The sequence below is a fragment of the Nicotiana sylvestris genome, chromosome 8 (genome assembly GCF_000393655.2).
Source record: "Nicotiana sylvestris chromosome 8, ASM39365v2, whole genome shotgun sequence".
Lineage (NCBI taxonomy): Eukaryota > Viridiplantae > Streptophyta > Magnoliopsida > Solanales > Solanaceae > Nicotiana > Nicotiana sylvestris.
In genome coordinates, this window is record NC_091064.1 from 155,468,204 (window position 1) to 155,540,292 (window position 72,089).

Here is a 72,089-nt window from a genome sequence, read left to right on the forward strand (position 1 = left end):
CCAACATACCTTCCTTGAGCTTTCCTTAGATTACTAAAACGTTCCGAAACTCCTAGCGACCTCAATCTATTTAAAGACATGATAAAATTTAACCAAAATTAGGAAAAGATTCATGGGTTCAGCTCATTTAAGCATTTCATCAAACACTAGGTATGTAATTTGACTACAAGGTTTTCCTATTGGATTTTCCTTCACCCCACAACCAAAATCATTCAACAATTCATCTCGGATAATTCAACAACCTCCAAGACCCTCTATCGATACGTGCATGCCATATCTTCTACTCCCCGGCCTATTTAGGCTCATAACAAACTTGAATGGAAGATTTAGAATAAGAACTTACCCGGATAGGCAATGGCTTAGCAAATGGCTTCCTTGATTCTTCAAGATTGGGCAAGATGAGTAGATGGAGCTTCTTCCTCCCCTCTCTAGTTCCTTCCCCTCTCTAAAAACGTCAGACCTTTTGCTCCCAAATGACCCCCTTATGTCTTTTATTAAAATGGGGTCAGGTTATAAAAATATAAGATAAATCATCTGAACTTAAGTCTGTGGTCGCAGAGTGTACCGCAAAATAGGTATACAGTTCACATAAGGGACCACAAAACAGGTATACGGTCCGTATAAGGGACCACAAAATCAACCTCCAATGTTGGGTTGGTCGGGTTAGGTCTGCGGTCCGCAGACCAGTTATGCGGCCGCAAAATGGACTACATAATCACCCTCCAAAATTTTCTCATGTTGGTTCTGTGATGGAAGTGCGGCCTGCGAAATAATTATGCGGTCGCACAATGAACCGCAAAATGACCTCCAAAAATTGGCTTTCTCCTATTCCACTTTACGGCAGATCTGCAGTCCGCGAAGTAGTTCTGCAGCTGCATAATGGACCGTTGAAATGCCATATCCTGTAATAATTTTTTCCACTAACTCCATAATGCTTTGCGCAACCCAAAAAGTCTGTGCCTGGCTCGCAAGCTTGCCGCGAAAATTCTTTGTACCCTTCTAACACATTAGCCTACCTCGGCACCACAAACCTCGAGTTATTGGTAAAAATTTATGGGGTCTTACACCAATCCCCGGCAACAGCGCGCCAAAATTTGACGAGCTTCTAGTCTATAGAAATTTAAGGCTCGTACTCTATCAAATTATAGTATAGCTTATGATATTGTCCCACAAAGATTCAAAGATCTATGCTACAGATTCCTGGTATTTTAGCCACTATATGAGAGAATCAAATTGATGAAAGGAGAGTAGGATCTTAGAATTTTAAATTTACTTAAATAATATCAAACAACTTTCGGAAGATTTATATTTAAAAAGAGTTGGGAATCATTAAATTCACTTGATAATGTTATTATAAAACTATTTCAGATTCACTATATTTCACCGAAGAATAATTTCTTATTGCGAATATAAAAAAATTTACTCACTCCAAAACAATCAATTAATATCACTCCGTGAGGTTATATATATTAATTAATTGATATCTAGTGATAGTAAAAACTGAAATAATGTGTTTGCCTGAATTGTACTAAAATTAATAAAAACCTCTTGAGATTAATTTCACTGAATCATTAATCATAATTGAGTCAATCCCTTCTTGAGAATTAGAATTGAAAAAAATAAGATAAAGATTTTTGAATCTGGCGTCTTGCTTGATTCAATTCATCCTTGAGGATTAGATTTGAAAGAAGCAAGATTGAAGATTCGGAATAACATATAGTTACAAATTACTATTACTCTATGTTATTAAATAACTGCATAATGTATCAATTTTGCTTCGTGAGAATTACAAAATGTATACAAGAATAATTAAGAAATAAAATAGATGAATGTGACAACAATAACTACAATCTATCATTCTAGTACATAATAGATTAGAAATAGAAATTTTCATGACAAGCACATATGAAATTGAAATTGAAATTAAAATTATAATAATATATCAAGCTTCATCAACTATCCCAACAAAAGAAAATTTCTTCATAAAGAAGTATTTAATTTTTACAAAGATGAAAAAAAATAACTCTTCAAAGAGTATTATTTTTACTTGCAAAATAAAAGACTAGAAGAAAACTTAAGTGAAAGACAGTGAGAGACCAAGATAACAATGTCTACTCCTTAATACTTGATATGTTCTCTTAAGCCATGTAGCATATTTATAGGATTATAAGTCAAGATGGATCTTGAGTTAAGGCCTAGATGAATCTAAGTTAAGGACTAGATGAATCTATGACTTAATTTCTTCTTCTTCTTCTTTTTTATTCTTTGTCGTGTCTCACATATGCATCAGGCCTTTTCTTCCTTTTTTTTATTCCATTATTTTTTTCTCTTGAGCTTCATATTTTGTCTTCCCCAACTGCTTTTGGATAATGCAGAAGATAACATGGATTGATCCTGTAGAATGTTTGCTGGGTGCACTGAGTCTTCTGAAAAAGTGGTTGTATCATTGGAGGGAATATGTTTGTTAGATGTGTTGAGTCCGACGTTGTAAACAGTAATGTTATCAAACTCTGCTTTGTCGAGTTGCATTATAGGAATTGGAGATCTATTTCCAGTGAAAACTTACATTGGATTCATGTTCTTCAGAATTTGTGCCCCAAGAGTAGTTACATTTACAGCTGCTGGAGTGGAGGAGCTGTTTTGATCCATGTTGTGTGCTACATTACTCTCCACCAGCTATAGATTCTCTTCATTGTTCATCCGAGCACTCTCATTCCCATTTTCTGCACATCGCCCAAGTGTTGAACTAGTCTGGTTTCTATTTCTTTGATGTTTTGCTGAGCTAGTACTAGACAAGTGTTGTTGCTTCATGACATGTGGAGATGCATTTTGCCTTGAACTGACTGATCTCGTGAGAGTAGACTTAGACTTTTGCTGTTCTTTTATACTGCCTGGGGATTTTGGCTGCCTATTATTTGATGTTGCATCTCGATCAAACAGCTGCCTTTCCATCCCAACATCAATCAACACATGTTCATTGTCCAAAACTCCAAAAGAGTTAGCATTCTTTGATCCATTATCCATATTTTTATGCATTGGATGTGTAGCAGCTTCATTACACAATTGTGCAGCTGCTGCTAGTTTTTCCATGTTGGCTCGATCACCAGCAGTAGCAACAGTAGGTTTCAAAATCCCAATAGTAGGCTGCTCAACTCCAGCTAAAGGCTTAGCATAGTTAGCCTCTATATTTGATGCTCTAAGACTTGTAGTAGTTGCACCCTCCGCAGCCATAACACCTACCTGATCTTGCCCCTTATCAGCCACTACAGTTTCCTTAAGGACTACTGCTTTACCAGCTGATTCACCAACTGCAGCAGAAGGTCGATCAACAACTACAACAGCAGATTCCCCCAACAGTCGGTCGATCACAAGTTGCATTCAATGCAACAGTCCTCACAGTTGTTGCATTATCATCAGCCTCAGTTGGAAGGTTGGTATTTTTAACAACAGCAGTAGTTGCATAAGATGAACTTGAATGTCCATTAAATGCTGCTACAACTGGAACGTCAACAACACCAGTACTTCTTGCTTTAAGTTGGACCTCCAAATTTGGAATAATAACCTGCGAAAAGCCAACACCATCCATAGGTTTCCCAGCTTCAATTGGTATGGCAGCATTTGTAGTTAGAGTTTGCCCAGCTCCGCGTGTATCAACTACCATACACAATTGTCCATCCGATGGTGTTGTTGTATCTTCAGCAATACCAGCATCAATACTCCTGATCATTTCACAATTTGAGTTGTCTGCATTAACTAAACTCAGGACCCCTTCACGATTCCTAACCAATACATCAATAGTGTCATTTCCAGGAACTGTTCCAGAGGAATTTTTAGTTACGTTTGCTGTATTAGTTTACTTATTTGCATTAATTGCTCCAGTACTGTTCCTTTGGGATTCACATTATCTGTTGCATCACCTACTGATATCCCTTGTTGTTCTAAAGAAATACCATAAGCAACTCGATTACTCATTTTCCCATTTTTCAAATTAAAACCTTGTTTTCCTCCTTCATTATGCAAAAAAGTGTTGCTCAACCAAAATATTTCTTTGCACTGCTTCATCAACCAGCTTACCACCTGCTCTTTCCATATCTATTTGATTCAACCTTTTGGCATTCAGATAGTCCCTAGCATCACCTTGTAACTTGTCAAAATTGGACAACTCAACAAAAGGCAGATTACTTCCAACTGTCACTTCCTCTGCCCTTACTTCCTTACCAGCTTTTTCGTTCCTCACTAGACAAGCATTTTCAGCATGTCCTTGATGCTTGCAGTAATTGCAATATGTAGGAAGATTATCATACACCACTTCCTGGTAGTGCACGATAGTTTTACCCGAAATTCTGTCCACAATAAGTAATTTGACCTTTTTAGGATGTTTGTCCATAAGATCGAGTATGACTTTCACCCTCGCTGCACTAGATCGAGTTCTCTCTTGTGTTGCCTTGTCCACAGCAAGAGCTTTCCCCACAGCTGAAGCAATAGACAATAACAATTTCTTCGCAAAAAAATTATGAGGTAAACCCGGAAAGGAGATCCACACAACTGTCATGGATGTTTCCTCTTTTAGATTGAATCCTAACGTCCACAGAAATGTTCGGAAAAAGAATTCATTACCTTTTGCCTTGACATATCCAGTAGATCTTGATAATAACTGAACATAGTCGTTGTAGAGATCAAATCTAATCAACAGATGTCAATAGTCCAGCTCTGGTTTCTAAATTCCTGTAGCTCTGGTTTTCTATATGAAAACATCATTACAACAGCTTGATGTAATCCTTCTTCTTTTGTAAACTCATTAACCTCATCCAAGGTAAATTGTATAGTTGGTTCTCCCAGCTCAAACGTTACAGTATATAGTTTGACCTTTGACAAATTTGCGGCAGCTTGATTTGAATTGAGCTGCGATGCATATGACTGTTTTGGGTTATGATTTTGATGTGTTTCAATGGTGTTTTGAATGGACTCTCCCACATCTTGGAGCTGGGGAGAGACGATGGCAGCCATGGCTGCTCAAAACGTCATCATATCATTGACGTGAAAACAAAATTAAGGAAAAATTCTTCGCGCTACAGTAATCACGGAATAAATTTTAAGATCTTTTTTTGGGGTTTTGGTTTGTTGGTGGGCTACGATTTTTTTCTTTTTTTTTCTCTCTCTCCTTTCCCTTTTCCTTGAATAAAAAAAACCTTTGAATTAAGATTACTACAAACTTTAAGAGCAAACTAAATATCCAAGAACAAATAAAATAATAGACTGATAAAACTAATACTCCCTCCATTTCAATTTATGTGAACCTATTTCTTTTTTGGTCCATGCCAAAAAGAATAACCCCTTTCCTTATTTGTAAACAATTTACCTTTATGCAATGATTTATAGCCACACAAAATATATGTGCCTCATTTTACACCACAAGTTCAAAAATCTTCTCTCTTTTCTTAAACTCCGTGCCCAATCAAATGGGTTCACATAAATTGAAACGGAGGGAGTACTACATTAATAAAACCATTACTATTAAAAATATGATTAAAGCAAATACTAAATTTAATAGTACATACATACTACTAATATCTTGTACATGTACACATAAACACCTACTATGTTGAATTAAATTAATATTTATATGTAGTTGTATATTAAAAACACTGGTACCATCTATAGTGTACATAAAATAAAATAAAAAAAAACTCATGATGTTATGAAACAATAAAAGTAGAAGAACAATATTGCAGAGAAAGAGAGAGGGAGAGAGAATTCTTATTGATTTTGGGATAAATTACAATGGAATAGAACACTCTATTTATAGGGAGAGATTGGCTTAGCCACCAAGCAATAAACCCTAGAATCTCTCTAAATATAAACATTCACCTTAAATAGAATTCTATTTATAACACTTCCCCTTGAATGTTTATTCAACAGATAATGTGCCTCGTTAAAACCTTAACTAAATAAAACCCAATGGGAAAAAAATTTAGAAAAGGAAAAAGAGTACACATATCTAACAATACACTTTTTGGTTGCCTCGTTAAAAACCTTGCAAGGAAAACCCAATGGGAAAAAACCTTGTAAGGAAAAAAGAGTGCAACGCGCATTAACTCCCCCTGGTGAGAGCATCAATTCACATCCTTGAGCCTTCACATTCCAATCTTGTGCACCATCTTTAAGAGATCGTTGGTAGAGATTTGATAAATAAATCAACCATATTAACTTGAATGAATATTTTGCACCTTAAAACATCATTCTTGATAGAGATGAATTGTCTTCATATGATCTTCCGTAGAATGGCCTTTTCAATATCTCCATAGAGGTATTCTCGATATCACATTATCATGCTTATAGTTATGCAAGATACATATGTGCACAAATTGTACTTAGGATGTGGTACTTCAAGACCAAGAATTGTATATGCTTTAAACGACTTAAATCATTCATGGATTGTCATATAAGTTAAGTCATATAAGCTATATAATAGACTTTAGATGAATATCAAGTTTTTATGTCATGCTAGACATATAAGATATCGGAAACTGATTGCACATACCATTGACTTTATACTTTCAAGTATTTGAACTACATGTCCAAAACTACATGTCTTTCATATTAAACCAATTCTATTTGAATTGTGTATCGTCTATTTGGCCAATATTTTTGTATCTGTCTCGATAGCCTTAAGATCTCCATCTATACTTAGCGCTATGATAGATGTCGTCGACGAATATTTTATATCGGTTCCAATAATTTTTCATAGACATAACATAGAGATCTCTTCATTCATATATTCAGGTACCTGAATCTCTCATGAGATTTTATGAAGTGTTATGTCATGTGATCTTCTAGATCACTTGCCTCCTTATTATGATCAGTTTGATCACTTGCTCATCTTCTTTATCAAGAAGTTTTATTTGAAACTGATTTGTCTATACGCTTTAAGCGTACCATAGACTTTGTCCTTCTAGGACTTAATATGAGCATTTGCAATGAGAATATAGTTACTTTCTTTGGATCAGCAAATGCGTATGACATGCTTTGAAATATACTGCAAACGAATTATCTTTATATGAACTTCAAGTTTATATTATGATATTCGAGGATCTATATATACAAATGATAATCCGTTCCACGTAACTTTTTCTCAAGTGTTTATCATGTCTGCCCCTTATGTTAGAAAAACTAACTTGTTTCCTCAACTTTGAGAGCCCATCTTTGTGTGTCATAGTGCTAATCAAAATATACACCGCACATCAATAATAATAAGATGGAATTATTTGGTTCCTGACCCCGAACCACTTGTGAGGGGAGAATGTAATATACAAACTAATATAGGTAACTTTGTTCTCATAAGAAATAGTTTAGCTATTAAGTGGAGGCACTCAATAAATTATTTTGCTAAACCAACTGTGATGTAAACCAACTTATCAAAATAAACTTTCTTGAGTAGAAAATCTGGAAATTATGCTCGAAATTAAATTATTGAGCAAGTTACCTCGCAAAACATCATATTGCGGGTTAATAATAATCGCACATGTAACCATCTCATAGATGCATCTTATGTGGTATACATGGTAAGTGAATGGGCTCATATTCACTTTTGATATTTCCAGCGTTTATGGGATTCAATCCCAATTTTAGTTGGTATACTAATTAATGAGAACAAGCAACCTAGGATAATTCGTAAAGAACTTTCTAATTCTTTAATGGTTACTCATTTGAATTCTCTTTTATTTTTGCACATCATACTTAAATTGATATGACTAAACCAGCTATGCCAACTGGATATCAATAAACTCCAAGTTTATTATGATAAGAGTTTTATATCAATAAAGTTCTACTTTATTGTGGCATTCTTTTATTTGTGTAGTACAAACTGAAAAATAAAGCGGGTAACTTTTCACATACATATTACCCCGCTACAAGTTGTAGTAATAGAAGATATTAAATCTTTCATTTCTTTATAGTCTCAATATAATCAACTGCTTTCGCGTGTACTTTGGAAACAGAATAAGTTTCTTTGAGACTTACTACAACACAATACCTTATTGGTAATCAATTGTGTTTCTCCAAAATAGTATAATTGGCTCTTGCAGAGTTCTCAATTAATTTTGTACTACCACATATTCATCAACATCAATATGGTGAATATCTCTTTTAAAGAGAAAGTTCTACCATTATGGTTATGGTCAAAATTATATGCAAGATAGGTTTCTTGCATTAATGTTATTCTTTAATAATCGCATTACCAAAATAATTTGGTGTGCAATAGGTACGTGACCAATGACCATTCATGCCATAATAATGACATTATTTTCTTATATCTTCTCAAACCTCCTTCTAGAGGTGAGTGTGGTATATTCACTACCACTTGCACGTTCATGTTCTTCCAAGAATGAATATGTATTCATAAATTAGATGTTGTCATATTCACATCATGAATGGACCATAATCATCTATATGTGCTTTATAAAATATCATGTCAAATCAATGACAAATATTACTTTCACAAAGTGAATGATTATTTTGAGAATCCTTATTGTTCTCATTATCACAATGATGACGATTATAATTTCGTCTATTGCCACGTCCACATCCATTGATACCTTCACGGTAATAATTTTGTCTTCTTTCAGACTTATCACATATTGCTATCACATTCTCTTAAGGGAATGAGAATGAAGCAAATTCAATGGGACGTGTTTTCACTTCTTGTGCTCACGATCATATATGACTTTGATCATGGCAAGTCTTAGAAATTTTACCACTTCGAGTGGTTATAATTTCTTACTAACTCCATTAGAGTTATAATCAAAATTCATTTTCTTTGCTTGTATTTAAAATCAAATTATAGAATAAAAGAGAAAAATACGGTAAATACTTGCCTTAAATCCATAATTTAATCACGAAGGAAGTTCATGGAATAATTGACAATCATTATGCTCAATCCCAAATCTTCTACTCAATTAATTAGAGTCTCGTACTGATAACGTGTTATGAAACAGGAAAAGTAGAAGAACAATATTGCAGAGAAAGAGAGAGGGAGAGAGAATTCTTATTGATTTTGGGATAAATTACAATGGAATAGAACCCTCTATTTATAGGGAGAGATTGGCTTAACCACCAAGCAATAAACCCTAGAATCTCTCTAAATATAGACATTCACCTTAAATAGAATTCTATTTATAACACATGTTAATTAATAGTAATGGGAGGAAAAATAAGAGTTTGTGAGAAAGTTTAATACAAAAGGAAAGAGGAAAGTGAAATTTGACATCTAGAGATCCATTCACCAATATTAGAGATGCCAATAGGGACTTGGCCAGCCCAGATCAGCCCGTGATTTAACAGGGTTGGGCTAGAATTTTTGAAACCCATTTAAAAACGAGGCTTTTAAGCCCCAACGGAGTAAGCTCGTGGCCCGTGAGGCTTGACTGAGGCTGGGCTGGCCGGCCCGTGGGCCTAATAAAATATTTATTTAAAATATATACAAAATAAAAGTATACTGCCTCTAGAGATGGAAAGTCAGAACTGGATCTTTACTAAGAGGAACAAAAACTTGATCTTGAGAAGTTTCAAGAAATGGATGCTGTCATGTATTGGAAGGACCATACTAGAAAATATCTCGATCTTTCAGCGATGGTGCGTGATGTACTTAGTATTCCTATTACCATTGTAGCATCGGAATCAACATTTAGCATTGGTGTCGTGTTCTTACAAAGTACAGAAGTTGCAGTTATCATAAAAATGTCCAAACACTTGTTACTACTCGAAATTGGATGCACAACTTTTTCCAAACTCAAACTGATAATATTTTTTTATGTGAATTTGAATATTATTAGTTTTTAAAATTTAATTATTATTAAGATTTAACTAATTAATATTGCATATGAATTGTAGATGTAGATGAAAATGAAGATGTTGAGACAACCTTGTCACAAACGGATTCAAATGTGTTTGATGTTGATGATGCGTTGGATATCTTATAAGCGTCATGGACGTTCTCTTGAAAGTTTTGACTTTTAGTGAATGAAATATAGTCTTGTCTTTTACTTTTTTAGAGTTTATTGCGATATATTGGAACAATATAAAAAGTTATTACGTTTTGCGAAATTTTTCCAATAAGATATTTTGTTGCTTTTAAATAATTAACTTTTTCATGTCAGAACTTAAAAAAATATAAAATTATTATATTGGAGCCAGCAAAGTTATCACACCCTAACCCGGATCCGGTCGTGATGGCGCCTCTCGTGAAGACAAGGCCAGCCAACTACTCCCAGTTCAATCTTTAAGTAGTTAAACATTAAGAAAACAGTAATAAGCATAATCAATTAAACTAAGGTTTAAGCAGTTAAAAACATAATTTGCGGAAAATAACTCCAACACAACCCGAAATCGGGGTGTCACTAGTCATGAGCATCTATAAATCCTACTACAAGTCTGATAAGTCCATAACTACTACAAATGTCTAAAAAGAGATACAAATGACAAAGAGGGAGGAACACGGGACTGCGTACGCCAAGCAGCTACCTCGTGAACTCCGAATGTCTGCCGGGAGCCCTCAACTCGTACTGGCAGGATCAACAACACCTGAATCTGCACATGGGGTGCAGGGAGTAAAATGAGTACTCCAACTCAGTGAGTAACAAATATAAATAAAGACTGAAAGCAGGAAATCACGTAAGGCACAAAAGCATGCTATAATGAAGCAGTAAAACCATTTTAAACAGTAAACCAGTAAAAGATAGGTAAAATCCTTTAACTCAAAATTTACTTCATGAAAAGCCTTTTTCAAAAATTTAACAGGTAATTGACAGTCAATTATGAAAAGTAAACACATAAAGATTCGTCCCTCAGGCACAGTATCAACAATTCCGCCCCTCGGGCAACATATCAGAATAGTACCAGCCCCTCGGGCTCAATCACGTAGAACCATACCAGCCCCTCGGGCTCAATCTCACATCACAATGGGTACTTACGCTCACTGGGGGTGTACAGACTCCTGGAGGGGCCTCTTACGGCCCAAGCGCAAAATCAAGCCACCTTGTGGTATCATCACTAGGCCCTCGGCCTCATATCAGTCAAGCCACCTCGTGGTATACATATCCCAGGCCCTTGGCCTCATAATCTATATCAAATGATTCCTCACAACCTAGGTCTTCGGCCTTACTCAGTCAAAATCTTCACAAGCCACTTGGGCAATAGTAAACATATTTTTCAGCCCAAAATATCATTTAAAAGATCATGAAAGTGTTAAAACAGAATAAACATGGCTGAGTACGAAAATAGTGAAATATAACATGACTAAGTTCAAGTAAAAAGTCAAAACAGAGAAAATACCAGTAAAAATCCCCGAAGTATTCAAATAGTTGGCACAAGGCTCAAATATGGCATTCAGCCCAAATAATGATGATAGCAAAAAGATTTCAGTTAAATACGCAGTAAAATCATCAATCGGGACGGACCAAGTCGCAAACCCCAATAGCGCACAATCCCACGCTCGTCATCAAGCATGTGCCTCACTTCAATATAGCATTACGATGTCCAATCCGGGGTTTCAAACCCTCAGAACACCATTTACAATCATTACTCACCTTGAACCGGTCAAATCTCTAGCTCGTGATGCCTTTGCCCCTCAAATCGGCATCCACTCGTGTCGAATCTATCCAAAATCAGAATGAGGATGTCAAATATGCTAAGGGAATGAAGCCCAAGCAAAAATAATCAAAACACGACACAAATCCTGAAATTACCAAAACCCGACCCCCGGGCCCACATCTCAGAATTCATAAATTTTTACATCAATAGATTCCTTATCTCCCCACGAGTTCATACATATCAAAAGTTTTGAAATCCGACCTCAAATGGTCATTCAAATCCTCAAGCAAATGTCTAAGTTTCCAAGCCCTAATTTCCCCAATTTTCACCCTTAATTTCCATGATTTCTAGCTCTAATCTATGAAATAATAGCATAGGAACAAGTTTTAGGTCCAAATTCCTTACCTCAACGAAGTTCCCTAGAAGTCTCTCTTTCAAATCGATCAAAAAGCTCCAAGGCCGATGTCAAAAAATGGTGAAATAGCTAAAATTCGCGAAGGTCACAATTTATACCTTCTGCCGAGACAATTTCGCATCTGCAGCACAATACCCGCTTCTGCGGTACCGCATATGTGGCCACATAACCGCTTATGCGGTTCTTCACTTAACGGACCAAAATTGCACATGCGCTCAACATTCCGCAACTGCGGCTTCGTAGGTGCGGTCCCACAACCGCATCTGCGGTTCCTGACAACTTCTCAATAATCTGCTTCTGTGGCTCCTCTTCCGCATGTGCGGCGTCGCACCTGCGGTCCCCAATCCGCAGGTGCAGAAATACTAGAAGCAGTAAAAGTTCAGCAGCTGCAAACATTCCTCAAACTCCTCGTCAACCATCCGAAATCACCCTGAGGCCCCTGGGACCTCAACTAAAAGCACAAACATATCCTAATACCTTATTCAAACTTGTTCCAAATCTTCAAAACAGCTCATACAACATCAAATCATCCAAAACACCTCGGATTCAAGCCAAACTTTCTAAAATATTCCGAATTTCGCTTTTGATCAAAACCCAACCAAAACACGTCCGAATGACCTAAAATTTTGCACGCACATCCCAAATGACACAACGGAATTATTGCAACTCTCGAAATTCCATTCCAACCCCTATATCAAAATCTCGCCTTCTAATCGAAAATCGCCAAAATATCAACTTTGCCAATTAAAGCCTAAATCTACTCCGAACCTCCAAAACTCATTCCGATCACGCTCCTAAGTCACAAATCACCTCCCGAAGCTAATCGAACCATCGAAACTCACACCTGATCCCTCTAACACATAAGTCAATATCCGGTTGACTTTTCCAACTTAAGCTTCTTCAAAAGAGACTAAGTGTCTCAAACCTTATCAAAATTATCCTAGATTCGATCCGACTAACCTGATACCACAAAATAAGGATAAAAAAGCATAAAGAAGCAGAAATATGGAAAATGGAGCTATAACTCATGAATGACTGGCCGGCTCGTCACATCCTCCCCAACGAAACGTTCGTCCGCGAATGAATCAAGAAACATACCTGAAACCTCAAACAGGTGAGGATATCTGCTCTGCATCTCCCGCTCAATCTCTCAGGTAGCCTCCTCCATGGGCCGACCTCTCCATTGCACTTTCACTGAAGCTATATCATTTGATCTCAACTTTCGAACCTGACGACCCAAAATAGCTATTGGCACCACATCATAGGTCAAATCATCATCCAACTGAACCGTGCTGAAATCCAAAACATGAGACGGATCCCCAATATACTTGCACACTCGACAAGATAGGTGGCAAAGCAAGCTCATAAGCCACCTCCCCAATCCTTCGAAGCACCTCAAAATGCCCAATGAACCGAGGACTCAATTTACCTTTCTTCCCAAATCTCATAACACCCTTCATGGGTGAAACCTTCAACGGGACCTTCTCGCCAACCATGTAGGACACATATTGAACCTTCCTGTCAGTATAGCTCTTTTGCCTCGACTGTGTTGTATGAAGCCTCTCCTGAATCACCTTCACCTTTTCTAAGGCATCCTGCACCAAGTCTGTCCCCAATACCCTAGCCTCGCCGGGCTCGAACCAACCAACTGGAGATCTACACCGTCTCCCATACAAAGCCTCATATGGAGCCATCTGAATACTCGACTGGTAGCTGTTGTTATAAACAAACTCTGCAAGTGGTAGAAACTGATCCCATGACAATAACACAAGCACGCAACATGTCCTCCAATATCTAAATAGTGCGCTTGGACTGTCGGTCCGTCTGAGGGTGAAAAGTTGTGCTCAACTCAACCTGAGTACCCAACTCTCACTGCACAGACCTCCAAAACAGCAAAGTAAACTGAGTGCCCCTATCTGAAATGATGGAAACTGGGACACCATGCAAACGAACAATCTCTCGGATATAGATCTCTGCCAACCGCTCTGAAGAATAGGTAGTACACACAGGAATGAGGTGCGCGGACTTGGTCAGCCGATCCACAATCACCCAAATAGCATTGAACTTTCTCAAAGTCCGTGAAAGTCCAACAACAAAGTCCATGGTGATCCTTTCCCACTTCTACTCGGGAATATCTATCCGTTGAAGCAAGCTACCCGGTCTCTGATGCTCATATTTCACCTGCTAACAATTGAGACACCGAGCTACAAATCCCACAATGTCTTTCTTCATTCTCCGCCACCAATAGTGCTGCCTCAAATCCTGATACATCTTCGCGGCACCCGAATGAAGGGAATACCACGAGCTATGGACCTCCTCCAGAATCAACTCCCGAAGCTCATCCACATTGGCACACATATCCGGCCCTACATCCTCAACACCCCATCATCACCAATGGTCGCATCTCTGGCATCATCATGCTGAACATTGTCCTTAAGGACAATCAAATGCGGATCATCATACTGCCGCTCTCTGATGCGATCATATAAGGAATACCGAGAAACCACACAAGCCAATACCTGAATGGGCTCCGAAATATCTAACCACACGAACCGATTGGCCAAAACCTAAATATCAACTACAAGAGGTCTCTCCCCAACTGGAATATATGTCAAACTCCCCATACTTACCGCCTTTCTGCTCAAGGCATCGGCCACCACATTGGCCTTTCCCGGATGGTACAATATAGTGATATCATAATCCTTAAGAAACTCCAACCATCTCCGCTGCCTCAAATTAAGATCCTTCTGTTTGAATAAGTGCTGGAGGCTGTGATGATCAATAAACACTTCACAAGACACGCCATGCAAGTAATGCCTCCAAATCTTCAACGCGTGAACTATGGCAGCCAACTCCAAATCATGAACGGGGTAATTCTTCTCATGGGGCTTCAACTGACAAGAAGCATAAGCAATAACTCTACCCTCCTGCATCAATACATAACCAATTCCAACTCTCGAAGCATCACAATACACAGTATATGAACCTGAAGTTGATGGCAAAACTAACATTAAAGTTGTGGTCAAAGCTGTCTTGAGCTTCTAAAAGCTCTCCTCACACTCGTCCGACCATACAAAAGAAGCACCCTTCTAAGTCAACTTGGTTAAGAGCGATGCGATAGATGAGAATCCCTGAACAAACCGGCGATAATAGCCTGCCAAACCAAGAAAGCTACAAATCTCTGTGGCTGAGGATGATCTGGGCCAACTCTGAATCGCCTCTATTTTCTTCGGATCAACCTGAATACCCTCGCTGGACACCACGTGCCCCAAGAAAGCCACTGAAGTGAGCCAAAACTCATACTTGGAGAATTTTGCATAAAGTTTTTCCTCTCTCAATCTCTGCAACATAGCTCTTAAATGCTCCGCGTGCTCCTCCTGACTACGTGAATATACCAGAATATCATCAATGAAGACTATGACAAACTAGTCAAGATAAGGACAGAACACACTGTTATCAAATGCATGAACGTTGTTGGGGCATTGGTCAGCCCAAAAGACATCACCAAGAACTCATAATGACCATATCGGGTCCTGAAAATTGTCTTAAGAATATCCGAGTCCCTGATCCTCAACTGGTGATAACCTAAACGGAGATCAATCTTGGAGAACACTCTCACTCCCTGAAACTGGTCGAATAAATCATCAATGTGAGGCAAAGGATACTTGTTCTTAATTGTTACCTTGTTCAATTGCCTATAATCAATGCACATCCTCATAGTGCCATCCTTCTTTTTCACAAATAGAACCGACCCACCCCAAGGTGACACACTAGGCCGAATGAACCCTTTATTAAGAAGTTCCTGAAGCTGCTCCTTTAATTCCTTCAACTCCGCTGGGCATGCTACCAGGCCAATACCAAAATTAATATCCATGTCTGGTAGCATGCCCGGCAGGTCTGCAGGAAACACATCGGGAAAATCCCTCACAACTGGAACAGAATCAATACTGGGAGTCTCAGCACTGACATCCCTCACAAAGGCTAGATACAAAAGATAACCCTTCCCAACCATACAATGGGCTTTCAAGAATGAGATCACTTTACTGGGAACATAATCAGTCACAGCTCGCCACTCGATCTGTAGCACACCCGGCATAGCCAATGTGACTGTCTTAGCATGACAGTCCAGAATAGCACGACACGGAGATAACCAATCCATGCCCAAAATGACATCGAAATCCATTATACACAATAATAAAAGATCCACATGGGTCTCTAGACCCCCCAATAGTCACCATACACGATCGGTACACACGCTCTACAACAACAGTATCTCCCACCGGGGTAGATACATGAACAGGTGAAGCAAGAAACTCATGGGGCATACCCAAATAACGAGCAAAGTATGATGACACATAAGAAAAGGTGGAACCGGGATCAAATAATACAGAGGCATCTCTGTGGCAGACTGAAACAATACCTATAATAACAGCATCAGAAGCAATAGTATTGGATCTGCTTGGAAGTGCATAGAAACGGGCCTGACCACCACCTGATCGACCTCCCCTCTGAGGCGACTCCTAGCTGGCTGGGCGGGTGGTGGTGAAGTAACTGGAGTTAAAGCCGATGACTGACCCATCTACTAAGATGAACTAGCAAGACAACGAGGGCATTGCCTCCATATATGACCCATCTCACCACACTCATAACAACTCTCAGGTGCTGGAGTAGGGGACTGAAGGGAACCTCTTGCACCGAAATGACTAGCAGATGCGCTCGGCATAGAAGAGCCTTGAACTGATGGGGCACGGGACGAACTCTGAGCTGGAAGGGCACTAAATGATGACTAGCCTTGATGAGAACTGTGAGAGCCATGACCCGATGACGCCCCACGATAACCTGGGCGATCTGGCTGAGTATGCCTAAAGGGACGGCCTCTGCCGTGCTGAAACTAACCTCTCGAATGAGCACCACTATAACTACCAGATCCTCGAGGCCTCTTGGCCTCCCTTTCCTCATGCTCCTGGTGACGAACAGACTCAATCTCCCGAGCAATGTCTACAACCTCCTCAAAGGTAGCACCAATCACCTTCTCCCTGGTCATGAGAATACGAAGATGATAAGTGAGGCCATCAACAAACCTCTTAATCCTCTCTCTATCTGTCGGAACCATCCAAACAGCATGACGAGCTACTCAGAGAACCTCATCTCGTACTGCGTCACAGTCATCTCTCTATGATACAACCACTCAAACTCTCTACGCAGCTCCTCCTTGCGGGACTGCGGCACATACTTCTCCAGAAAGAGAACAGAGAACTGTTGCTAGGTAAGGGGTGCTACATCAACAGGCCTACGCCTCTCAAAAGCCTCCCATCAAGTGAAGGCAGCTCCAAAAAACTGATAAGTAGTGAAAGCGACTTCGCTGGTCTCCAGAATACCCATTGTACGATGCATCCTCTAGCACTTATCTAAGAAACCCTGGGCATCCTTGCCCTCTACACTACTGAAGGTCGGAGGCTGCAATCTACCAAACCTCTCCAACCTACGCTGCTCGTCCTCTGGCATAGCAAGAACTACATAGTCTTGAGCAGCTGCAACCGACTGGGCTGGATGTGCCCCCGGCGTCTGAAGTCCCTGCACGACCTGCTCAGGTGTGCGAGTGGCGGGAGTCTGATTGCCTCCCCCGGCCTGAGAAGTAGCTGCGACTGTAGTGGCTAAAAATGCCTGAGCTAGGCCAATGCAAACTAATAAGATCTGAGCTAAGGCTTCTTGAAGACCCGGAATCACAATGGGCACAGCTAATGCCTCAGTTGGTGCTGCTGGAGCGCCCAGAATTGGGACTTGATCTTAAACTGGGGCAGCTGGTGGATCTGCAGGTGTTGCACTAACTTCTTTGCCCCTACCACAACCACGTCCGCGTCCTCGGCCTCTAGTGACCACGGCTGGTGGCACTGGTGGTTGTCCATCCTGACCGGTAGCGCGTGTCCTCACCATCTGTGAGAGAATAGAACAACAGAAGTTTAGTACTCGGATCAACAAATTCGCACGACAAGAATTTCAAGAATATGAAATTTTTCCTAAAGGTTCGGCAGCCTCTCGAGGATAAATACAGACGTCTCTGTACCGATCCGCAAGACTCTACTAAACCTGCTCATGACTCGTGAGACCTATGTAACCTAGGCTCTGATACCAACTTGTCACGACCCTAACCCGGACCCGGCCGTGATGGCGCCTCTCGTGAAGACAAGGCCAGTCAACTACTCCCAATTCAATCTTTAAGCAGTTAAACATTAAAAATAGCAATAAAAATAATCAATTAAACCAAGGTTTAAGCAATTAAAAACATAATTTGCGTAAAATAACCCAAACACAGACCGAAATCGGGGTGTTACTAGTCATGAGCATCTATAAATCCTACTACAAGTTCGATAAGTTTATAACTACTACAAATGTCTGAAAAGAGATAGAAATGACAAAGAGGGAGGAACATGGGACTGCGGACGCCAAACAGCTACCTCGTGAACTTCGAATGTCTGCCAGGAGCCCTCAATTCGCACTGGCAGGATCAACAACGCCTGAATCTGCACACGGGGTGCAAGGAATAAAGTGAGTACTCCAACTCAGTGAGTAACAAATGTAAATAAAGACTGAAAGCAGAAAATCACGTAAGGCACAAAAGCATGTTATAATGAAGCAGTAAAACCATTGTAAGCAGTAAACCAGTGAAAGATAGGTAAAATCCTTTAACTCAAAATTTACTTCATCAAAAGCCTTTTTCAACAATTTAACACGTAATTGAGAGTCAATTATGAAAGTAAACACATAAAGGTTCGCCCCTCGGGCACAATATCAACAATTCCGCCCCTCGGGCAATATCTCAGAACAGTACTAGCCCATCGGGCTCAATCACGTGGAACCATACCATCCCCTCGGGCTCAATCTCACATTACAATGGGTACCCGCGCTCACTGGGGGTATACAGACTCCTGGAGGGGCCCCTTACGGCCCAACCACAATATCAAGCCACCTCGTGGCATCATCACTAGGCCTTCGGCCTCATATCAGTCAAGCCACCTCGTGGCGTACATATCTCAGGTCATCGGCCTCATAATCAGTATCAAATATTTCCTCACGACATAGGCCCTCGGCCTTACTCAGTCAAAATCCTCACAAGCCACTCGGGCAATAGTAAAACATGTTTCTCAGCCCAAAATATCATTTAAAAGATCATGTAACTGTTAAAATAGAGTAAACATGGCTGAGTACGAAAACAGTGAAATATAACATGACTAAGTTCAAATAAAAAGTTAAAACAATGATGAAATACCAGTAAAATCCCCGAAGGGTTCAAATAGTTGGCACAAGGCCAAAATATGGCATTCAGCCCCAATAATAATGATAGCAAATAGATTTCAATCAAATACGCGGTAAAATCATCAATCGGGACGGACCAAGTTGCAATCCCCAATAGTGCATGACCCCACGCTCTTCATCAAGTGTGTGCCTCACCTCAATATAGCACTACGATGTGCAATCCGGGGTTTCAAACTCTCAGAACATCATTTAAAATCATTACTCACCTCGAACCGGTCAAATCTCTAGCTTGCGACGCCTTTGCCCCTCGAATCGGCCTCCACTCGCATCGAATCTATCCAAAATCAAAACGAGGACGTCAAAATATGCTAAGGGAACGAAGCCCAAGCGAAAATAATCAAAATACGACACAAATTCTGAAATTACCAAAACCCGACCCCCGGGCCCACGTCTCGGAATTCAATAATTTTTACATCAATAGATTCCTTATCTCCCCACGAGTTCATACATATCAAAAGTTCTGAAATCCGACCTCAAATGGTCCTTCAAATCCTCAAGCAAAGGTTTAAGTTTCCAAGCCCTAGTTTCCCCAATTTTCACCCTTAATTTCCATGATTTCTAGCTCTAATCCGTGAAATAATAGCATAAGAACGAGTTTTAGGTCCAAATTCCTTACCTCAACGAAGTTCCCTTGAAATCTCTCTTTCAAATCGTCCAAAAAGCTCCAAGGCCGATGTCAAAAAATGGTAAAATAGCTAAAATTCGCGAAGGTAACAATTTATACCTTCTACCCAGACATTTTCGTATCTGCGGCACAATACCCGCTTCTGCGGTACTGCATATATGGCCACATAACCGCTTCTTTGGTTCTTCACTTAATGTACCAAAATCGCACGTGCGCTCAACATTCCGCACCTGCGGCTTCGCAGGTGCGATCCCACAACCGCATCTGCGGTTCCTGACAACTTCTCAATAATCCGCTTCTGCGGCTCCTCTTCCATATGTGCGGCGTCGCACCTGCGGTCCCCAATCCGCAGGTGCGGAAATACCAGAAGCAGTAAAAGTTCAGCAGCTGCAAACATTCCTCAAACTCCCCATCAACCATCCGAAATCACCCCGGGACCTCAACTAAAAGCACAAACATATCTTAATACCTTATTCAAACTTGTTCCAAATCTTCAAAACACCTCAAACAACATCAAATCATCCAAAACACCTCGGATTCAAGCCAAACTTTCTAAAATCTTCCGAATTCCGCTTATGATCAAAACCCAACCAAACCACGCCAAATGACCTGAAATTTTGCACGCACATCCCAAATGACACAACGGAATTACTGCAACTATCGGAATTCCATTCTGATCCCTATATCAAAATCTCACCTACCAACCGAAAATCGTCAAAATATCAACTTCGCCAATTCAAGCCTAAATCTACTCCGAACCTCCAAAACTCATTCTGATCATGCTCCTAAGTCACAAATCACCTCCCGAAGCTAACTGAATCATCAGAACTCACACCCGAGCCCTCTAACACATAAGTCAACATCCGGTTGACTTTTCCAACTTAAGCTTCCTCAAAAGAGACTAAGTGTCTCAAACCTTACCAAAATTATCTCGGATTCGATCCGACCAACCCGATACCACAAAACACGGATAACAAAGCATAAAGAAGCAGAAATGGGGAAAACGGAGCGTTAACTCATGAGACGACTGGCCGGGTCGTCACAAAAGTATATCAGTCCAGCATAATATGCTAGAAGTTTATACACAGGTGCACTGAACTCCAGTATATTATGCTGGACCGGTCTCTGTTGCAGCAAAGTAGTGGCTATTTTTTAATGACTTGACAAATGCTGGTTATTTTTGAATGACCAGTTCGAAAACTGGCTAGACCATGCTATTTTAACATCAAAATGGTAGGCTAGCGAGGCCCAGCCCGTTAATTGCTAATCCCATATTGACAGCTCTAACCAATATTTTATAAATTTATTAATGAATGTGCGACAGCTTTTAATTTTTCAAAATTATTCACTCTCACTTGTATTCGCGTTGTTTCAAATTGCTGTAACCTTTTAAAAAACTACGATCAATGGGTTTTCAATGGTTAGTGATATATCTCAAATTCTTCTGAAATTTTGGAATCTTAAATATGGAAAAGAAACTGTCAAAGGAATATGATACCTGATCAAATAGCTAAATTGAAATAGTTAGGCAATAGGTTCATCAAGCCAACTATTACAAAATTTCTTAATTTAAACTCACCCAAAATGGTCCAAAGCTAAAGCAAAACAGTATATAACACATTAGAAAAAAAGTCTTTTAAGAGTAAAAAGAAAAAAAGATATCGTAATTGACGGCTTTAATCATATTCAATTAGTAATATTATTGTTTATCTTAAGCCTCGAGCATCCAAAGTCAATTATAACCAACAAAAGCAAATAAATTGATCCATATAAAAGGAGAAATTGAAAAGAAATTCTGGGTTGGCTTTGGATTCCATCGTCTAAGTATTTGACTTTAAAGCAGAATGGACAAAACCAAAAGACAACTACCAAAGTACACATTAAAAAGTACTTGAACACGAGGCATAGACTGCAGGCAAGGAGTTGCTTTCCTTGGAATTGAGAAATGTTAGGTTTGGCTTTAGTTCTTTTCTTCTTATTTTTTTTTCCATAATATTTTCCTCTTTTTTCTATAGTCAAAGCCAAAAAAATTAAAGACTTTGCCTAAGAACAAACGACATCATCAATTTAGCATTTCTTCCCCAATATTAGACCAAAACCCTTGAGGTTGCAATAATCTTTTCTGTGCTCACTATGCCACTACATCAAGTATACAAATATCTTTTTTCTTTGGTCAAAAAGGAATAGCAGATAATACATTAAAAGTTTAATAGATTTGGCTTAATTTGCAACTTTTACGCCTCACTTATGTTGTGCTTGTATTACTTGAACTTTTCTTTACAATGTCTATTACACCTAAACTATCTTTCTTTCACTATAATTTTATGATACATCTTCTAAATATTATTTTTTTTTCATTTTTAATTTATGTGACATGGTTTGAATTAGTATAGATATTAAGAAAAGATGAAAAAATTTATAACTTGCGCTCTAAAATATGTCATATTATTTATGTGACTATAAAAGAATATACTACATATATAAACTAGAACGGGGAGTAGCATTACTTCTAAAACTTGTGATTGATATATCCAAATGTAGATATATATATATATAAAGTATATTTTGATTTACGCAGTGGAATTTATTTTTTGAAAATAAAAGAGAAGATGAAAGGATAGGTATTCCCTCCCCCCGTCCCCTCAAAACCCAATTCCCCAACCACCGCCAACCCCAAGTCAGCGCTTCATCTTTAGCGGTGTTGTTTTTCCATGAAAAGTCAGAAAGACAGCGGCGCCTTGTTAACGGTGATTCCCACGAGATAGTAATTGTAAAATCGGACTTATCTTTTTCCTCGTTCGGTTTGGGTTCTCTTCAATGGTGGGGCCTATTTCCATTAGCTACCACTCTTTGCTTTTCTGCTTTTTTCTTCTTTAGCCCACTCGTGACATATTATTAAACAATTTCACTCTTCCTTTTTCTCCCCTCTTTTACTCTGTGTCCATGTGCTTTTTGTTTTTATAATTTTTTTTATGTTAATTGTCTCTTGTAAAACCTACCTTCTCAACTACATTGGACTCTTGATGTTGCAATAAAGGTCAAATTTCACTATTCCATTATAAAGAGAACAGACAAAAGCTGCACAGTTCTACGCTGGTCTTAATCGTAGTAGGACAAATATAAGAACTATACACAATTTAATTCATAGATTTCTTTTTTGTCTTTTTTATCATGAAATGTAAGTCTAGTTAAACTTAACATATATAAATGGTTCAGAACATCAAATGGATCAAGATATTGTTTGTTGAGTAGTTTTATAGTAACAACAGACCGAAATCCTTATTGTATTAGGAAAAATCAAGTTGATATGTAGAATTAATTATGTGCAGACACGTGGATCAATAATGTGATGATAGTTGGCACAAAATAGTTAAAGAGACACGAATCTTAACAGACAGGGGCAAAGAATTCGAGAAAACGGGAAGGAATGGTTACCCAGACCTCTTGATAATTTGAAGAGGCATCGAAGAATTGAACCTAAATAGCAAAAAGTACAGATACGTATTATCCGTAATTAATGGGCATCAATGATGGGGGACGTTATAGAATCTTCACGAAACAGTTACAATTACCAATTATAACGTTACATAAATGCTATTAAATGCTCATAATGGTTCTATTATGAGAGAAAGGAAACGTATTACTTAGAAATAGCTATAAAAGGAGAGAAATAACATTTGTAAAGAGACACAAAATATTGTTGGAATACATTGATTTACTTTGCTTTCTTCTACTTATTTTGCTATCATTAAAGTTAATTTCTCTTATTTATTTTATATTTGATTATCTGTAACCCGGGTTCTTCTAAAAGTAAGCTTTGACCGAAATTCTTATTTTCTGGTTAAACAAATTGGTTCTGTTACAGGGAGTCTGATAATCTTCTACTTTCCAAATCGATTCATTCATAAAAAAGAATCATGTCGAATGTCAACGACAATAACCAACAAAATTTACCACTCCAAGGAGATCCACAACATCAGCTGAACGAACAAGGTGACAGAACTCCACCTCCTTCACCACAACGTTCTCAACGACAATCACGAAAGGGGACTCCTAACAGAGCTGAATCGAATGAAAATGACAAACTCACAAATGATCAAGCTATTGATGAAGCTCTTAAAAAATTAATTGCTCAACAAGTCAACAATGCTCTTCAGGCATTTACCAGCCAGTTGTCGGTTGTACCGCCAACACCAACTCTAAACAACAACACCCTGGAAAATCCTCGCTCCGGACTCGTTAACTCAGGTAGCGACGGAACTCCCAACGAGTCTCGTTATGGAGAACCAGGTAACACAATTAATTCTGATTTATAAAATTTAGTATTAACTTTGCAGAAACAGTTCAAGGAGCAGAGCGACCGCATAGAGCAAATACCTAGAGTGTCGCATGTAATCAAGGGAATAGATATGGACAAATACTCACAGCAACCTTGGAAGCCAAGTGCTACTCCTCTACCAATTCCGAAGAAATTCAAGATGCCCGATATTCCAAAATATGATGGAACAACTGATCCACGAGACCACGTAACTGCATTCACAGCCGGTGTAAAGGGCAATGACTTAACCAAGCAAGAAATTGAATTAGTATTGGTCAAAAAATTTGGAGAAACACTCACTAAGGGAGCATCAACATGGTACTCTCTTTTACCCAAAAATTCTATAGATTCTTTTGCTGAGCTTGCATATTCATTTATCAAAGCACACTCGGGAGCTCAAAAAGTTGAAAAAAGAATGGAGGATATTTTCAAAATAAAACAAGGAGATACGGAGCTACTCAGGGAATTCGTAGACGGGTTCCAGCGTGGGAGGATGATGTTGCTGTGTGTACCTGATAACCGGGCAGTTATGGCATTTGCTAGTAATCTAAACGAGAAAAGTTCAGAAGCCACGAGAAGACTCAAGGAAAGCTTACGAGAATTTCCAGCAACAACTTGGAATGATGTTTATAATAGGTACAACACGAAGCCGCGGATAGAAGAAGATACCATCATTCAATCTCGAAAGGATGAAAAGGTAAGTTCAAGACGAGCTGAAACTGAAAAAAGGTCCGGTAAAAATAGGTACGAGCCTTACATGGGACCAGCAAAAAGAGACTCACGTTCAAAACAGGATAACTCAAGGTATGATCATAGATCAAGAGACAGAGAGTCAGGTTCATCATCAAGGTTCGGAAAAGAGCAAACGACATGAGAGACGCGAGATGATGATAGAAACTCGATGGCAAAGATCGACGGTTATAGTTTTAATGTTAGCACATCAGAGTTAGTGGCAGTACTAAGAAGTATGGGAGACAAGGTACGATGGCCAAATGAAATGAGATCAAACCCGAATAGGCGAAATCCTATTTTTTTGTGCCAGTTTCACAACGACCATGGTCACAACGGTGGATTGTAGGTTGCTGCAGGCGAAGTTGAACATTTATTAAAGCAAGGATATCTAACCGACTTGTTTAGTGAAAAGGGTAAGCAAGCATATATGAAGAACAGGAAGGAGCCTCCTAAACCCCATTCACCAAAAAGGACGGTTAATGTTATAAGCGGAGGAGAAGAAATTAATAGCATAGCATATACGGCAGCCAAGAAGGTTTCAAAAATTACAGTCACACACGGGAAGCGAGTTCGGCAAGTTTTGGAAGAATATAGTATCACATTTGATGATGCAGATGCAGATGGTGTACTAACCCCGCATAATGATGCACTGGTAATATCTTTACTTGTACATAACACTAATGTAAAACGAGTTTTGATTGATCTAGGTAGTTTCGTGAATATCATTCTGTTAAGAGTGGTAAACGAGATGCCAGCTGATGATAAGCTGATAACCAAGACACACACCTTGTCTAGTTTTGACAACTCTAGCGTCGTAACAAAATGGGAGATAATACTCACCACATTCGCTGAAGGAGTCGTCAAAGATACAAAATTTCAGGTGGTAGAAATGGATATGGCTTACAATATGATTCTCGGTAGACCATGGATTCACGATATGGATGATGTTCCATCTATTCTACATCAAGTTATCTAGTTTCCATCACAATGGGGGATACGTCAAATACGTGGTGACTAATAAGCTTCACGAAGCATTAATACCGTAGCAGATTCAAATGCAAAGAGTGATGAAAAATAGCAATCACAGAATACAGTTGAGGACGCATCAACACAAACATCGACAGAAGATGGGCAAACAGATGTAGATTCGAGGCCCGACACTATTCAGGAACCAGAAGAAAATAAAAATATCAAAACAACAATCGAGGATTTGGAAGTTGTGGTGCTGTTTGTACATTGGCCAGATAGAAAAGTCTATATTGGAACCAACCTCAGCCCGAAAATGAAGCGTAAGTTGATTGAATTCTTAAAAACTAACGCAGATTGTTTTGCTTGGTCCCATTCAGACATGACAGGTATACCACCGAAGGTAATGACCACAAATTAAATGAAGATCGATCGTACCCACCTGTCAAGCAAAAGAAAAGGAAGTAGGTTTCCTTCAAAAACCAGGTGATTCAAGATGAGGTGCAGAAACTTTTAAAAATTGGGTCTATCAGAGAGATAAAGTATCAAGATTGGTTAGCTAATACTGTGGTAGTACCTAAAAAGAATGATAAGTGGCGAGTTTGTGTAGACTATACTGATCTGAATAAAGCTTGCCCTAAAGATTCTTTTCCATTACCACATATAGATCAACTAATTGATGCTACTGCAGGCCACGAATTGTTAAGTTTTTTAGATGCCTATTCAGGGTATAATCAGATTAAAATGGATCCTCCAGATAAAGAAAAAACTTCTTTCATCATAGACAGGGGGACATACTGTTACAAAGTCATGTCATTCGGTTTGAAGAATGTTGGGGCCACATACCAAAGGCTAGTGACCAAAATATTCCAAGAACATTTAGGAAAAACGATGAAGGTATATATAGATGATATGTTGGTCAAGTCACAACAAACAGGGGATCATATTCACCACTTGACTGATACATTTCATATTCTTTGCAAATTCAACATGAAGTTAAATCCTGAGAAATGTGCATTTGGCGTCTCATTAGGTAAGTTCTTGGGATTCCTTGTTTCTAACCGTGACATTGAAGTAAACTTTTCACAGATTAAAGCTATCGAAGAAATCCCGGATATACTTGTCACACCTCCTTTTTTCCTATACCCCGGAAAGGGTATAAGGGAGTTTTTCCAACTTAAAGTGACAATCGAAACGGGATTCATTTATTATTAAAAATTCAGAGTCGCCACTTGGGATAATTTATGGTGTCCCAAGTCATCGGTTCAAATCCCAAATCGAGGAAAAGATTGACTCTGTTTTACAATCCGCGAACACAGAAATTCGGGTAAGGAATTCTGTTAACCCGGGAGAAGGTGTTAGGCATTCCCGGGTTCCATGGTTCTAGCACGGTCGCTCAACTATTATAATTGGCCTATTATCTGATTTTAATACACGTTTTAGCCTATGGTTCAATTTTAACTTATTAACCGCTCTTATTCATTTTTAGAAAGATTGCAACGTCATTTAAAATATGTCTTGAACCACGTCACATAAATACACCCGCAGTCCACGACACATTTTATTTAACGTTATTAGGATTTGGATTTGGGTCACATGAAATGCACACCCGAGTTTAGGAAGGTAATTTTAAATTATGCCTAAAGCGACTACGCTTTTTTCAACTTTGCGAGGGCCATAGAAAATTCGCTAAATGTCATGCCTCGAATTCTAAGGATTTAAAATTAATTAAATGAGGGCCATGAGTTTTGAGGTTTTATTGTGGATGGAGTGGTATAAATTGATAAGTACAAAAGGCCTAAAGAAATGGGTTAGCTACATGTATATCACTGGAGCCTTTTTTTATAGCATACTACAATTCAGAAAGGTGGAGTTGGCATTTATGTGAAAATAACAAAAGACATGTGCCAGCTGTGGGTTCATCTTCATATCATCTTCAAAAGACCGACTTTCGTTTTCAAATTCTAGAAAGAAACTAACAAAATTTTATAACAAAATAATGAATCTTAAATGACCATATGAGCACACAAAAAAAAAACCATGTTGAGAACTATTCGGATGAACTAGAAGGAACAAAACAAACATGGACATACAAAAATGCATTTTAAACTTGATTATAACAAAGAACACTTAAAGTAATTAATTTATTTAACACTATGCTAAAGAGAAAGTTGTAGTATCACCACTATAACTTCTACAGTACCATTTTGAAGCAAAGGAAGTTGAATCTTCACATGGTTAATTTAAGAAAATATGCAGCCAATAACATAAATTGAAGATAAGATCCTTCCACTAACGCAATCTATTTTTTTTACATCTTAATGTTGACAAATTGTTCAACTTCACATACTTCTTTAAATTTCAAAATATGAACATGGTGCTACATGGGCTTGAAATCTAAATGTAAACAAAACAATACCTGCTGGTTACAAGTCATGAGCCAAGAAAAATAAAATAAAAAAGTAAAAAAAAACAAAAACGAGACAGAGTCATGAACATACTAGAATAACGTTAACATTTGCAAATCTCAATTCACTCAATCAAAGAAACATCATTCATGCGAATAGATCCAATACGAAAGAAACTTTATCAAAAGAACCAAATCAATTTGTTTCTGCTTCAATAAAGATGCTCTGACATTTTTTAACTCAAGAGCTTGAATTACATACCTACAAGAGAGTGAATTCAAATGAATAAAATCTGAAAATTATAGAGTCAATACAGCAGCAACAACAAAATCTCTATCAACTCTTCTTCAAACCCAAGATTCAAGGCCCGAAATGTTGAAAGAAAAATTTAATAAAAATTTTCAACCTATTTTTCTCTCCTCCCCCTCTCTTCTTTTTTTTCTTCTTCTCAAATTTCTCTTCTATTTATAGAAAAAATTTCGAGATTTTTCACATTTTGTTTTAAAAATATTTTATTATTTTATTGTTTTTAATTAAAATAAATCCCACTTACAAATTGCTTTTATTTTTTTTATAAAAAGAAATCTCACCTTCCTTTACTTTTATTTTTTAAATTCCAACTTTAATTACTTTTATCTTATTTAAAATTCTATTTTTTTATTTTTTAAAAGAGAACTCCACTTATTTAACTTTTCTTAAAAAAACAATCCACTTTCTTTTGCTTTTCTTTTAAAAATGCTACTTTATTTTACTTTAAATTTTTTTAATTTTCAAATACCTTTATATTTATTTTTTAATTCCAACTTTCTTTTAATTTTATTTTTTTAAAATTTTCACAAAACTTTACTTTTATTTTTTTAATTTTCTACTTTCTTTTACTTTTTAAAAGAGAATTCCACCTACTTTTACTTTTATTTTTTTTATTCAATACTTCCCTTTTTCTTATTTTCTAAATCACTCCTGAAAATTTAAAAAAAAATATTTCGGAATATTTTATATTATTTAAAATAAAAATAAAAATAAAATAATATTAATAGTAATAATTCACCTTTTAAAATTTTGTATTTTCACCCTATAATAAAAAGTGTAACAAAGCTAAAAATTGCAGGTTAAAACTCCTAAAATATTTACATAGAAGAAGTGATAAAAAATTAAATATTGTCAAAAATTAGGTGCTCACAATACTCACTAGCAAGAAAGAAGTTCAAAGGCTGCTTGGAAGAATAACGGATTTGGGCAGGTTCATTTCCAAGTCTTCAGAGAAATGCTTCAAATTCATTTCAGCTTTAAAAAAGCAAAACCAATTCGAATGGTCTGAAGAATGTCAACAATCACTTAAGAGTTTAAAGGTGTACCTATCAAACCCGCCATTGCTGGCCAAACCAAAAGATCGGGAGAGATTGCTTGTCTACCTTACAGTTTCAGAAGTGGCGGTAAATGCCGTATTAGTTCGAGAATATCAAGGTAAACAATCACCTATCTATTATGTTAGCAAATCTTTGCTAGATGCTGAGACTCGATATCCTCATTTAAAGAAACTTGCATTAGCTTTGATTATGGCATCTAGGAAATTAAGTCCTTATTTCCAGTGTCATCATATTTTTGTGGTAACTGCCTACCCCTTACGTGATATATTACATAAACAAGAGTTATCTGGTAGATTAGCCAAGTGGTCCATAGAACTAAATGAATATGACATATATATCAACCTAGAACTGCAATAAAGTCACAAGTTTTAGCAGATTTTGTGGCAAACTTTAGCCAAGGAATACAGTTAGAAACATAAAAAGAACTGCAGGTATTTAACGATCTAATCCAGGTACTTGGACCTTATTTACTATTGGTTCATCAAATGTAAAAGGAGCAGCTCTGGGCATTGTCGTAGTACCACCTGTGGGAGAAACCATAAGACAAGCAATAAAGTACCATCCAATCACTAATAATGAAGCATAATATGAAGCAGAGATTGCAGGTTTAGAGTTGGCACGAGAGCTCGGAATAGAGAAGGTAGTAATCAAAAGCGATTCGCAGCTTGTTGTTAACCAGATGCAGGGGACTTATACAGCTAGAGAGGCGAGGATGTAGCAATACCTGGAAAAGGCACGGGATTTGGTCGGGCAATTTCAAACTTGGAAAGTCATGCAAATACCAAGGGAAGAAAATGTCGAGGCAGACTCCCTAGCTAATCTTGCATCTACGGCAGAAGTGACAAATGAAGAGAATGCTTCCGTGATTCATTTGTTTTATTCAGTATTCGATCAAGACAAAAATGAGGTAAATTACAATAATCTAACTTGGGACTGGAGAAATGAGATTGTCAATTTTTTGCAGCATGAAATTTTACCCGAGGATAAGAAAAAGGCTCAAACACTTCTCAAAATAGCTGCTCGCTATTGTCTAAAGCAATGTAATCTTTATCGAAAAATATTCGGTGGTCCTCTAGCAAGATTCCTCGGGCCTTCTCAAACAGAGTACGTGATGAGAGAAATACACGAGGGGCATTGTGGAAATCATGCTGGAGGAAGATCTTTGGTAAAAACAATGATAAGAGCCGGCTATTATTGGTCAAAAATGGAAGAAGAAGAGGAAAGTTTTGTGGCAAAATACGACAAGTGCCAAAGATATGGCAACAACATGCATCGACCAATTGAATTATTACATCCGGTCGTTGCACCGTGGCCTTTTATGAAGTGGGGGATGGATATCGTAGGTCCACTACTACAAGCCAAAGGCAAGGTAAGATTTTTATTAGTGCTTATTGACTATTTTACTAAGTGGGTAGAAGCGGGAGCTTTCAAACAAGTACGAGAAAAAGAGGTCAGAGACTTCATATGGCGGAACATCATATGCCGATTCGGGGTACAAAAGGAAATTGTATGTGATAATGGCCCGTAATTTATAGGTACACAAATGACAGAATTTTTCCAAAGTTGGCGAATTAAAAGGATTACTTCAACTCCTTACCATACGGTGGGTAATGGACAAGCTGAATCAACAAATAAAGTCATTATCAATAACTTGAAGAAAAGACTAGAAGAATCTAAAGCCAATTGGCCAGAGGTACTACCTGGAGTCCTATGGGCTTACCGAACAACAACAAAAACAAGCACAGGAAAAATACCATTTTCACTTGTGTACGGAGCTGAAGCCTTAATTCCAGTCGAGATAGGGGAACCAAGTACGAGATATATGCCAGCTACCGAAGAATCAAATGAAGAAGAGATACATGTAAATCTGGATTTACTTGAATAAAGAAGGGAAAATGCAATGATAAGGATGGCAACCCAAAAACAAGTCATTGAGTGGTATTACAATCAGAAAGCTCGTCTTAGATATTTCAAGATTGGGGACTACGTACTCAAGAAAGTTTTCCAATCCACGAGGGCAGCCAATGCAGGTAAGTTAAATCCAACTTGGAAAGGGCCTTATAAGGTTCATGGTATCGCAGGAAAAGGAGCATACGAGCTCGAAACGTTGGATGGCAAGATTCTACCCTCAAATTGGAATGTTGTTCACCTAAAGAGATACTACTTCTAAGCAGGGTGTGCATTTGATTTATCGATTCGATTTTGACCTTTATCGATAATTACTTATCGATTATCGATTTGTACATATGCTTATCGTTATCGTTTCAATAATGTTTCGATTTTTTCAATTTCGATTTATCGATTTTGGGGTCTTATCGATTCGGTTATCGATTACACCAATAAGAAAATTTATGGGATTCCACGGAAAGTATATCGCTATAAACACGCCTAACTAATATGGACAAAAAGAAGCTAAAATAAGACGAACACCGTTTATAACATAAAAATTGTGTCAACAAGCACATGCAACAAAACTAAAGTAAGGGATCAAATGTATGCCACCAACACTCCAACGGTATAAAAAAACAAAAACAAAATACATCATCACGGCTAATTCTGTTTTCCATTAATTTGAACTTCATTCCCTTGATCTTTAAATATGATCATTCCTTAAATGTGGTAGAGGAAATAATAGGGTTAGGGACTTAGGGTAAAGGAAAAGGTATTATAGAATAAGGGTAATGTTTTTGTCTTTTTAGTATATCTTATCGGTTTATCGATAAACCGATTACCGAAGAGGAAAAAATCGAAATAGATAACTCGATAAGAAAAATTTCGATATCGATAAACCAATAACAAATAATCGATTCGATTTATCAATAAACCGATTCGAATGCACACCCCTACTTCTAAGGAAAGAAAATACCAACGGGTAGGTATCCTCTCTAATAATTTTTATTTTTGAATTATTAAAATTTTACTAACGATTTTAGATGATAGGCAGAAAGCTAACCCGTGCTAAATGATGAATTATGACCTGAAAGGCACGTGGAAAGATCATAATTCCCGGCTTAGGGTTACAACTATTCTGATGGAAATTTAAATGAGTTAAGCAGTCTTCATCTAAAATCGTACCTCCGAGTCCCATATGTTTTTACTTTTCAGGAAAAGGACCGCATGGAGGAATAAGCAAGTGCTCGAGATTTCATACTTCAAAGCTCAAATACTTGGGGGACTATATAATATACATATGGTGTATGTATAAGGAAGGCAAAGAAGGCTAAAATGATTAAATTTCAAGTAAAGCCTAACGTTTACTCAATAAAAGTCAAGTTCAGAGCAAAATCACGAGCTTAAAATACAAGCCTGATCCAAAAACCTGTGAAGAAGACACTCGTGAATACAGATTTCAAAATCTTACGAATATTTAGGTTAAAGGCAGTATTTAGCCATGGGTCATGAAAAAACCCTTGGATTTTATTTTTTGTAAATCTGTTGTAAAGAAAACAGTTACGGAAGAGTAATAGAAGATAGTCAAATACATGTAAAGGTGTTATCTAAACTGGACAAAGTTCGAATGAAAACTTTATCAAAGTTATTTCCAAAAACATGTGTGTTCCTATTTCTCCTTTCGTATGTTTACACCATTATAAAGTTGAGACGTCTTCTTCATTAAGTGTCGTATATAAAAGGGTGCTCTTTTATAAATTCATATTTGATTCAAAGATCCATAAAGTTAATAAAAAATTCTTAAAAGAAAAATGCAGAAAGGGTAAGACAGAAACCCACGAATAAAAAAACAAGACCTTGGACTTATATAAAAAAATAAACAAGGCAAAAAGAGTAAAACAGAAACTCAAGAGAATTGAGTTGAAACAAAAACTTTATAATATTAAGTTTAAACTAAGTATGAACTTAGTCATAAACTGATTGTCATTTTTATAAAAAGCCCCGAAAGGACCTGGAGACTTGTCATAAAAAATATAACCCCCAAATGGGACCAGGGGTAAAACCACAAATTCTACTAAAAAAATGGTAAAGAGTCAAACTTCATGAACATTCATTGTGGAGCAGGAGAAGGATTTAAAATAACATCATTAGCAACAGAAGGCTCGACTTGATCTAAAGAAGTTGGGACATCCACTGTACTAGAGTCAGCTTCAACGTGCTCAGGAGTTTCAGCCATGGGAGAAGAGAAACTTTGGTCGTGCTGCGTTTTCTTGATGGTCTCTTTAATCTTTGCTAACTCAGCATCTAAGTTAAAACCTTCTTGGCTAACCTCCACGAGGGTGTCATGGCGTGTGTTTAAAATAGCTCAACTCACTTCAACAACAGCTTTGTCCTCAAGGGCTTCGTAATCTTTTTCCCATACATAAACTTTATTCTTAAGCTCCTCTTTTTCAGCCAAAGCAACATCATAAGAAGATTGCAAAGGGGCGAGTGAACTCTCCAAAAAGTTGACTTTATTAGCAGACACACGAAGATCTTCTTGAGTCTGGGTGAGTGTTTGAACAAGTTCTCCAACATAGACTTCTTTCTCGTTCAATAAGGCCTTCAAACCTCTGATCTCCTCGGTGGCTTTGGAGAGTTGTTCGACAAATGATGACTCAAAGAGAGTTTTATCCTTGTCTGCCTGGTTGGAGGAAGCTTTTTCAACTGCTAACTCTGAAGCCAAAACCCTCACCTGCTGCTCCAAGGTACACTTGCTTTCTTCTAAAACCTCTATATCAAGCTGAAGACTTTCGTATTGTTCTTTCCAATTGTCTGCTTCAATTTGATAATCATGCATCAACTGCTCTGTATGGGAAACCCTTTTCATCATCTCTGTACCGATGAGATTGATCTAAAAAAGGAAGGTAAGAATCTTGGTAAAAGGAGAATGTAATAAAGCATGAAGAGAACTTAATACCTTTAGTGGTGACTGCACGATATCATTCATCCAAATCAAAGAACTATGACTGTCTAGTTTGGACTTCTCAACTGGACCAATCAAGGGTTTCAACCATACGTCAGCCCGACCTGACTTTTTCAAAAGGCTACCTTCAGCATGGACTTCAATGGTTATCTGCTTCATTACTCTAACACCACTTGAAGAACCAATCTCAGTGTGAGAAATATTAGTAGTGGGGACTCTAGAGGAAGTCATAACAACTTGGGGCGGAGTAGAAACAATAGTAGTAAAAATTGGCAAAGAACGCTCCACAGGGACAGACACGGTGAAAGAGGTAAGAGGTACTTCATTAGACACCAAAACCCACGTGAAAAAAGTTGCTCATCAAAGTCACGAGTTGCCGCAGGAGTATCATCGTTAGAACTCACCAAGGTGGCCTCAACAGGCTCGATCACAGGAACAGAATGGGGAAGAATGGGTTCATCATCCGAAATGACATGTCTTCTAGCCCGCGACCTTCTAACCAAGGAACTTCCATATCGTTTCTCTTCTTCCTCAGAATCTTGGGATGCATCAACTTTTCTTTTCGATGAAGAACTCACAATTATCTATTGAGCTCTTGCCAAAGAAACCCTGGAAGATAGAATTAAGTCGGCACTAACACCATGAATAGGAAACCCTGATAAAAAGACGGGCCAAATACATTCTAAATAAAAGATAGATAAAAATAGAAAGAGAAAGAGTAAAGTTATTACCATGAGTTTTAACCTGCTAACCAAACCTGTTCGAAAGGTTTTTCCAAGATCAACCTTCCAACAGTCAATAATTTTTCTACCCAACCACGAAAATTGGGAATCTCATCAACAGTTCCCATGGTTGCTGAAAGAAGAGAAAGTTAAATAGCCGATAGAAAAACAAATCCTTTCAAAATGAGAATGGGAAAAAAGAAGAGAGAAAGTTGTAAAGGTAAACTTACGTGCAAAATTCCACTTTTCAGGGAATGATACATTCTCTTCACCTACTAACCCTACAGTAGGAGCAGTAACAAATCTGGGATACCAGCCACGGTCCTTGTCATCCTCAGGGCTGACTAAAACTCTCTTACTCCTCACTACCAAAGTGAAGATCCTATGACGGAACAGTTTAGGAAAGTAGAGGTGGATCAAATGAAAGAAAGTAAAAGGTAAATTAGCCAAGCTAACTAAGTGCCTTAGACAAGCAATAGCCCTCCACACAATGGGGCCAATTTGTGCTAGACAAATATTGAAAAAATGACAGAACTCGATGATAACAGGATCAATGAGAGGTTTAAAATTCAGTGTAAAAGGATATGTATACACGAAAGAGAATCCAGTCATGTAAGATGTGATTCTTTGATTTGTATTAGGAATTATTATGGGGAAATCAGATCTCCAACGGTAGTCCCTACGAGCAACAGAAATTAAACCTTTAGTAATCTGTGAAGGCAAGACATCAGCACGTTCATGGGAGGTCATAGAGGAAACTTGGTTCCTAATTGATTCTCTATGGGTATAGAAAGAAAGTTTAGAAGGGATAATTTCATCTACTATGGGTTCATGGATTGGCTCATTGGAATCCCTACTTCTGACAGAAAATCCATGTAAATGAGAACCCCTTGTTCTAGAAGAAGGAGGGATAGAACTAAGTAGAGGCAGAGAAGCACCCCGAAAAGATGATGATCCTAGACTACAGAGTCTTCCCCCTCTTCTGCTTCTAACGAGGACAAGGGGAAGTTCATCAACGATAGGGACTCTTCGGAGATTAGGGTTTGAAGAAGACATGGCTGTACGAGGAAGAAGACAAAGGTGAATATTCAAAGATGGAAAACTTTTATGAAAAAAAAAAACAAAGGTTATATTTATACTCAAAAGCAACTGTCAAACAAAAAAGGTAATGATGGGAATGCCATAATGAGAACTGTCACTTCGTGATTGATGCAAGTTGGAAAAAAGCCTCAAGAGGTGCTGAAGGGTTGTAGAACCAATCAAAAATCACCACGTGTCACGAGGATTGAATGGAAGTAACATGTGAAGCGTCAGTTTGGAGAAGTTATAATGATACGAAGAATGGCGGCAAAAATTCCCGCTTTAATGAAGTCCACTTCCCAAATATTCAATTGATGAATAAATGGCAAGTGGGGAGACTATCTGTATTGGGAAAAATCAAGTTAATATTTAGAATTAATTATGTGCAGATACGTCAAGACACGTGGATCGATAATGTGATGACAACTGGCACAAAATAGTCGAAGAGGCACGAACCTTAACAGGCAGGGGCAAAAAATTCAAGGAAACATGAAGGAACGGTTACACGAACCTCTTGATAATTTGAAGAGACATCGAAGGAATGAACCTACATAGCAAAAAGTACATATACGTATTATCCGTAATTAATGAGCATCAATGATGGGGGGCGTTGTAGAATCTTCATGAAACAGTTACGATTATCAATTATAATATTTCATAAATGCCATTAAATGCTCATAATGGCTCTGTTATGAGAGAAAGAAAACATATTACTTAGAAATAGCTATAAAAGGAGAGAAATAACATTTGTAAAGGGACACAAAATATTGTTGGAATACATTGATTTACTTTGCTTTCTTCTGCTTATTTTGCTATCATTAAAGTTAATTTCTCTTATTTATTTTATTTTTGATTATCAGTAACTCGAGTTCTTCTAAAAGTAAGCTTTGACCGAAATTCCTATTTTCTAGTTAAACACTTATCTTTAAACAATATTAAATATGCTTAAAGCTAGTTTTATTCAGAAAAAATCAGAAATTAGTCGTTACGAGATTCTTGATCATCCAAGACTATGTCACTTCTCATTTTGTTTTGTCTACAAAATACTCCTAACAAGATTTTTAAAAAATATTTACCTTATTATTAAGTGCTTATTTTACTTGTGTGTCTCGTGTCGGATTCTATGAATAGATAAATGTGTTAGGACCAAACACTTATCATCATGCCAAAAACTACAGCTGATAGTGAGGGTGTAACTTTATTTCTTAATCAAGCCGACCAAGTAAGCGTCATGTTCAACCATGACTCTGAACCGAGCCGCCTCAACTAGTGGCAGAGCCACCTTATAGCACCGACACTCCTTCGTAGGGAGAATATACTATATAGGTAGGTAACAAAATTTATATACATAAATATTATATGTTGAATCCCCTTGATTTCTCGTAAATTAATCTTCATATATTTTAACACCCCTTAATAAAAATTTTGATTTTGCCACTGATCTGAACTCTCGTAGCCTCGCTATAGACCGGATGTTAGCGTTACCCAATAAAACAAGTCGCAAATCTAAATTAATCGATGGATAATAGCCACGTAATGCGTAAGAAACAGGGAAACCAACCCCTTGGATGGGATGCTCTTTGTCAATATGCAACACAAACAATTCCCAGGCTGCTCCCTTTGTCAATCTTCAACACTATAAAGTCTCACTCTCTTTTCCTTTACTCAATTGTCAACGCAAATAAAATACAAAAAAGAGATCCTTTACGAAGCTTCCCTACACCCCCCTAACCTCCCCTTTTTTTTCTTTCTTTTTCTTTTACAACCCTTTATATCTCTTCCCATTCCAAGTCCAACCCCATGTCAAATGTCCACAATATAAAACAACTAAGTTATTCATTCTTCTTAATTCCATTTCTCTTCATTCTTTTCCTGCTATGGCCTCTAGAAGAAATCTGAAGAGGAAATCCCCTGAAGAAGATGGAGATGGTTTTGTTTTTCCATTGGATGAGCTTAATCAAGATCTTCTTGAGAAGGTTCTTTCATGGCTACCATCTTCCACTTTTCTCCGCTTAACCTCAGTTAGCAAAAGGTGGAAATCAGCTGCTACTTCCTCTACTTTCCACCTCGCTTGCTCTCAAATTCCATCTAGAGATCCTTGGTTTTATATGGTTGATTCTTCTTCACTATCATCTCCCTTTGTGTATGATTCTTCTGAAATGAATTGGAAGAAATTACTCACTTACCCATCTAATTTTCTTGAAAAAAATCAGAAAAATGATTCTAATTTCCTCCCTGTTGCTGCTTCTGGTGGACTACTCTGTTTCCACAATAGTGAAAAGAATGAATTCCTCATTTTCAACCCTGTTAATTCCTCTTGTCGCAAGCTCCCTTTAGTGGATTATTGCAATACCCTTTGTGCTATAGGAATGATTTCCACTCAAGAATCATATAGACTTTTCCTGGTTTTTGGTGAATTCCCAACTCTTTCCTTTAGAGTCTACGATTCATTGACTAATCTCTGGGGAGAATCTGCAATTATGAGTAGAAAATTTTCTAGCTGCCCTGCAGCTGAATCCTACAGTACTGACGATGAAGAAGACGACGATGGTCGAATGCTGTATTTCTTGGGTAAATGTGGCAATGTAGTAGCAACTGAAATACAAAAAACCCCATGTAAACAGTACTCCTCAATAATCACCAAGAATGGTTGTAATGGCCAAGAGATTCTGTATTTCTTGAACTCCAATGGCAAAGTTGTGGTTTGCAATTTTGCTGAAAAGTACTTTTTTGAGTACCCAAGATTACTCCCTCTTAGTCATGAGTATTCTATTGATTTGGTTGAATATGGAGGAGAGTTGCTTGTGGTTGTACTCTCTGAATTCTTGGAAACTGCGAGCCTCAGAGTGTGGAAATTTGATGAGAAGAGTTGGATTTGGAATCAGGGTTTGGCAATGCCAGTAGCAATTTCACATGAATTTTATGGGAAGAAAGTGGATATCAACTGCACCGGAGGAGATGGTGAAAAGATGTTTGTGTGTATTTCTAATGCTGCTGATGAGAGTTGTAGGTATTTCTTGTGCAATTTGGTTGGAAATGAATGGACTGAATTGCCTGCTTGTAGTGTTGATGGTTATAACAGGAAATTCAGTTGTGCTTTCTCTTTTCAGCCTAGGATTGAAGCTTCTGTGTGAGAGAATAGAAATGATACGATTTGACAGGGAGGAGGAAAATGTAAAAGGACTAGAATTGTGATTCTTCACTTTTTTTTCCTAGTTTGTTATACTTTTTAACTTTATTCTTTTAGGATTTTTTTCTCGTCACTTTGGAATAATTTATTACAGTTGCACGGTGATATTTTTCTGCTTTTTAAATGAATTGATGTAGTTGCTGAAGAATTCTTATTCGAAAGGCATTCAACCTGCTTCTAACTTTTTTTTTAAATAATAACAAAAGTTCTTGATGTAATATTTATGACGCTTTTAAAATACGTAAACAAAAATACAAAACGGGAGAGTTACAAAAGTTATTTTGAAATGTGGGGCAGATAATGAGACATATGTATGCAAATTTCAATAACTTAATTTTGAAAACGTGTAAACTTTAGATATATTCAATATTATAAGTTCTTTGAAAATTTTGAAAGGCCAACATTAAATTATATTTTTGTACGTCAATAATAAATTAATGATTTAGTTTGCGAAGGATAAGAATATCCATATTATTACGAAATTAAAGAATTACAAATTATAATCGTTTGTATGATGTATTATATGAAAAATGAATCAAAACTCAAATTTGGTAGAATGATTTACAAAAATAATAGATTTGTAAGTTACAGCAAGAAGCTGGATGCTAGACATAATAAAGGGAACGGCAATTAGTAAAGTATGAAGGGGAAAATAAAATAATTTAACCTCTATCCAATAAAGATGTGTAAGAGAACTACCTCAAACTTACAAAAGCCTTTCAATTTAGTTAGCCTTTCAGTGGGAGCGGCTCTGCTCCATTAGATATCAATATAGTCTTAGATAAGTGACACGTGTGCATTTTAAAGTTGAAAGGCCAAAATATATTTTCATATTGTTCTTTGGTTTTTTGGTTAAAATTCTATTAATGGTAACAAAAGAACTGAGAATATTGAACTCATCCATCTTCCTGTATAACGAAGAAACTCGGCATATGCATAAAAGTTATGAAAATATTACCAAAAATTTAACAAAATACTTTATTTTTACAAAAATTGCCATAGTCTGAGGGAATAACATCTCACTCCTCTCTTTGAATCGTGAGAGATTTCAAGAAAATGGCATAGTGAAACTTTTGAAAGGTTAATCTATATGTGTCGTGACCCATGCTTTAGAAAATGAAGAAGATGGAAAGGGAAAGGAGGAGAAAGCACTTGGATTTTAAAAAGACGATTTTTTTCTGGAAATAGGTGAAGAGTTCTTGGAGGTAGGGATACCAAGAGTCTATTGGAAACAGCCTATTCAAGGGTAGGGATAAGGTTGTGTACACACTACTCTCCTAGACCCCACTAGTGAAATTATATTAGATTGTTGTTGATTTGTTTTCTGGAAATAGCCGACGGGTTTATTTACAGTTCTTAACAACCAGATTTAGCTCCTTTCTCTTTCTAATGTTACCATTAATAGAAATTTAACCAAAAAACAAATAATGAACTAAAAACAAAATTTGGTCTTTCAACTTCAAGGAGCACACGTGTCTGTGATCTAAGACTATATTGATAAATACCGGAGCAACCAGTAATGGAGCAGAGCCGTTCCACCTTTTCAGTATCATAAAAATAGGCTACATTAAGGGCCAACAAAGTAGTCAAGTAAGCATAATCCACATAGATTAAGGGATCGTTTGGTTCATGGGATAAGGTAAAAAGGTATAGAATTTGGGATTAAATTTATCTCATGTTTGGTTTGAGGTATTAATTAAACCCGATATAAAATTATCCCATAAATTGGGATTAAATTATCCTATTTCCTAGGTGGAATAACTAACACCAGAATTAGCGATCCTGGATAAAGTTATGAAATGACTAGATTATCCTTCTTTCCTTTTCACTTTAACCTTTCTGAGGCTTAATCAGATTCTGCATTTTTGAGGACTTGATTTCCCGGGCACAGCTAGTGTTGAGGCTTCGCTTTGTCAAACTAATACGCACTGTTATCATCTTGATTCAGAACTGTTATAATCTTGATTCTAGTTTACATGTGTGTAGTGAACGATTTTCTAAGCCACTAAATATTCAAGGTTAAAATTAGAAACAAAAATTTATCCAGCTTTTAAAACAAACAAATATTTTGGATTATATATTGTATCTCATTTTTTATCCAATGTACCAAATGAAGTATATAACACTAAATAATTCCGATATTATTAACCCCAAAATTATAATTCTAGGATAACCTTGTCCACCAACCAAATGACCCCTGAGATGTAAAGGAAAGCGAGAGAAGTAAGTAATTCAAATAATAATCAATAACCTATGTATACTTAAAAAACTAAACAAAAACCTTATCAGAAAGAAACCATTATGTACCCTAAGGGGTACGTTTGGTTAAAAGTATTAGGAAAATAACCTTTTTAAACGTTGTATTGTGTTATACTTTGTTTTGTTTTCATTATTGTTAATATGTGTCACGATCCAAATTCCAGTATAGGACGTGATGGCGCCCAACACCGCTATTAGGCAAGCCAACCCTAAATCAACTAGTGAGTTCTCATTTATTTTCGTAAACAATCCCAACATTTACTTAACTTAAATTTAAAACAGTCGATAATTAACAATTTTATAAGGCAGCTGAATCGAGAAAAACTAAAGGGAATCATAATAATAGGAATACAACCCAAAAGTAATAGTCTACTAATGTGTGTGCCAGGATCTAGTATTACAAGTACGAGAGAAACTAGTAGAATGCATAAAAGAATATAACTATCCTACTGCCTAAAATAGAATAGACAATAATAACAAAAGGAGAGACTCCGGCATGCTGCTGAATGGCTCAGAAGGGGGCAACTCATCGTGAGATCTCGATCAGGTATCAGGAATGCGCGCCGGACGGGTAGCTAGATGCAACTACCTCAAATTCTATACAATTAAGTACAGAAGCGTAGTATGAGTACATAAACAACATGTACCCAGCAAGTATCCAGTTTAACCCCGAAGAAGTAGTGACGAGGGGTCGACTTGACACCTACTAGGGTCAATAGTAATACAGTTTAAGTGTTACGCTAAGCATGAATAACATGAATATAATGATAGTCCAAGAACAAGGAGAGATAAAGTATTCTTTCATAAATAACATATCAATTTCAGTCACATCATGTAATAACTTACATTTCAAAGTATTTAAGCTGTGAAAATCACGGAAAGTTCCACATAAATAACATGCGCACATTGTGCCGAAGTCGTACGGCCCGGTCCGATAAATAATTTAATTGTGCACTGCCAGAGGGTCGAATGACGCGAACCATAAATGCATATATTTACTACCAAGGCGCTCGGCCTGATCCAGAAGCAACAATTTATTATCAAGGAAGCACACATTATCCATTTATAGTCAAGTAATTCATACAAATTCTCAAGTAAGTGAGTATAGCCGTCTATATTTGTTTACCAATTTCCAGCATGACTTAAGTGATCTTAGCAGCAAGTAAGGACGCAAGCATTTGCAAGTATATCATGATACAGGTCCTAAACTACCCAGATAATTAGCAGAATAGTAGCTACGTACGGACTCTCGTCACCACGTAAGTACGTAGCCCCCACAGATAGTTACAAACATTTATTTAATTCATCTATGGGGTTAGTTTCCTCTTACAAGGTTAGAAAGGAGACTTACCTTGCCCCAAAACTTACTTCCAAATTCAAGAATGCGCTCAAACCCTCAAATTGGAGCCAACCGATCCAAAACTATTCAAATGGGGTAAGAACTAGTCAATATATGCTCAAGAGTTCATATTAACTATTAATGTAATTTTCCAACCCTAAATGCAAGGTTCCTAAAATTCGTCCCTGGTCCCACGTGCCCGGATTCTGGAAATTTTTGAAGAAAGTCATTACCCATAACCTTATGATCAAGAATATATGATTTCTACTACATTCCATAACAAATTTCGTGGTTAAATCTCATTTTTATCAAATCCCTAGGTTTTACACTAAACCCATAATTTTCACTTATTTATATGTTGTAATCTACCCATAAATTATGTATTAAACTCACATTAAGTAGAAATAACTTACCTCACAAAGCTAGGTTGAAATCTCCTCTTTTGAAGCCCCCCAAATCGCCCAATAATGGAGTGAAATATGTCAAAAATGACAAACTCCCGTATCAATTGAAGGCCACTGCCTTCAGCGATTTTCGCACCTGCGATGAGGGACCGCATTTGCGGTCTCGCTTCTGCGGGAGATCGTCCGCTTCTGCGGAAATTGGTCGAACCAGCTAGGACCGCATCTGCAGTCAGGTGACCGCTTCTGCGGAAGAGGAGCCACATCTGCGGAACCTGGGCTCCTTCCCTTGGGCCGCATCTGCGATGGTTTAGCCGCTTCTGCGGGCTCGCACCTGCGGCTGGCCAACCGCAGGTGCGGTTATGACAGCAACTGGAGCTTCAGCTCTTTCTCAAATTTTAAACTTAGCTCGAGCCTCGTCCAATTGACGTTCGCGGCCTCCGGGGCCCCGCCAAAACATACCGACAAGTTTGGAATCATAAAACGAACTTGCTCGAATCCTTGGAATGCTCGAAACAACATTAAAACTAAGAATCACACCCTAAAATCAATTGAATCAAACTTATGAACTTCGAGTTCTTCAATCTACTTCCAGTGTACCGAAACGTACTTATACTACTCGAAATGATACCAAATTTTGCGTGCAAGTCTTAAATGACATATGGAACTATTTCCGATCTCGAAATTTCGTTCGGACCTCGATATCATAAAACCCGCTCCAAACCAAATTTAAAGAACTTCAAAATCCTTAAGGAATCAACTTTCGCTATTAGGTGCCAAAACGCTCTCGGGTCATCCAAAACTCGATCCGAACATATGACCAAGTACGAAATCATCATACGAACCTGTTGGAACCTTCAAATCCCGATTTCGAGGTCGTTTACTCAAAATGTTGATTGAAGTCAAACTTTGCCTTTTAAGACAACCTTAAGGAACCTAGTGTTTCGATTTTAGCCCAAACTCTTTCAAATCCCGAACCAACCATCCCTGCAATTCATAAATCAGCAAAAGTAAGTACAGAAAGCCTTATTTAGGGGGAATAAGGTTCTAGAAAGTAAAATAAACAGTCGAGTCGTTACAATATGCATGTATCATTTGTTAAAATAATCATAGAATTTTATTTTAAACCTCAATGAATATGATATAACAATACAATGATGGATTATCTAAACTTGGATAAAATAATCTAAATGATAAAATTGTTCTTCTTTTAAAGACTTTTGTTTGAACTTTGAATTTGAGAACTTCCATGCTATAATTGAAAATAAAATTTTATTTAATTTAAAACCAAGTATTATTGATTGTTTTCCTATTTTCTCGGTATTAGTTGCATATCAATAACAAAAGGGATGTGAGTTAGCTAGTGTAAGTTGATTTGCACTTTGTCAATTTAGATATGAAAGTAGAGTTTGTTCATATTAATTAATAATTTCTCTTCAGGTTTTTACACCAATCACTTTCTCAACACTCTTTTGAACATCCACTATAAAAAAATAGGTAAATTGCGGAGGGGATAAGTAACCTCCACAATTTGCATAATTTTGCGGCAATATATTAGCCCCCAAAAAATTATACAATTTATGGGGTTAAAACTTTCGCAACCCTAAAATAATAGCGGGTAATTTATTTCACACTCCCTCCCTCCCCCCTCCCCTCCCCAATCTTTTCACTCTAGAAATTTTCGCCTTTCACAGATACTTCATTCTCTCTTTCTTTCTCTTCGCAAGAACTCTTAATTGGAGCTCTTTGAATTGAAATTTGCTCTCCGTAGGTATTGGCTTTGGATTATTGTTAACTTATGTTACATGCTTTTGAATTCGGCATTTGATGTGTGTGATATTCTCTTTGTTGGCTTCAAGTAAGTATTTGCAATTTTTATACATTTCCCAAATTACTACTTCTTGTGTTATGTACTTTGTTAATTGAAGTATTCTAGCATCTAGCACACTCAGATTTTGTACCAGATTTTTCCTACATTTGTACCAGATTTTTCTTATATTTGCACCCTAATTTCATACATTTGTACCAGATTTTTCCTTTCTTCATTGTTAATTGAAGTATTCTTTTAATAGTTGTGAATAATTTCGAAAATTTATATGCACTTTTATGCATGCACGTATGATAAATCAACTTTGGGTGCATTAAGGATGAGGTTTCTATTTAGTGTATTGAGAGAATTCAAATGTTCCAGTATTTTGGTTCCAATTGATTAACTCAACCTCTATAATCTACACATCCTTGGCATTCATAACCCAACTGGATCATTATTCAACAAAACCTCATAAGAGTTTAGAGTACTTAATACCTTTGCACCAGCAGTAGCTATAACACCTGTTGGTTTTACAACTAGATCAACTAATGCAGCAAGGTGCTTAGTAACTCCAGCAACAGCCTCCACCTTACAGTGAGTGCATTGAGAGGATTCAAATTCTCCAGTATTTTAGCTCTTACTGTGTCGTGAGGTTACAATGGTAGGCTTGAGTAATCCTCCCTCAATCTCCATAATTTGCATACCAATACCCTCAACTAGACCATCATCCATCAAAACCTCATAAGAGTTCATGCTACACAAATTTTTTACACTACCATCAATTTGATCACCATGATGCACCTTCTCGCGACCAGCAACAGTTTGTTTTGCAGCTGTATATTTACCAGCAACTGTAGTCCCATCTTCCTCCATATTTTGTCCTCATTGCTGCCCAAATTTTGTGCATTAAATTCTTATTTGTTTTAGTTTTCGATTTGTCAAATATTTTTCTATTTCAAGTATAATTTTTGTTGTTTTGGTCAAATAGTGGAAGACTGATTTATCGGAAAATATAATTGAAGGTTTTTGGATTCTGTCGATATCAGAGGTAAGAAATTTATTTTTGTACATTCCAGTACAATTATTCACTTCTTCCACATATAGTAGAAGATTTTTTATGTTTCAATTTATTTTTAAGTATTTTTTGTTCTTTCAAGTTGTTTAGTAATGTGTACGTCTTTAGTCCTCAAATAACTTACATGTCTCTTGACTTTATTTTCTATCATGATGTTTATAGTTTGTTGGCTTACTTGTCTTTGAATCTACTTATTATTGTTGGGAGATATAACTATGACTATGCAAATGCATTCTTTGTTTTGGGATTTTCAAGTTTGGTAGTGTTTAAGATTATAGATGGCTTTTGTTATTTGTATTTATTGCTTCATAATTAATATTCTATATTCTCATAATAGAGAACTGATATTTTCTCTTTATATTCTGAAAAGTTCATTAGTTGCACTTGAAAGATAATACTTTTATATGGATAAATCTTGAAATAGAAAGCCAAGGAACACCACTGAGTATTTGTTTGGTTTAAGTCAGTTTTTAGATTTTGCATTTGCTAATGCTGTTGTAGGAGATAGAATAAAATGTCCTTATCCTAAATTTGGATTCGCAAAGTGGCAGACTAGAGATGTAGCATTCGATCATTTGATATGCAAACCATACCCTCAAAATTATGTCACTTGGAGTATTCATGGTGAAAGAAATATACTACCTAATTCTATAAATATTAAGGTTATACAAGATACATTACCTCCTGAAAATCCTGTAGAATTATTAATCAATGAAGCATTTGGGGGCCTAAGGCACGATGGGGTTGATGTAAGTCCGTCACAAGTAGCAGGTGGCGAAGAAAGGTTAAATGATGGGCCTGCTTCAAATGACAAAGACTTTTTCAAGTTACTGAGAGATGGAAGTCAAAAATTGTATGAAAGGTCCAAGTACTCAAAACTATAATTTTTATTAAAATTATATTACATAAAGTGTTTATCTGGGCTAAGTGACAAGGGAATGTCCATGATACTAGATTTTTTGAGGCACACATTTACATTTGCACGGATCCCTAATTCTTTTTATGAGGCCAAGAAAACCATCGGTAAGATTTGTCTTGATTATATCAAGATAGATACTTGTCTAAATGATTGTATGTTGTTTTGGGGGGAATGATGCTAATGAGGAAACATGTAAGTATTGTCACACTTCTAGGTGGAAGTGTAACAAGAAGAGAATTGAAGATCTTGTGTCTGCTACAGGTAATATGAAAACCAAGAAGAATTCAAAGATTTTGCGTTACTTTCCATTAAAATCAAGGTTGCAAAGATTGTTCATATGCTTTAAAATAGCAAAATATATGAGATGACATGCTGAGGATAGTAACAAAGATGGAATCATGAGGCATCCTAGAGATGATGAGGTTTTAATCTATGCTATAGTAGGTTTTAACTATTTTTTTATTTTCTCTCTCCTAACTTTTATTCCAAATCTCTCTCTCTATATATAGTGCAATCCCGAAAGAAAATGTTTTGCTTGTTTTTCACTTATTACTAACTTATTAATACAATATAATTGTCACGAACCAAACTGATGGGCCGCGACGGGCATCCGATGCCTTACCCAACCGAGTACCAACGTAACATATTTTTTTCTTATCATACCATCATGGGTAAATGGGCTAGAAGGGCTGTCATGAGATAACCAGAATAAAACATAAGGGAGTACTAGACATAAAACGACCCAACATGATATAGAAACTTATAAATGTGACATACAGGCCTATAAGACCGACATGGTCATTTGTACACTCAAAACATAGGCCGGCAAAGTCATACACGTATCAATATACATAACATCTATCTACAAGCCTCTAAAAGTACATAAACATCATAAAGGCACATGGCCTTTCCATACCAAACAATATATGTCAAAATCATACCGACCATATAGGCAACTCCAGAGCAAGTGGAGTGTACAAACACCTTCTACTGAGCTGATAGCCTACTAGAGGACTGTCAACCTATCTATCGGGACCTGCAGGTGTGAAACACAGTGTCCCCAAATTAAAGGGACGTCAACACAAATAAAGTACCGAGTATGTAAGGAATGAAAGTAATATATAAAAGATATGAAAGAAACATGGAGTAAAGAACTCAATTTGTAATTCTAAATAGCTATGTGAATCATGAAAAATTTATAATGTCATGCCTGTACATATAAATGTCATACCATGCATAGGTATATGCGTACATAACATCATCAATACTTTAAAGGCATCCCATCATATAATCTCATCTATTATAGGCGAAATCATCAACGTATACCAGCTGATCAAGTGGTGGTGCATATATAATGCCATAACAGTAATGACCTGGCCGGTCGTTTCGTGAGTTATAGCCCTGTTTCCCCCATTTCTGCTTCCTTTTATTTTCCTTAGTTGTATTTTATCATATCGTGTTGGTTGGTTCGAGTCCGGAGTGTTTTCGGTGTAGAATGAGACACTTAGTCTCCTATTTAGAAGTTGAAGTTGGAAAAGTGAATTGGAAGTTGACTTATGAGTAAACGATAATGGATTTGGATTTTTATGGTTCGGTTAGATCATTTAGGTAATTTTGGACTTGGGAGCGCGTCTGGAATGTGATTTGGAGGTCCGTGGTAGAATTAGGTTTGAATTGATGAAAGTTGGAAATTTGGCGATTTTGATCGGCGGTGAAAATTTTGATATCGGGGTTAGAATAGAATTTAGGAATTTGGAGTAGGTTCATAGTATCATTTTTGACGTGTGTGCAAAATTTCAGGTCATTCAGACAAGATTTGGTAGGTTTCGACATTGTTTGTGGAATTTAGAAGTTTAGAAGTTCTTAGGCTTGAATCCGAGGAGAATTTGGTGTTTGATGTTGTTTGAGTGTTCCTAAGGTTCGACTAAGTTTGAATAATATTATGGAATGTATTGGTATGTTTGGTTGAGGTCTCGAGGGCCTCGGGTGAGTTTTGGGTGGTTAATGGATCATTTTTTGGCTATGGGAGTTGGCAGATTTCTACTGTCAACTGTATCTGATCTAGGAAGTGCAGACCGCACAAAATTGGTGCGGACCACGGAGGTGCTATGCTGTCGCGAAAAAATTGTGCGGACCGCGATGAGGAGTGTGTAGCCGCAGTGAGTTTTATGCTGTCACGCCCCAACCTCGGGAGGCGCGATCGTCACTCAATCGAGTGATCCCAACTGAGCAAGCCTTTATAACACTTTCTATCCAACTCAATATGATTAAGGGGACCATGCCTTTATTTATTTAGACAATAGGAGAGATCATACATTCAACATTGTTAGTTTATTTTATATCACAAACCTTAAATCGTGGTTATATTCCCAAAACATCATACAGTTTACAGTTTAAAGGAAATAGGAGTTCAGAATTACAACATGGTCTAGTAACCCATCTAACCCGAACATAACCCACACAAACATCTACGGAGCCTCTAAGGGTAGAAAAGACAGTTATGATAATGCCGACAACAAGGCCCCGGCTATACCTCAAAGTGAAAATTTACAACAAAAGGTGTACAACATAACCCCTTGAAGGAAAAAGGCTCTCACCAAGACTTGGAGAGGAGGATACTCCGCTACGTGCGATCGATACTATCCGCTATAGAGCCACCTACATTCATTCAAAAATGTAGCGCCCCCGGCAAAAGGGGCATTAGTACCATGGAATAATACTAGTATGTATAACTAAACACCATCTCATTAGAAAGAATTATCATACAAGAACGAGGAAATCACAAAGAATCAATCAAAGGCTTTAAACGACACCACATCATCAAATAAAAGAATCATATAACTTCCACATAATTTTCGTAGCTTTAGGTTGGGGAATTCCTTATTGTTGCATCATCATTCTCATTACCACCGCTTTCTTGAGCTGAGTCCGATCACGGCCCGATCAGCTAAGCTGCCTCCTTTGAGACATACACCTCAATCATTATTTCATCTCACTTTCCGATTTCATTTATCAACACAATACCACCATGTATATATCATGGCGTCCGATCACGGCTCGATCGACTAGGCCGCTTTACCAAAATGTACCCTTTTCCATTAATTATTTCACTTCCATTTTTGGTTTCACATACATTAGTTTATTGGCACGTGGGGCCATAATTACCACATCATACTTGGCACTAAGCCACATTATTCCCATTTGTTTTCAACATTTAACTCGCCATTTAGGGTCATAGGCACACACAAGAGCAATTCAAGTTGTCAGCATATAGAGGAATTCACCTAGTTCGGCATAATAATGATAATGTAACCTCGACTTTAAATTTAGGCAGTTAAGCACATAGTTAGTGTTCTCCACACAATCTCAATTTCACAAAGAATAGCACATTAAACACATGGAGGCACACCGTTCACATATATTCATACAATACCAATTCATTTGATATAACAAGTACTACATCAAGCAAAGTTCGGACTTACAATGTTTGCATGGATACCATGGAAGCTCAATTTCTTAGAAGAGGGGTTTTTAGCCATACATACCTCAATAGAGCTTTCCTTAAATCCTTACAACAATTCCGGAATTTCCTAGAAACTTCGATCTATTTTATGAGAAATTACACATTGAACCAAGAATTAGAGACATGATTAAGGTTATAGCTCATTTGAGCATATTATCAAGCACTAAGTGTGTATGGTGGTTTTAGGACCCTTTTGTGAGATATTTTCATCACCTCACACCCCAATTGCCATCTTTTTAACTCACAATCTTTCCATACCCAATTATCACTCATGCATGCAAGATAATTAATCATTATAGCCATGAACCCACTTGTTAATCAATTATTTTAATAGAAATTTCGAAGTTATAGATTAGGGCACAAACTCTTACCTCTTAGGATGAAAAGCCTAGCAAATTTTACTTTGAAAGTCCTTAAAGATTTGGTAGGGATTGAGAGTTAGTTTCTTCCTCTAGAACTCTCTTTCTCACTCTATTTGCACTAGAAATATCATAAAAGGGACCTAAGGAGGTGTTTTTAATGGGATGGGGTCGGGTTTTAAAAGTTAGAAAATATGAGCCCCAACACACTCTGCGATCGCATAATGGACATGCGGCCCGCAGAATGGACCGCAAAAATGGTCCCAAAAACTTGAGCAAACTGTCTTGGTATGCGTAAAGAATGCGGTCTGCATACTTATTCTGCGGTCGCATAATGCACCGCAGAACTACTCCTTGCAAAAATCCCAAGGGGATTATGCGATGATTATGCGGCCTGCATATTGATTATGCGATCGCATAATTGGCCGCATAGTTGACCTCAAAATTAACCACCAAACTGTCTGACTCTACGGAAACTATGCGGTCTGCATAGCTATTATGCGACTGCATAATGGACCACGAAAATGCACTTTTCTGGAAAACATTATTCCTTAACTTTTTAATGCACAGATCAGTCCAAAGGGTCCGAACCACATATCCCTAACTTGGCACTACGAGCTTTCGGGTTTTGAGTAGAAATTTCCACGGGACCTTACATATGCGGACCGCAAGAGGGAAATGGCTCAGGACCTGCGGCCGCGGCAGAATTTCGTGGAACGCACAATGAAGGTTTAGAGAGCTATATAAGCAAGGGTTAGGGTTTATTTCACATTTTGGATTTTGGGAGCTCGGTTTAAGATAATTTTTTGAGAGTTTTTCAACAAATTCATCAGGGTATGTAATTTCAACTCGGTTTTGGCTAATATTCATGAATATATCATTGAATTCATCATTCGATTCGTGATTTAGGATGGAATTTGGGAAAAATTGGTGGAGTTTCATAAAATAAACTTTAGGGATTTGAAAGCCGATATGAAGTTAGATTTAAGTGAAACTAGTATGGTTAGTCTCATAATCGAATGGGTTGTCTGATTTTGCGGCTTTTGTCTGATTTCGAGACGTGGGCTCGGGGCCCGACTTTTGAGTTTACTTTTTGACTTTTGACCTAAAGCTTAGCATTTTCTTATGAGATTGATTCCTTTATCACGTGTTGATTGTATAGAATTGTTTATGGCTTGATTTGAGGCATTTGGAGGCCGGTTCGAGAGGCAAATACATTGCAGAGTAGGATTTCGTTCGGTTTGAGGTAAGTAACGATTGTAAATCTAGTCCTGAGGGTATGAAACCCCAGATTTCGTATCGTTTTACAATTTTGGGGTGACACACATGCTAGGTGACGGGCGTGTGTGCGTGCACCATTGGGGATTGTGACTTGGTCCGTCCTGTAGCAACTATAAAGTTGCGTATTTGGTTAAATCTATATGATACTTATGTGTTTTGGAAAACGTTTCTATAAATTGGACTGAATTCCATGTTTTGGGCCTTGTTCCAGAGCTGTTGGACCCTTAGGGGCCATTTTCTTAATATCCTCTCACTGTTTTTTATTGAAAATCTATACTCAGTCATGTTATACTTATTGATTTCATAACTTAGTCTTTATTACTCGATTTTGATGCATATAAATGTTGTTTTGGGCCGAGTACCCTATTTTTACTGAGAGCCCGAGCGACTTGAGAGGCTTGTGACTGAGTGATGTCGATGGCCTAATTTGTGAGGATATTTATGGTATCGGTCTGCACGCCACAACATGTTTTACTGATTCATGATTTAGTGAGGCTGAGGGCCTGATTGATTTATGCCACGATGTGGCTTGTTATAGCGCTTGGGCTGAAGGAGCCCCTCCGGAGTCTGCACACCCTAGTGAACACAGGCACCTACTGAGTGCGAGTGACCAAGGGGCTGTATATGAGTGATAGTGAGGTATGGCCGATGGGCTGTGTACGAGTGACTGTGAGGTTTGCCTGAGGGGCTGTTTATGAGTGTTGTTTTGCCGAGGGGTGGTTTATGATTTCATCATTTTTTTGCTCACTTTGCATTGAGCCTATTTGAGAGCTGTTGAAAGATATCCTCAAATTATTTTAGTGGAACTAGGTTTAAACAAATGATTTGATTCAAACTTTACTTTTAAAAGCCTGTTGTATTTTTATTGAGATTTTATGATATGAACTTTATATGTTTTATTGCTCATCACTGATTCTCAACCTTTATTTACTTTAGTTAATTACTAAGTTGGCGTACTCACATTACTACCTACACTTTGTGTGCAGATCCAGGCGTATCATGACCCGGTAGCGGCTGTTGGCTATTCCAGCTGTAGATCTTCTCGGAGTTAGCAAGGTAGCTACTAGCGATCGCGACCCTGCTCTTATCCCTCCTATCTTCCTATAGTTATTTGTAGTTACATTTCTAGATTGTGTTAGTCTCAACATTTTTTGGATAGATTGTAGCAGATGCTCATGACTAGTGACACCCCGATGTCGAGCTTTTCTTTTTGCATTTTTGTTATTCAGGATTTCTTTATGAAGTTTTACTACTAAATAGCTTGAATTTATCTTTGAAAATGAAATATTGTATTCTTTTTGTTAAAAAGTTAGCTTGTCTAGTACTACGATAAGAGCCATCACGACATGGTAGTTTGGGTCGTGACAAGTTGGTATTAGAGCCTAGGTTACATAGGTCTCACGAGTCATGAGCAAGTTTAGTAGAGTCTCATGGATCGGTACGGAGATGTCTGTACTTATCTTCGAGAGGCTGCAGAACCTTTAGGAAAACTTCACATTCTTGAATCCTTGTCGTGCAAAACTGTTGATTCTGTTAAATAAACTTCTGTTATTCTATTCTCTCACAGATGGTGAAGACACGTGCTACCGATCAGGACGGACGTCCACCAATACCACCAATTGGGACCACGAGAGGCCGAGGTCGTAGTAGAGGCCATTGTAGGTGCAGGGGCAAAGGCCGCACAATAGCTAGGGCAGCACCTACAAATCCACCAGTTGCCCCAGTTCATGAGCAGGTCCCAGTTATGGATGCTCCAGTAGGACCAGCCCAGGCACCGACTATGCCTATTGTTATTCCAGGTCTTCAGGAGACCTTAGCTTAGATTCTGACCGTGTGCACCAGTTTTGCTCAGGCGGTTGCTATTTCTACCACAACAGCTACTTCCCAGGCTGGGGGAGGCACTCAGACTCCCGCCGCTCGTACACCCGAGCAAATTGTTCAGGGACTATAGATACCAGAGGCACCACCAGCCTAGCCGGTTGCACCTGCTCAGGATTATGTGGTACCAGTCATGCCCGATGACGGGCAGCGTAGATTGGAGAGGTTTGGTAAACTTCAGCCTCCGACTTTTAGTTGTATAGAAGGCGAGGACGCCTAGGGTTTCTTGAAAAAATGTTAGAGGATTCTCCGTACAACAGGTATTTTGGAGACCAGTAGGGTCTCGTTCACTACCTTTCAGTTCTCTAGGGGTGCCTTTACTTGGTAGGAGGCTTATGAGAGGCGCAGTCCTGTTGGTGCAGTGCCCCTTACCTGACAGTAGTTCTCCGTGCTCTTTTTGAAGAAGTATGTGCCGTAGTCCCTTAAAGAGGAGCTGCACAGGCAGTTCGAATAGTTGCATGAAAATGATATGACTGTGACATAGTATGAGATGAGGTTTTCGGAGTAGCTCGTTATGCTATCTTCTTGGTTCCCACAGACAGGAAGAGGATCAGGAGGTTCGTTGATGGCCTCTCATATCAACTATGGATTCTTATGACTAGAGAGGGGGTGTCTGGTGCTTCTTTTGAGGAGATTTTTGACATTACTCGGGACATATAGTCAATTCTCCGTTAGGAGCAAGTGGAGAGGAAGGCCAAGAGGCCTCGTGGATCCGATAGTTTAGGTGGTACTCCTCATGGGGGTCAGTTCTAGCACGGTAGAGGCCGTCCTACTCAGACATGCTTAGTCAGCTCGCCCAGTTCACCGTGAGGCATCATCGGGCCATGTTTCTCACAATTCTCACCAGGGCCATTCATTACTTAGTGCCCTCCCAGCCTAGGGTTCATCCCATTCTCTATCAGTTCAGGGCTCCTCCATGCCAGGTTCTTCTTCCAGTCATCCCGGTGCTAGGGGTTCCCTTCAATCCCCATCACCAGCATCAGGGGTTTGTTATGAGTGTGGGGAGTTGGGGCATATGTGAGGAAGTTTCCTCATCCTCATGGGGGTCTGCCTCAGCAGAGGAGTCAACCATCGACTTCAGCACTAGTTACTTCACCACCTGCCCAGTCAGTTAGGGGTGGAAGACAATCAACTAGGGGTCTCCCTAGAGAAGGAGGTTGATCAGGTGGTGGTCAAGCCCATTTCTATGCACTCTCAGCCAGAGTAGACACTATTTCTTCAGATGCTGTGATCATAGGTATTGTCTCAGTTTGCCACAAGGATGCTTCTGTGTTATTTGCTCCTGGATCCACTTTTTCATATGTTTCGTCATATTTCGCTCATTATTTGGATATGCCCCGCGATTCTCTCTGTTCATGTGTCTACTCCTGTGGGTGATATGATTATTGTAGAGCACGTATATCGATCTTGTATGGTGACTATTGGGGGTTTGGAGACCCGAGTTGACCTTTTGCTGCTTAGTATGGTTGATTTTGATGTGATATTGGGCATGGATTGGTTGTCTCCATGTCATGCTATTCTGGACTGTCACGCTAAGGTGGTAACGTTGTCTATGTCGGGGGTGCCACAGATAGAGTGGCGAGGTTTGCAGGATTATGTTCCTAGTAGAGTGATTTCATTTTTGAAGGCCCAACAGATGGTTGGGAAGGGTTGTCTTTCTTATTTGGCCTTTGTGAGGGATGTCAGTACAGAGAATCCTACCATTGATTCAGTTCCGGTGGTGAGGGATTTTCTAGATGTATTTCCTACAGACCTGCCAGGCATGCCATCGGACAGGGATATTGACTTCAATATTGATTTAGTGCGGGGCACTAAGCCCATTTCTATTCCATCAGATCGTATGGCACCAACGAAGTTAAAGGAATTGAAGGATCAGCTTTAGGAACTCCTTGATAAGGGGTTTATTTGGCCTAGTATGTCACCTTGGGGTGCACCTGTTCTATTTGTGAAGAAGAAGGATGACACTATGAGAATGTGCATTGATTATAGGTAGTTGAACAAAGTCACAATTAAGAACAAGTATCCCTTGCCTCGTATGGATGATTTATTTGACCAGCTTCAATGAGCGAGGGTGTTCTCCAAGATTGATCTCAGGTTAGGGTATCACCAGTTGAAGATCAGGGACTCAAACATTCTTAAGATAGCTTTTAGGACCCGATATGGCCATTATGAGTTCCTTGTGATGTCTTTTGGGCTGACCAATGCCCTAACAACTTTCATGCATTTGATGAACATCATGTTTTAGCCTTATCTTGACTCGTTTATTATTCTATTCATTGATGATATCCTAGTGTACTCTCGCAGCCAGGAGGAGCACGCTGAGCATTTGAAACTTGTATTGTAGCGGTTGAGAGAGGAGAAACTTTATGCTAAGTTCTCCAAGTGTGAGTTTTGGATAAAATAGTGGCGTTCTTGGGGCACGCAGTGTCTAGTGAGGGTATTCAGGTTGATCCGAAGAAGATAGAAGCGGTCCAGAGTTGGCCCAGACCATCCTTAGCCACAGAAATTCGTAGCTTTCTTGGTTTGGTGGGTTATTACCATCGGTTCATTTAGGGATTTTCATCTATTGCATCACCCTTAACAAAATTAACCTAAAAGGGTGCTCATTTTAGGTGGTCGAATGAGTGTGAGGCGAGCTTCCAGAAGCTCAAGACTGCCTTGACCACAGCCCAAGTGTTAGTTTTGCCATCAACTTCAGGTTCTTATACGGTATATTGTGATGCTTCTCGGGTTGGTATTGGGTGTGTGTTGATGCATGTGGGTAGAGTGATTTCATATGCTTCTCGTTAGTTGAATCCCCAAGAGAAGAACTACCCTATTCACGATTTGGAGTTGGCTACCATTGTTCACGTGTTGAAGATTTGGAGGCATTATCTCTATGGTGTGTCTTGTGAGGTGTTTACTGATTTGTACTCTCCAACACTTGTTCAAGAAAAAGGATCTCAATTTGAGGCAGCGGAGATGGTGGAGCTGCTAAAGGACTATGATATTAACATTTTGTATCATCCGGGAAAGGCCAATGTGGTGGCCAATTCCTTGAGTAGGAAGGCGGTGAGTATGGACAATCTTGCACTTATTCCTGTTGGGGAGAGACATCTTGTGGTTTATGTTCAGGCTTTGTCCAACCAGTTTGTGAGATTAGATATTTTGGAGCCAGTCGAGTCCTAGCTTGTGTTGTTTCTCGGTCTTCCTTGCTTGATCATATTAGAGAGCGCCAGTATGATGACCCTCATTTGCTTGTCCTCAAGGACAGAGTTTATCACGACGATTCCAGATATGTGACTATTGGTAATGATGGGGTATTGAGGATGCAAGGCCGGATATGTGTGCCCAATGTAGATGGTCTTCGGGAGTTGATTCTAGAGGAGTCCCATAGCTCGTGGTATTCCATCCATCCGGGTGCCGCGAAGATGTACGGGGATTTGAGAAAAACCCTATTGGTGGAGGAGAATGAAGAAAGATATAGTGGGGTTTGTAGCTCAGTGTCTCAATTGTCAGCAGGTGAAATATGAGCATCAAAGATCGGGTGGCTTGCTTCAGCAGATAGAGATTTTCGAGTGGAACTAGGAGAAGATCACCATGGATTTCATAGTTGGACTCCCACTGAATTTGAGAAAGTTCGATGCTATTTAGGTGATGGTGGATTGGCTGACCAAGTCTGCGCACTTCATTCCTATGTGTACTACCTATTCTTTAGAGTGGTTAGCTGAGATTTATATCCGAGATATTGTTTGCCTGCATGGTGTCACAGTTTCTATCATTTCAGATAGTGGTACTCAATTTACATCATAGTTTTGAAGGGCCGTGCAGCGAGAGTTGGGTACTCAGGTTGAGTTGAGCATAGCTTTTCACCCTCAGACAGACGGACAGTCCGAGCACACTATTTAGATATTAGAGGACATGTTGAGCACTTATTTTATTGATTTTGGGGGTTCATCGGACATTTTCTACCGCTCACAGAGTTTGCTTTCAATAACAATTACCAGTCGAGTATTCAGATGACTCCATATGAGGCTTTGTATAAGAGGCAGTGTAGATCTCCAATGGGATGGTCTGAGCCGGATGAGGCTAGGCTTTTGGGTACAGACTTGGTACATGATGCTTTGGACAAAGTGAATGTGATTCAGGAGCGGCTTCGTATGAGGCTATATATAAGAGGCAGTGTAGATCTCCAATGGGATAGTCTAAGCCGGACGAGGCTAGGCTTTTGGGAACAAACTTAGTACAGGATGCTTTGGACAAGGTGAATGTGATTCAGGAGCGGCTTTGTACAGCAAAATCAAGACAAAAACGTTATGCTGTCAGAAAGGTTCGTGATGTGTCTTACATGGTTGGGGAGAAGGTTCTACTGAAGGTTTCACCCATGAATGGTGTTATGAGATTTGGGAAGAAGGGCAAGTTGAGCCCTCGGTTCATTGGACCTTTTGAGGTGCTTCGAAGGATTGGGGAGGTAGCTTATGAGCTTGCCTTGCCACTTAGATTATCGGGTGTGCATCCGATATTTCATGTTTCTATGCTCCGAAAGTATATAGGTGATCCGTCGCATATCTTGGATTTCATCATGGTTCAGCTAGACAGTGTTTTGACTTATGATGTGGAGCCAGTGGCTATTTTGGAGCGGCAGGTCCAAAAGTTGAGATCAAAGAAAATAGCTTTAGTGAAAGTGCATAGAGAGGTCGGACCATGGAGGAAGCTACTTGGGAGACCGAGCAGGAATAGAGCATATATCCACACCTATTTGAGGTTTCATGTATGTTTCTAGACTCGTTCGAGGACGAACGTTTGTTTAAGAAGGGAAGGATGTAACGACCCGGCCAGTCATTTTGTGAGTTATAGCCCTATTTCTCCCATTTTTGCTTCCTTCTGTGTTCCTCATCTGTAATTTATCATATCGTGTTGGTTGGTTTGGGTCCAGAGTGGTTTCGGTGTGGAATGAAATACTTAGTCTCCTATTTAGAAGTTGAAGTTGGAAAAATCAACTGGAAGTTGACTTATGAGTAAATGATATCAGATTTGGATTTTTATGGTTCGGTCAGCTCCGTTAGGTGATTTTGGACTTGGGACCGCGTCCGGAATGTGATTTGGAGTTCCGTGGTGGAATTAGGTTTGAATTGGCGAAAGTTGGAAATTTGGCCATTTCGGTCGGCCGTGGAAACTTTGATATCGTGGTAAGAGTGGAATTTCGGAAGTTGGATTAGGTTCGTAGTATCATTTGTGATGTGTGTGCAAAATTTTAGGTCAGTTAGACACGATTATGTAGGTTTCGGCATCGTTTGTGGAATTTGGACGTTTAGAAGTTCTTAGGTTTGAATCCGAGGGGAATTTGGTGTTTTGATGTTGTTTGAGTGTTACGAAGGTTTGACTAAGTTTGAATGATGTTATGGGATGTGTTGGTATGTTTGGTTAAGGTCCCAAGGGCCTCGAGTGTGTTTCGGGTGGTTAACAGATCATTATTTGGCTATGGGAGTTGGCATATTTCTGGTGTCAGCTGTATCTGGTCTTGGAAGTGTGGACCGCACAAAATTAGTGCCAACCGCAGAGGTGCTATGCGGCTGTGACAAAATTGTGTGGACCGTGGTGAGGAGTGTGCGGCCACAGTGAGTTTTATGCGGACCACAGGATGGAAATGGCTTAGGACCCGCGACCGCGGTAGAATTTTTTGGACCGCACAGTGAAGGTTTAGAGAGCTATATAAGCAAGGCTTAGAGTTTTATTTTACATCTTGGATTTTGGGAGCTCGGTTTAAGGCGATTGTTCGAGAGTTTTTCAAGAAATTCATCATGGTAAGTAATTCTAACTCGGCTTTGGCTAATATTCATGAATAAATCATTAAATTCATCATTCGATTCGTGATTTGGGATGGAATTTGGGGAAAATTGGTGGAATTTCATAAAATAAATTTTTGGGATTTGAAAGCCGATTCGAAGTCGAATTTGAGTGAAACTAGTATGGTTACTCTCATAATCGAATGGGTTATCGAATTTTGCGGCTTTTCTCTAATTTCGAGACGTGGGCCTGGGGCCCGTCTTTTGAGTTGACTTTTTAACTTTATCCCTAAAGCGTAGCATTTTCTTATGGGATTGATTCCTTTAGCTCGTGTTGATTATATCGAATTTTTTATGGCTAGATTCGAGGCATTTGGAGGCCGGTTCAAGAGGCAAGGGCATCGCAGAGTGGGATTTCGATCTATTTGAGGTAAGTAACGATCTTAAATCTAGTCCTAAGGGTATAAAACCCCGAATTTCGTATTGTTTTACTATTTTGGGGTGACGCACATGCTAGGTGACGGGCATGTACCATTGGGGATTGTGACTTGGTCCGTCCTGTAGCAATTATATAGTTGCGTATTTGGTTGAAACTATATGATACTTATGGTCTTGGAAAAAGTTTTGTATATTGGGCTGAATGCCATATTTTGGGCCTTGTGCCAGAGGTGTTGGACCCTTGGGGGCCTTTTTCTTACTATCCTCTCACTGTTGTTTTATTGAAACTCTATATTTAGTCATGTTATGCTTATTGATTTCATAACGCGGTCTTTATTACTCGGTTTTGATGCATATAAATGTTATTTTAGGCTAAGTACCCTATTTTTACTGAGAGCCCAAGTTGCTTGAGAGGTTTGTGATTGAGTGAGGCTGACGGCCTGATTTGTGAGGATATTTATGGGATAGCGCTGCACGCCGCAACATGTTTTACTGGTTCATGATTTTGTGAGGCCGGGGGACTGATTGATTTATGCCACGAGGTGGCTTGTTATAGTGCTTGGGCTGAAGGAGCCCCTCCGGAGTTTGCACACCCCCAGTGAGCGCAGGTACCTACTGAGTGCGAGTTCCTGAGGGGCCATATATGAGTGATGGTGAGGTATGCCTGAGGGGCTATGTACGAGTAACTGTGAGGTTTCCCGAGGGGCTGTTTATGAGTGATGTTTTTCCCGAGGGGCGGTTTATGATTTCATCATTTTGTTTGCTCACTTTGCATTGAGCTTGTTTGAGAACAGTTGAAAAATATCTTCAAATGATTTTACTGTAACTGAGTTTAAACAAAATGATTTGATTCAAACTTTGCTTTTAAAAGCCTGTTGTATTTTTACTAAGATTTCATGATATGAACTTTATATGCTTTATTGCTCGTCACTGCTTCTCAGCCTTTATTTACTTTGGTTACTTACTGAGTTGAAGTACTCACGTTACTCCCTGCACCTTGTGTGCAGATCCAGGCGTATCAGGACCCGGTAGCGGCTGTTAACTATTCCAGCTGTAGATCTTCTCGGAGTTAGCAAGGTAGTTGCTGGCGATTGCATCCCTGCTCTTCTCCCTCCTATCTTCCTATAGTTGTTTGTAGTTATATTTTAAAACTGTGTTAGTCTTAGTATTTTTTGGACAGATTATAGTAGATGCTCATGACTAGTGACACCCCGATATCGGGCTTTTCTTTCCGCACTTTCGTTATTCTACGGGTGGTCGAACACAATGTGGTCGACGACGGCGGACTGTATAAGAAAGGCGGCGAGAGAGGTGTTAGGGATATCTAAGGGTCACTATGGTGGACACAAAGGAGATTGGTGGTGGAATGCAGTTGTCCAAGGTAAAGTGGAAGCAAAGAAGGCAGCTTACCTAAGGTTAGTAGGGAGCACTGACGAGGAGGAGAAGAGAGAGAATAGTCAAAGGTATAAGGTAGCTAGGAAGGAGGCGAAGATGGCAGTGACGGAGGGTAAGACGACAGCTTTTGCTCGTCTGTATGAGGAGCTAAGGAACAAAGGTGGGGAGAAGAAGTTATTCCGACTCTCTAAGATGAGAGAGAGGACAACTCGGGATCTGGACCAAGTGAGGTGCATAAAAGATGACGACGACAAAGTTTTGATGGGAGATGACCAGATTAAGAGGAGGTGGCAGACCTACTTTCATAGACTTCTAAGTGAAGAAGAGGATTAGGATATTATACTTGGGGAATCGAGGAATGCCGACAGTCACCATGAAGTAAGTAATTGTAGGGACATTGAGATCGATGAAGTCATGGAGGCAATGCGTCAGATGAGAAGGGGCAGAGCTACCGAGCCAGACGAAATTCCGGTTGAACTGTGGAGGTGTGTGGGTAGAGCAGGCTTGGAATAGCTTACTGTATTGTTTAGTATTATATTCAAGACTAATAGAATGCCTGATGAGTGGAGGTGGAGTACAATGGTCCCGTTGTATAAAAACAAAGGTGATGTCCAGAGCTGTAACAACTATAGGGGCATCAAATTACTAAGTCATACCATGAAAGTTTGGTAGAGAGTGGTAGAAATGAGAGTGCGAAGGACGGTGTCTATTTCAGACAACCAGTTCGGGTTCATGCCGGGACGATCTACCACAAAAGCTATCCACCTTATTAGGAGGATGGTGGAACAGTACAGAGATAAGAAGAAGGATCTCCTCATGGTGTTTATTGATCTGGAGAAAGCGTACGATAAGGTTCCTAGGAAGGTCTTATGGAGCTGCTTAGAGGATAAAGGGGTACCGAGTAACTATATTAGGGTGATTAAAAACATGTATGATGGAGCTAAGACTCGGGTTAGGACAGTAGGAGGCGACTCTGAACAATTTCCATTTATTACGGGGTTGCACCAAGGGTCTGCGCTCAGCCCATTCCTATTTGCCCTGGTGATGGATGCACTGACTCATCATATTCAAGGGGAGGTTCCATGGTGCATGCTATTTGCTGATGACATTATTCTAATTGACGAGACAAGAGGCGGCGTCAACGAGAGGCTAGAGATTTGGAGACATGCTCTTGAGTCTAAAGGTTTCAAGTTGAGTAGGACGAAGACGGAATACCTCGAGTGCAAATTTGGAGTTGAGCCGACGGAAGCGGGAGTTGAAGTGAGGCTTGACTCTCAAGTCATTCCCAAGAAAGGTAGTTTCAAGTACCTTGGATCGGTTATTTAGGGGATCGGGGAGATTGACGAGGATGTCACACACCGTATAGGGGTGGGGTGGATGAAGTGGAGGTTAGCGTCGGGAGTCTTGTGTGACAAGAAAGTGCCACCGTTACTAAAAGGAAAGTTTTATAGAGCAGTGGTTAGGCCTGCCATGTTGTATGGAACTGAATGTTGGCCGGTAAAGAACTCACACACCCAGAAGATGAAAGTAGCAGAGATGAGGATGTTGAGGTGGATGTGCGGGCATACAAGGATGGATAAGATTAGGAATGAAGATATTCGAGAGAAGGTGGGTGTGGCCCCCATGGAGGACAAGATGCGGGAAGTGAAACTCAGATGGTTCGGGCACATTCAGAGGAGGAGCACTGATGCACCGGTGAGGAGGTGTGAGCGACTGGCTGTAGTGGGCACGCGGAGAGGTAGAGGGAGACCTAAGAAGTATTGGGGAGAGGTGATCAGACATGACATGGCGCGACTTAGGATTACTGAGGACATGGCCCTTGATAGGGATTTATAGAGGTCGAGCATTAGGGTTGTAGGTTAGGGGAGAGTGTGAATATTTCTACAGCACAATAGAGGGAGACTATCCAGTTAGGAGTTAGACTAGGAATGTCATTGGTCGTCAATTGATGCAGGGCTTTACCTTCTAGTTGTACTATACCAGCCATCTATTTCGTATTTTCGTATTTCGTATCCTGTATTTCATATTTCATATCTCTTATATATTGTTGTTATTTTTATTATGCATTTTTATGGTACTAATATATCATCTCCTATTGCTTTTTTTGAGCCGAGGGTCTCCTGGAAACAGCCTCCCTACCCTTCGGGGTAGGGGTAAGGTCTGCGTACATATTACCCTCCCCAGACCCCACTTGTGGGATTATACTGGGTCGTTGTTGTTGTTGTTGTTGTTGTACTTTCATTATTCAGGATTTCTTTATGAAGTTTTACTACTAAATAGCTTGAATTTATCTTTGAAAATGAAATATCATGTTGTTTTTGGTAAAGAGTTGGCTTGCCTAGTACCACGATAGGCGCCATCACGACATGGTAGTTTGGGTCGTGACAATAACCTTTTCCCATATCTCATATTCATATAATATACGCGTATATAATGTTATCTGGTCATGGGTCAATGTACATGTATAAATGAATGCAATGCATAAGAAGTAAGTAAATAAGATCTTTCGGGATGTCATAAGATCAATATGCCTTCAGTGAATATTATGAAATAAACTTTATTAACTTACGTATTTTCTGAGACCCATGAACAAACGATATAATAATAGGACAGATGAAGAATCAAGAACATAGACACCCCTAGTACTTCTTTGAATAGAGTCATATATGAAAGTTCCGCGTTTGCACGTTTTGTTTATATCATATGGATCATGCCAAAATGAAAGAAGTGATAGCCTTTACATTCCTTAACTCCATCAAGTCCTTAATACCTTCCAAGCAATTCTTCAAACAACTCAACTCAATCTACCATAGCATAAGGAGATTCAAAATCAGTGTTGAGTAAAGGCTAAGTCCGCAACTTAAACTAGTAGCTCGTTTACGTAAATTTGGGCAGCATCTCCCCTGTAACAAGAGCCTCCTCCAATACTATATACCAACAACAATGACCAGAGCAATCCAGCAGTACATAATTTTCAATAACAAGACACCATATAATAACAACAAGTCACAACTACTTCACGATAAGCGGCAAGCTCTAATTGGAATCCGTATACGCCATATCACCCCTTATAGACTTCTTAATTTAACTTAATAGGATCATTAACACGATAATGAAGTCATTCATCAATGATTCCAGCCTTATACCGTATATTTATTACAAAGAAAATAATCCACAACTCCAATTATCCTCAATTAGCAACTTTATTCACTAGTTCAAGTCTAGTCCATCCATTTAACTTAATCTATGTCAAGATAACCTTAAGCACATACAAGAACAAAATATACATACCTCCTATAGTAGCTTAAAGTTGAAATCCAAGTTACATTTAGCTTATAACATCCCTCAGTGACAATACAACACCATATATGAGACTTAAGCTAATCTTCACTTCCAATCTCAAGTTGCATACGTTTCTTTCATCAATTCACTTGATCAACATATATACATGCATAACAACAGAAACCATATCATAATAAAGTAATTTTACCCATTTTCCAGTAATATATATATATATATATATATATATATATATATATATATATATATATTCTTAAAACAATCCAACGAAAGATAATAACATCTCTTCCTCTTTCAAGGGTTATCTTGTAATCTTCATCCAAATAACTTAACCAACACATAGATAAGATTAATCCCAAGAAATAGTGTGTTATACATACCTTACATAATCTGAAAAAACTCGAACCAAAGCTTCCCTTATCTTACAAGCACTCGTAATCATATCACAACACCATAGCGACTCTATTTTTCACTTAGGCTAACTTTGATGTTGGATTATGGTGTATTTCTTTGGAACTTATTTAGAGCCTTTGGGGAACTGTTTGGGAGGGTTTGTAGAGTGTGAGTCTGGAAGGAGGATGAAAAATGAGCAAAGCTCATCCCAATAACGAGATAAGAATAAGTGTAGGTCGGGCCCTGACCAAGTGGGTCCCATAGGGGCTTCCTGTGCAGTCTCAGAAAAATGCAAATATCTCTCTACACCGATGTCGTATTGAGGAACGATTTTCAGAGATAGAAACTAGACACATGGGGATTTAATCCCTTATAAATATCTCCCTGTAACTATCAATATATTTGGAGAAAACTACCTTGCAACCTGGCCTATAAACCTTCCAGTTTCTCCGAAGTGCAGCGACGTGACTTGGCGACCCTACTTTAAAAATCCATATTTATCTACCCCGATATCGTATGAATAAATGGTTTAGACCATTGGAAAATAGGTTACAATACCTTCATTTTGGTATGCTATATGTCCAAAAATGACATCATAAAGCTTACGAATTTAATTTCTCAAAACAGCTCGTTACAAAGCAAATCTTAACTCGATTTTTCCGTATTATAAATCCGATTTTTCCCAAACTTTATATTTTATATCTAAACATCGTATATAGTAATATCATAACTTTAAATCATTTAAATCATGATTAACAAGTCTCATATTCATCTTAACTTACTTAAGACTTAGGTAAACCTTTCTTATCCTTTTAGAAGGATTCCGTCCTTTCTGAGCTTACATTAGATAATACTATAATGACAGTGACGTCTCAAGTACGGGGTGTAACAAAATTAAATCAATTTATATACTTTCAAAGAGGATCCGTTTTTAAGCTTACATCAATTGACTTACGACGTACTTTCACGTACAAAAACATGGGGTGTAACATCATTCCCCCTAGGAACATTCGTCCTCAAATGATGACTGATGCGCTTATCATTCTCATAACCTATGGCTCTTATGAATACTTTATTATTGTCCTTTGATATCTAGGCAACTGTTTTGTTAATAAATTCAAAGGCCAGGACATTCTTTCTTTTAGGCCTCTTTCTCATGCCATGACTCATGGTCAGAATTCTTCTAATCTCGTAACTATTGTGTTTATAGTGAAAATGGTAACAACAATTAAATTGTACATGAGATTCTAAAAATACGTGATCTATTCCCGAGCTAGTTGTTAGAGCAGTTGATGCTAATAATATGGAATCTAATGATGAAAAGCAAGCTAAAACGAGATAGTAATCGAACCGATGGGCCTGCTACCCGGGTGTGGATCTGATCGATGAGGGATCACGGGGTTGATGACATGGTCGAGTTTGAGGCATCGGAGACAGTCGGGTATGGGATAACAGTTGAGGATATAATTGAACAAGGCTCTTTATGGCCACTATTGAGTTGTATAATGAAGAGCAGGTAAGAGAACGATAGATAATAAAGTAACTTCGAGCTAATGCCAGGTGATAAACAAAGAACATATGAGAAAGTAATAAAGTCAAATGGCTTTGAGCCAATGAAGGCAAGCGAGTTAGAGAGGGGAAAAAGAGAGAAGATATTATTGCACTTGAGTAGAATGATTGGAGCGCTGCCTTTACAAGGTGTTAGTGACTCCCCTTTTATTGAAAATGGGGGAGTCCAAACTTCGTACGAGATACATTGTGTGATAAACGAAATAGGATGGGACAACCGACTAACTTTGCGATGTATGCGTGGGCTGATGTTGAGCCGCTTGAATAGACCTGATTGAGCCCGGGTGTGTTCCTCGGGAGATCCCTGCGTTCATCAGGGCTTTAGTCAACATTATCCTTGGCAGGATACCGACCGATCTTGAGGGGCGTGACTGGCTCGAGATCCCAGGCTTCTGGGATCATCCCTCGAGGTATTCAGTCGAGGAGAAATTGGCCTTCCAAATTTCACCGTGCACAGATAGTCTTCGTATTTCTTAGAGGGAAGTGATAAGAAATGATTGTGACATCCCACTTCTCGATCTCCCATAATGATGTCGTGCTGACGGTGCAGTCCCTTTTTTACAGGTGTGTAGGCGCTTCGCCTTTCTGGTTTTCCAGGGTTACCCGAAATATCGCGATTCTTCGATCTTCGTTGTTATCGGTTCAGCTTCTACGAATGCATTGATTGCGCCTGCTGTTACGCTTTTTCGAGGGCGATGATGGAACCGTCGATTACTTTGCCTTCCCTATAAATGGGACTTTTCGTGGTTGGCTTTTTATCCAAATTTCCTTTGACACCCATCTCTTCTTTCTTTCCTGCTATCTTGAATTTTTGCCATCTCGTCATGTTTGAAGCTTGTATCTTCAAGATATTACGCCATGTGTTCCGCGACCCAATCCTTGATCCTCTTTTTATTGGGCAAAGTTGTGCCATTGTGATGCTGTTGCTATTGCTGTTGGCATTGCCCCGGGGTGATGAGGTAGAGGACCGACTTCCTCCGGCCCCGGGGATGCTTTAAATTATGCACCGCTGCTCAAGAGGGAGCTCGAATTATACACCGCTGCTCACCCTCCTCCCTCGGCTTGGCATGTTACACCCCTTTTGGATTCCAGGAAGGTGTGTCGGCGGTCTCTGCCGGCTGTTTCCTTCTGGGCCGAGGCTACGTTTCGAGAAGTGGCTTCACAATGGTAGTACTGGCGGATTTCGTACTAGCAAAATTTTCACCCAGCCACTTCTCTTGTTCTTCTGGCTTCTCCTTCGTCATTTTGCTCTTCTCCCCTACCTTCCTTTTCCATACCCTCCCTTTTGAAGATGCCATTCCGGGAGGATTGGGATGCGGTCCCTGATGCGATCGGACTTGGAAGATATTATCTTTGAGGTCATATGCCTGAGAGGATGATGATGGAGGCACAATATGAATAGGCTAGGTCCTTAAACTCCTGCTGCATGTATATCACTTGTACTTCTTCATTTTTCGTAAGGATCCCCTGTGGGCTTTTGTAATCATATGTAATGTAATCATATGTAAGGACCCCTCGAGGGTCATTGTAAGTGAACACTTATATAAATACAATGATATTTTCTTGATTTTTTCCTTTGACACTTGTTGTATCTCTTTATATTTTTGGCAGCTTTGAGTGCATGATCCTGTTTCGTTGCTTGTGATACTGGCCTTGAGTATTCTTCCAAGCCTTTGGCTGAAGAAACGACTTCGCATAGGGTCTTTTGTGATTTCTCGAACCGAATTAGGCCAATAACCTTGGGCCTCCGGGATCCTTTCCCTGCATGAGAGCGTGGATAACATCTTCGGGCCTCATAATGGCCTTCGAGGAGAGATCTACTTGAGGACTTGCGGTCTCGGGACGTTGGTGACTTTTTGGAGGCAATCTCCGAATGGAGGCCTGGTCGTGCTTCGGGCCACCCTGGTCATTACTCGGAATCTGTTTTGCACAGGCATTTGTTAGGGACGCCCATTTCTTTGTAAACTATCCTTCCTTGGCGGAGGCCCTTTGAAGTTGTACACTAATTTGTCGAAGGCATTGTCGGTCTGCTGGGGCGCTATCTTGCTATGGCGGAGTACTTAGGGGTTGAGCATTACCTCAAAACTGGAGGTGTGCCAATGGTCGATGCCTTTTATTGGTGTTAACTCATTCCTACCCTTTTCGGGTGTTGTCGTGAGGTTGCTTCCGCTTCCCGGGGGTCGCTGATTTCATGGTGCTGGTTTGTCATGCCCTTAGCAGCTGCTTTATTCGGAGCATGGAAAAGATCGGGCACGACGATAGATGAGATGTGTGCTTCGTAATCATGTAGGGGCTTTTATAGGGGCGAGATGGGCCCGCGTTCCTGAGGAGAGTGCATCATCCGAGCCTGGCATTCCTTGAGTCCTTGGGTCTAGAGCAGCGGTTCCTTTGGGCCAGCAAGGGTTGGGCCATCAGGAAGGTGCTTGGTCATCGAGTAGGTTTGTCGGCTTTACCTCGCGGTAAGTTTCAGTGTGATTCCTCCGTATCTCGGGTCTTCCCTTTTTTAAAGGGTTTTCCCTCTGTAAGGCTCCAACAGACCCAGACTTTGAGCTGTTCCATCAAGGGGCTATACTTTGGAGGGCCCTGGATGAGGGTAGGACCCTTGGGCTTCTTAGTGAGGGTAAAGAAGGGTCGAGTCAGTGCACTGGCAGTTCGAGAAATATCAAAGCCCGTATTACAGAAATCTTTTGGTGAGGCATGAGTCTTCTTGCGGTAAGCGTTTCGCCTTTTTGATCTTAGGAGCAAAGACGTTTGAGCTAGGAATACCTGAAGTATCAAATGCAGGCTTCGAGCTTCGATCTGAGTGGACATGATTGTGAAGCTGTAGCTTGATTCCTCAAAAGTTGGTATTGAGAACAACCGGTGCCCGGATTAGTATAGTACTAAGCTGGTCCGAGGATGATGAAGGAGTGGAAACTTATCGCCGACGATCGAGCCAGGTTGGGATGAGCCTTCGAGGGATACGCTCGTCGTGGATCCTCAGGGCAGCCACTTTGAAGAGACCCATGCCAGGGGTTCCATCCTTTTAGCAGGATTCGTTCGAGCGAAGGTGGTCGGGCGTGATGCCCGGTTTGCTCATTGCCAATGCCACGGAGAGCGAGGCTGGGGCCGACAAGCCGTAACCCTTTAGGGGTGGAGTGTAGATTTTGCCACTTTGTATTTTGCTGTATGTAGAGCATGTTTGTAGATGGAAAGCGACCTTTCGCGCATATATAAAATGAGATAAATCTTGAAGTTTTACCTTTTTTGTATCTTTTCTCGTATCGCCTTCGATCCGGCGGGCTGGCTTCCGTGCTTTGGCGGGATCCTCGTGGGTTCGGAACCGATCAGGCAGGCCCAGGGGCTTTCAAGCGCGATCCTTGACGCGAGTAGGTGTTGGGGCCCCTATGTGTTGCCCAACTATTTTAGGCTCGGTCTCTGAGTCACGCCTTTATTTGAGCTTGCCCGCCCTTCGATCTTTTGTGACCGTGCGGGCGGATGGTGATTGTTCTCACTTTTTGCCCTTAGGTATTTCGCTGTTTCAGCTGTTTTAGATCTAGTCTTTGAGTCTCGTTGTGATTCGAGTTTTAACTGGACTTTAAGTTCTTTCCTATCTGCATGGGCAGAAAATGGTGGCCTTCATTTCTCGCCCTTGGGCGGCTTGTTGTTTCGACTATTTCGGGTCTAGTCTCTGAGTCTTATTGCCAATCGAGCTTTAGTTTGACCTTCAAGTTCTCTTTCTCCTGTGTAGGCGGTCAACAACGGCCTTTTGTGCTTTGGGTTGAAGTGACCCTATAGGCACGTGTCTCGGAGGCTTACTCGGCCGACGACAATGGCATTTATGCCGTGCTTTAGTTTGACCCTTAAGCTCTTTCCGCCCGTATGAGCGGGCGATGGTGACCTCTTGCTCTTTGGGTCGAAGTGACCTCATAGGCATGTGGCTCGGAGGCTTACTCAGCCGGCAACAGTGGCATTTTATGCCTTGCCCTTAGGCATATTGTAGCTTAATCATTTCGGGTCCAGTCTCCGAGTTGCGTTGCGACTCGATCTTTAATTGACCCTTAAATACCTTCGATTTTTAGATTGGTGATTGTGACTCTTATGCTATTTCGGCCATTTAGACCTTTCAATATGTGGCCCGGAGGCTTGCATACTTAAATTTTTTGGATCCGATCTTCGAATCGGGTTATGATTCGAGCTTATTTTAATTCTCATGTTGTCAATTATTTGCTGGTGACAATGGCTCTTACGCTATTTGGTCATAGAGACCTTTTAATATGTGGACCGGAGGCTTGCTTAGTTAACTTTTTTGGATCCGATCTCCGAATCAGGTTACTATTCGAGCTCATTTTAATCCTCAAGTTGTCAATTTTTTAGCTGGCGACAATGGCTCTTACGCTGTTTGGTCGTAAAGACCTTTTAATATGTGGCCCGGAGGCTTGCTTAGCTGGCGACAATGGCTCTTATGCTGTTTTTGCCCATGGGCTTTTTGTAGGCTTTGTTTTCCTCTCGTTAAGGTCTTTTGAAATATTTTTTCTTGACCCGTCGTCGGTTCTGGAAGAACCTCGATTTCAAGTCATTATCGGCGATGTTTCGAGCACTTCAAAAGGTTCATAGCTCGTAGGCTGAGTAGGTCGAAGCCTTGTGATTTGGAGCTGACATGGTCGAAGCTTGTTTTTGCCTGTTGAGGTAAGCCTGTTTTAACCGGTTTTTTCCGAAGTATATTCGAAGTAGTGGCCTGCGATTTTTGTTTAGCGACGGTCGGGCGTCCTTAAGTCGCATTTGTTTGGCTGTATCAGCCATTTTCACCATAGTCATATGTGTTTGG

General features: G+C 39.1%; 2 protein-coding genes across 2 annotated transcripts; both read left to right on the forward strand.

Annotated features, from left to right (window-relative positions):
• The first annotated feature begins 25,159 nt into the window (after positions 1-25,159).
• On the forward strand, positions 25,160-25,966 carry LOC138875884 (uncharacterized). The gene is made up of 2 exons (XM_070154759.1): positions 25,160-25,237; positions 25,337-25,966. Exons 1-2 carry the CDS (start codon positions 25,160-25,162, stop codon positions 25,964-25,966), a joined length of 708 nt encoding a protein of 235 aa, XP_070010860.1.
• Positions 25,967-38,265: 12,299 nt separating this feature from the next.
• LOC104212907 (F-box only protein 13) lies at positions 38,266-39,522 on the forward strand. Its single transcript, XM_009762282.2, has one exon. The coding sequence runs from the start codon at positions 38,266-38,268 to the stop codon at positions 39,520-39,522; it is 1,257 nt and encodes a 418-aa protein (XP_009760584.1).
• Positions 39,523-72,089: the final 32,567 nt, after the last annotated feature.

Coding starts and splice junctions, on each gene's coding strand:
- LOC138875884 (XM_070154759.1), top strand. CDS start 25,160: ATGGCAAAGATCGACGGTTATAGTTTTAATGTTAGCACATCAGAGTTA. Junction 25,238..25,336: donor TAAGAAGTATGGGAGACAAG/GTACGATGGCCA, acceptor GGTGGATTGTAG/GTTGCTGCAGGCGAAGTTGA.
- LOC104212907 (XM_009762282.2), top strand. CDS start 38,266: ATGGCCTCTAGAAGAAATCTGAAGAGGAAATCCCCTGAAGAAGATGGA.